This window comes from Scomber scombrus, chromosome 24 (assembly GCF_963691925.1).
Source record: "Scomber scombrus chromosome 24, fScoSco1.1, whole genome shotgun sequence".
NCBI lineage: Eukaryota > Metazoa > Chordata > Actinopteri > Scombriformes > Scombridae > Scomber > Scomber scombrus.
In genome coordinates, this window is record NC_084993.1 from 7,259,966 (window position 1) to 7,311,115 (window position 51,150).

Consider the following 51,150-nt stretch of genomic DNA (forward strand, 5'->3'; position numbering starts at 1 on the left):
CCTTCTCCTACTGTTCAGTGATGGTTCAGAGACTTTAACCTGTTATTCATTGATGCAGTGGATCAGGTTTCATCATGGCTCAGTATCAGAGAGCCATTCAAATGTCAAAAAGTCAGTGTGAGGATTTACCAGCATATGGTGCATAGTGGGTGTTAATTTCAGCCCTCTGGGTGAATGCAGCCCCTAAATGTCGTATATGTCATGTTGGCTGTTCTGGTGTCTGATGTCGGGGGGATGTTTTGTGGGATGAACAAATGAGGGGCTGGTGGGGTCAGTGTCTGCAGTGTGGGGGGTGAGGCTGGGGGGGTTCCTGGACCGTTGTGTGGGCTGAGCTTTGTCTGAAACAGAGCCACGTGGGCCTGAATTAAAACCTTATTTAAGAGGATTCAGGACAGATGGCGTCCCATTGTTTCAGGATGTGTTTATTATTAGAAAATGGGGTGAATGATGAAACCAGCAACCCACCTCCTCCCTCCCTCCCTGTCTCCCTGTCTCCTCTGCCTTCCTTCTCTTAAGAAGCACACCTACTTTTAACCATTTTTCCAGGGTTCAAGGACTCACCTTGCTTGTTTGTTCTCTCATTGGATTATGAGACCCCTGCACTCAGCCAATCAGCGTCCTCGGAGGCAAACAAAGAGACCCTTCTTAAGTAAAGCCAGTCACATGGCTGTTTACTACTTAAGAAGCTCTGATTGGTCAATTGTGATCCAATCAAAGTTCAAAATCAATTTAAGGAAAGCTGAGACAGGATGTTTTTCTGTTGTAATCAGACAACATGTACGACACAGAGCATGCTCCTTTGTATATACCTGTGTACTTTTTTTATACAATATAAAACTGAGAAAAGTAGCAAATCCTCATATTCACACAGAAGTTGACAAACAGATATATGAGTAATATTAATATGAGTGATTGACAGATGATTGCAGAATAAATAGATACAAGAATACACGAAAAAGGAATGAAAATTATAAACAACACAGATGAATGGCTTGTTCTCTAAAAAAATCTTGATTTTGTTGCAGTGTCCTCACAGACTTGCGCTGACTTTAAGGTCATCACATGGCATAATTTGTCCATTTGGGTTAATTATAAGGACGAGTGATTGGAGAGCTGCTGGCTGTTTAAAGATATACTAAAGTGTTAAATGAACTATGATGAGTGTTCACTGTTTTTCATTCTCAGATTTATATGTGCAGAATGAAAAGCACAATCAGTCCTGTTCCCGCCTCTCACCCATATTCTCACTTCTATCTTACACTCTGGATCCTCTTTCGGATCCTCTTTCGTTTTCTCCCTCCCTTCCTCCCTCCCTCACCAACTCTCTCTCTCTCTCTCTCTCTCTCTCTCTCTCTCTGTCTCTCTCTCTCTCTCTCTCTCTCTCTCTCTCTCTCTCTCTCTCTCTCTCTCTCTCTCTCTCTCTCTCTCTCTCTCAGCTCACCAGATGGAGAGGGGGTGGTGAGTGTGCGATTGTGGTCGTGTGTGTTTGTGTATTCATGCATGCATGGTTACCCATGAGTTTGCATATTTACATCTTCTTCTCGTCATTTTGCCCTTATATCCTCCTCTGCTTCACCGAGACAGTTTCACCTGCAAATCCGTAGAAAAAGGAAGAAAATAAAAAAGACTCTTAAGTGAATAAGAGGAGGACAGACCCTTAGGAGAGATATTTAACCATCGGCACCATTTTAATCACAGACAGGGGTGATTTTCGGGGCCAAACGCGTTATCTGGCATCTTTTGGGGGCCACTAAGCGAAATAAATCCAATCTGGCAGCTGCCCGTGCATCTTGAAACTGGATTGTTACTATAAAGAGAGAGATAGACGGTGCTAAGCTTTCACAGGGAGGAAGAGAGAAAGGGGGGGAGAGGGATCGGGAGAGGGAGGGTGTGTACGAGGCGAGAGAGAGAGAGAGAGAGAGAGAGAGAGAGAGAGAGAGAGAGAGAGAGAGAGAGAGAGAGGGCGAGCATCAAGGCACCGGAATAGGCTCCAGCATCCACACACTGTAAGGTACAAGTGCCACAAGGAGACTATAATTCCTTAAAATAATGGATGGAACAAAGCCGGCCATGGAGTCCAACGCGGAGGAGACTCAAGACGAGGGACAGGAGAGCAAAGGTACGCTCAATCAGCCGCTGACATTTGCGCGTTTTTCATATAGATTCTTTGGAGACATTTGCGTCTGCGCCAGCCTGAGAGGTTTAACCTACTTGCAATGGCTTTCTCTTGTGCTTGTGTGCGACACAATAGCAGTGCCTTTCTCTGTGGGCTCTCTCACAGATATGGAAAGACACGACGGTCTCTCTCTCTGTTGGTGTAGATGAGCGAGATTATTCCAACCACATGCCCGATTTTCCTCCCCGGTGTTATTTTGCGCCTTCAAATGGATTTTAGGGGGCTGATGGAGGAGAAAGAGGGTGGGCGGGTTGTGGAAGATGCACGGTCTGGTTTTATGGAGCATATATTAATGCCAATTTGCTGCACTATTACGAGCTTATTGCTGCACTAATGAGCAGCTGATAAAGAGAGAGGTTGTGCGCTGCGCCCTGCATTGTTTCCAGTCAGGTGTGGGTGATTCTCCCGCCGCAGACGCTTCGATTATTAACGGCGATTCCTCCACAGAGGCTCGGTGTCTGATGTGTGAGGAGCGTGATTAGTCGACGGCGGTGCAATATATGGAGTCTGTGTCTCGTATGACCGCAATAATCAGGTCCATTAGTCGAGCAGGAGGCTGCACTTGACGCAGAGGGATGGATGTGTCCATCAGTTACAAGCCCAATGCTCACATCTGATAATGAAGCGTCTAAAGAGGGCATACAATTGATGTTAGGCTTCATAAAAGACGAATCTCTCCTTTAAATCTTACAGCATCACACAGAAGGCACATAATGCTCGTTACACCCATAAAAGCAGAGTGTCAGATGTGCCTGCAATATAAATTGAAATATGAAACACAGCGTCTTGTGCACATCAATTATGTCACATAAAATAGATAAATGTCACCGAAATGATGCCAAACTGTTGCTGCCTCTCTGCTCACACTGAATCTGTGCGGGAACAGTGTAGGTGTGTCTTTGTGTTGGAGGACTCAACGCCCATACAGAGAGGATGTGACCGATTTGTTTTCATTGTGGCTTTGGTAGTAAACTCACATCCTTCAGTGTGGACAGCAATATGGTTAGTGAAATAACTCAGTGATGGCAGGCTTACTTTAATGTGCACATCATGATGGATGGGATGCAAAGAATTAAAGATGTGATGATGATAGTGATGACTACTTGGGATCTGAGTTTATATCCTTTTTATTTACAAATCAGTGCAGTTGTGTCAGATATAGTGTGATGCCTTTTTTTGCCCTGTTGGCTACAGACAGCAGGATAGTTGACTCCACGTCAGAGTTTGTGGGCCTGAAGGGTTTTACACATACTGATCTAACAGCAACATCCAGACTCCCCATGCTTTTACTTTCATTTCTGCAGTTTCATGCGTGCCAAAGTGTTCAAATGAAAGATTTTTTTTTTTTAAGCAATCTTTAGCTTCAATGTTACACAATGGAACAAAAAGTAAATATGAAGATTTCTAGCTTCAACAATTCAAAGTGGCATAAAATGATCTTATCAGATTGTTAATGTCAACACTACACAAATTGGCTAAAATGTTACTATTTCAAAGACAAATTTTCAGGTTTTTTGCTTCAGTGTACAATTTTGAACACAAATATTGATCATTTTTGCTTCAGCAACTCTAGCTGTCATGAAATGTCACAAAGCTTTGCAAAATGGCATACATTTTACTATTTTGAAAACAAATAATTAGACTTTTAGCATCACAGTTACAAAATGGAGTCCAGTGTTACAATTTTGGAAGCAAATATTCAGATTTTTAGCCTCAAGATTACAAAATGGCATAAAATGTTACTATTTTGGAAGCTAATTGTCAGCCAGTGAGTTCAAAGTTCATGCTGTTGCAACTGTTGAGAGGCTGAAGTGTTTTACATCCCTGGATTTATATTTTTAGCAGATTTTGTGGCTTAAAAATCTTTTTTAAGATGCAATATTATGATATTGCTAGGTCTCAGGTTTCTCTTTTTTTCCAGCTATGACGTAAGGTGGAGAAGAGCGGGGTGTCCCTCAACAGTGATGTTTTAAAAAGACATTACATCATCCTCTCCGGAGGCATGATGTTACGCGTGGGCCAGCGTCCAATGAGAGCCCGTACCATGCAACTTTAGTTTGGCGAACATATTCTCTTCACCCTCAGGATGGTTGAGCAGGAGGGCAGCTGTACATATAGAGAGCAATAACTCCCTGAATCCCTTAATCACCATTTTATGTGGAAGCAATGAAACAATCACCCAGTTCAACCTCTGCAGCCTGGACTGTTGTGCTCCAGGTGTGATGTTGCGCAACTGAGTCCACCCACACCAGCGTACCAAAATAGACTAGAGTGGAGGATGGCCTATTTGTTGGTGTAATCATTTGCGTGTGCCTTTGACATCTGGAATGTGACCATAAGCTTATAGCGTCCATTAAGAAGCTGAAGATTTACAGTGGGGGCAAGAAAGCGAGAGCTGTCATGTAAGAAGCTTGTGTCGGTGTTTGCCAGCGCTGCTTCTTCAGCTTCGGTATGACACGTTTCTGTTTCAGAAGGCAGATGGATGCAGTTTGGGAATAAATACTTCCAAAACTTATGAAATCATCACACTGAAGTGCCTGATGTGATACAAACATATTGTGTTTCCTGCAATATGCTGCATCTGATGGGGACGAGTTCAGTTTTAGAAACAGTCTGGAGACACAAATGCGAGTCCTGAATATTTAAATGGGCTGCATTTATATAGCTCTCTTCTAGTCTTCTGATCACTCAAAACGCTTTACACTACATGCCAGCATTCACACATTCACACTAACGTTCATACACTGATAGCAGAGACTGCCATGCAAGGTGCCAACCTGCTCATCAGGAGCTGTAACGCTGATTCACACCTGAGCCACAGCCGCCCACATTTCAATGATTAAAGCCAGAAGTATCATGTACATTCAGTTTAGTGTATTTTCAATATAACTGTTACTCAAGTCAAAGGCGAGCATTGGCTAGGCTATTATATGAGCTGGTGTAATGCAGCTATATCAATATTGGAATATATGTCATCAGATAAGTAAAAAGATATTAGAGTAGAACAATGGCAAAGATGTAATATGGAGATACCATCTAAACTGTCTCCATGACAAAGTTTGACCTTTTTTCAACTGTAAAATATCCTGCTCAGGATATATCTCGATCACAATTCTTTAATAACCAAACTTAACAGATCTCTATCAGCTCATATCAGCCCATATATATCTTTATCAGATTTATTAAACTTAACAAAAATATCACTTTTAATGGGTTTTTTTTCTTTTCATTTTTTCCAAAAAATTTATATGGAGCTAGGGGACCGCTGTTGTTTCTCTTTGTAGCGTCTCTGCATGATATTGAGTAATTACAAACAGAGAAATGAGCTCAGCACAAACATGGTTTATAATCCGGGAGAATGGGCGGTGTTTCGTGGGTATGGATTGATCTTTTTGCTTGATTGCTTCCTATAATCTCTGATCTTTACATTTAGAGTCTAGAGTCAGGCTACACTGTGCTCACTTGGATAACTTGGATAATGAGACATCAGCTCGCTCTCTGAGGTACACGTATATCAGATTTCATTAGTATAAGACAGTTTGATTAGACAAAGAAAGCACCTCCCATGTGGCATTTGTATTTTTTACCTTTAATGTGTCTCCCTAAAGCGCCTTGCAGCATTTCAAAGCGCATCTCAAGTCAATGTGTCTCCTTTTTTGTTGTCACACACACACACACACCTTTCTTTCACTGCGTGTGTGCATGTGCCCGCTCTTACATAACGCAGCGCTGGCTCACCGTCCTTGGTTATGATGTTCAGATCAGGACCGTAAAAGATTACATCATTGTCTGGAGGGGAGCAGGTTTTGTTGAATTTTCTGCATGGAAGGGCAGAGCGGCCTCCGAAGCACAGAGACGTCCTCTTAATCAGCCTTTGAAGGTTTTTTGTTTTTTAAAATCTGTGATATTTGACCTGAATAGAGGAGGATTTTAAGATTATATGCTAGAGAGTTATCACCTCTACTCTTTTTAACCAGCATATGTCTCCAAAATGGTACAAAATCATTGGAGTCCATTGCTTCACATTCCTGCAGTGACTTGTAGATTAATAGTGTTCATGCAGGTCACAGTTGAAAGTAAAGGGATATTTTCTGATTCATTGTTGATGCTTTTTACACATGAAAGATTCATCTGAGGTCTGGTTATTTCTCTTTCTGTGTGTTCCCATTGGGCGCGGCTCTGTGCAGTTGCTTACAAGAAAATAGACTTAGTTGTTGCTTCTTACATGTGTGCTTGACTGAATTTGAGATTGCATTTGCTTATTTAAGAGTGGGATGGGAAGCAAATGAAAAAGCAATTCCGTGCTTTTGCATAACCCCTTTTAAGATTTTTTCAATTATCCCGTCTTCACCAGGGGACTAATTTCATTGATTTTATTGCTATAACTCACGCAAATCTGAATAGATTAGTCAATTAATCAATTACTGTAGGCGCCCAACCTCTCGGGACAATCACAAGATGATTTAATGGATAAGAAATGAAGTGAAGTAGATTTCTGTTCAATAAAATCAGGAATTTTACCCTTTGAGGCCTCTGAAAATGAAACAACCTATGACAGAAAAGTCCCTTTATGTTTGTTTGAATGAGGGGTTGCAAGTGGACACATTTGTTTTAAGGGGTCACAAGCCAAAAAGGTTGGGGACTTCTTGATTAGTCGTTTTTGATCAATTGATTGAGAAAGAACAGTGTTTTTCATCTTCATTTATAGACCCAATTAATCAAAAAAAATATGAACATAATCATTAGTTGCAGCCCTGATCTCACCTTGGCAAAACCTCCAATGTGTGATAGTGTTACAAGAAGAAGAAATGGGGGCTTTCTGATATCACCTAAGCCAGGAAGAGACCATGACAAGGGGTCATATGAGAAAAAAAAGCTTCAAGAACACAGTCCAGCTGAGCCCAGGTTGTGCCCTTGAATCTAAAGGCCAGCCCTTATTTGATGATCATCAGTCGGGCGAGGCGATAGAGGAGCTGGACTATTCTCCCTGCTGGTGCTGACATTTGGTTTGTGATGCTGATAAATATCGGAGTCTCCCTTTCCTGCTCTTTCTTGACCTTACAGTAGATCAAGCATTGCATGTTTCACATTACATAAAACATTTGAATCCTTTATCGATCTCTGCCGCTGTTGAAAATGTGATTTTTAAGAAAGTCAGACTTCCCAGACAGTTGCAATGGTTCCTCCTTTGACCTTTCATTTCTTACTTCTGTAACTCTGATATTATGCATTAGCAGTACAACATTCAAACATGTGCTGAATAATAAAAAAAAACAGTATATAAGAAGATAGCCAGTGGTGACTTTTGCTCCTTTATTGAATGCGTCTTGCCTGTGTTCAGTGTTATTCTGCCTCGTAATCCACTTTACAAGGCAAAGCAAATCACTGCTGCCACACACACAAATCCTAAGAAGCTTCCCTATACACACTCTTTAAGGAATAACAGAGAATTAGAGTATGTGTGTAATAACTTTAGGGCAGAAAACTAGCTTGGCTAACGGCACATTATGGCGCAATATCAAGATACTTTACTCTCTTGCCTTTATGCTTGTACAAAAATTGATGAAAATAGATCTGAAACAGCTGATATGGCCTTTTTTAATTAGACCTACATTAGAATAAGATATATTTAACATTAGCCACATTAACATTAACCACCATATTTTAAGTCTTTTGCTATAACTTGCACCTCTGATGTCGTATAAGGTTCAACTTATTACCTTTACCTGAGATTTCTGGCATCTGCTGGCTCAACCAAAAATGTCCTCCTTTTCTAAATCTCCCCACCGAGACTGTAATAGTAGCTGATTTGCACATTTTCTGCTATTATGGACTTCTATTGTGCTGCTGCTGCTGCCCCTCTCTCTCCCACACACACACACACACACACACACACACACACACACACACACACACACACACACACACACACACACACACACACACACACACACACTCTAACACATAGACTTGCTGTTATTGGAATCCATCTACTTCACTTTGTTACAAATAACCACCTCTCACATGTAGGCTCAGGCTCTCGCTCCATATCTTTATGGCAGTTTGTCAATGACGATATTAAGTAGAAAATGCACCCACACACTGAATTGATGCTCCAGAAAAACAGTGAGTACAGCTACAGCTACATCTTCATCATTAGGTTATACTCAAAATGAAACCAGAATTAGTTTCACTGACAAAAACTCTTGAGTGAGCGCAAATCAAATTGAATCATCAAATCCAAATGTAAGCAAACAGAGGAACTGACTCTGCAGCTTATTTATTTGATTCTGACTCTCACATTTCTGTTTATAGAATTGATGATATTTGCAATCATTTTGACCCAGACTTCAACCGTCTATGACCGTAATCTATCTGTCATCGCCACGTCTAATGAGTTAAAGTGTCTCAGGCAAATGAAAGACCACACTTGGAAAGAGACTGGTTATAACTGGAACACGTTTCATCTCCAGTTAAATTGAATGAGCGTGTCGTGCTTCCAGTTTGCATGCAAGGAATCAAGAAGTCCCATTTATCACTCAAGACATTGATTACACTCGTGATCCTGTCCTCACATCTCTCTCATCTGTCCCTGTGTGGTCACAAATATTTACTGTCCAGATTGTCAGTAAACTTTTTTTTTGCTTTCTTCTTTTTCTCCTGTCTTATCTATTTCCCACATGCATACAAACACACACACACACACACACACACACACACACACCCACAGCCTATTCTCCTCTCGCCCCGAAGGTGTGTGAGGTTGTGGGAGCATGTGAAAGCCGTCACACAGGGAGAGGCTCATGTGTTCCTCATTTGAAGCCATTTGCCCAAAGCATGCTGTCAGCCTCCATCTGGATATATGTGTGTGTGTGTGTGTGTGTGTGTGTGTGTGTTTAGTGTTGGTTTGTGTGTTTGTATTTGTTAACGTGTCAATGACCAGGAGTGGTTGAGGGGAATGTCTGTGCTTGCACTGAAGGAAAAGTTCTATTTTTGTGTGCACACGTGTGGGCGAGACTGTGTGGTACGCCGTCGTGTTCGTATTCAGCACTCTCGGTCCCCACACTGTGGTCACATTTATATTTAAATGTGCTTTCTCTGCTTGCATGGTCTGGAAACAAGCAGCATTTAGTGTGAGTGCGTCTTGTAGCTCTGTCTTGTCAGCATGAAAGCTGGCAGCACTGGGAAACCCCCCCCTAAAAGTAGCTTTTTGGTGCTCACCTTAAAAAACAACTGTGTATTATTATTTTTGTATTGCTCACTTCAAAAAACATGTCAGCTCAATGTGTTTTCGGCTTTAGATGAAGGTGGAATTGTACTAAAAGATGAAAAAATGCAAACAGTATAAAAGAAAACATGAAAGTAGTGAAGCAAATATGGTAAATGCTTAAATATTGTGTAACAGTAGCGGAATTATAGTCATGAAAGTAAACTTTAGCCATCATATATGCAGCAATATTAGCCACCACATCTACAGTTTGTCGATATTTTATCTATAGTTTTTATATTTGCTAACATTAGCCAGAGTATCTAAAGCTACCCAGCATTTTCTAATAATGTGTTAATACTGTCAAAAGTTAGATAGTTTCACTTGAAGTCATTAATTACGTAAAAGTGCCTGATTGTTTTTTTGGTTTCAGCTCCAGCTCAAGCTGCGTTTCCATCTTATGTGATTTTAAATTGAAAAACTCATGGACTCAGATATTTTACTAAGCAATTAATCAAAAACATAATTAAAGGATTAATTGCTAATGAAAATAGCCTAACCCATTGGTTACAGCCCTAATGGGAAGCAACAGATTACACAAATTGGGGAACCAGTTACAAGCTTCCACAAAACAGTAGATTGTTGCATCTATGATTGAACTCCAGTCTGCAGTTGGTATATGAATAGCAGCAAGTGACAGGTTGGCACAGCATGCCTTGTTCCTGAGTGATGCCAACCTCCTCTGGCCTTCCTCCATCACCCACCGATGCCCAATCTGCTCCTCTCATCCATAGCCCATAAAACGCCTAGATGCTGATGCTCGTCATCATTAGCCATGGATGACATCGATAAATGGTCGGGCCTGAATGACATGTGGGTCATTCTGGTTCATTGTTTAAGACCTGGCTTTGTTTTTGAGTCCATCTTTGGTTTAATAAAACTGTTCTCAGCTGGATTTTTATAATATGAGCTTTGTTTTTGGTGTGTGACCCCTACTGCCATACAAGGATTGACTTTGTGATGATGAAAAGCTCTGTTTTTGTAATATTATTATTGGCCTCCATATCTCATTCTCCATGTTCTGGATATTTGTAAATATTTAGACTTGAACTGACCTATCTATGTAAAGTCTGCCTTCACAGAAAGTGCTTTGGCCTTACAGTAAATGAGACTCTCTGTAGTAACTCATATTTCAGAGTTCACGCTCAGTTGGACCCTTGTGCCAACCACGCACACAATTTCCAGCGAGCCCCAGAGGCTGCTGGAAAGTGAATCTCCATAATCACATCAGGGGCAGGCAGGGGCGGAGGCGATGGGGCCAGGGGAGGGCCACCGACTTCTTTGACATCTCAGGCAAAGTGACATTAGCCAAGTTGGTTGCGTAACCACTGAGCCATTCACTTCTGGCCAGAGGGGCCATTTTACATTTTGGTGGAACAAGACTCAAACTAATAGCATACACTCTACTCCACTGAGCTGGCCGACGGCAGCACAGGACAGGTGATCTTGTTTCTGAAGAGAAGAGGATTAGAGGCAAGGGAGCTAAGTGAGTTTTCACACTGCGTAGGCGGTCAGCGGATTTTGTGCCATCTCTGTTTCGATCGAGCCACTGCACCCTAAAGCCAGGCAATTTTGAATAAACTCCTTTAATGTTGCTGTTAATTGTGCTCGCCTCATTATGCGAAGTAGCCCTCAAGGAAACAAATACTCTTTCTTTGCATCATAATGTGTGATAATGTACTCCAGAATGCCTGAAGATAATATCTTGAGCACCTCATTTCATATACAGAAGCAACTTCTGTCAAAAGAAAAACTAAAGATTTTGACTTTCTGTCTTATAATTCTGACTTATTAAGTCAAGATTTTGACTTACCGTCTCATAATTTTCACTTATTATTTTAGTAATCTGACTTTTTTGATGTTTCCCACTTTGTTCTGTGGAATCAGCTGAAATCTTGTTTTTTGTCTCCACATGAAAACAGTGAAAGAAACACTGAAAACTGCTTAACAAATACCAGTTTTAGTGGTGTTAGGATTATACATTTAAAAACGTATTTACAGCACATATGAAGGCATGCAGATTTAAAATCTTTTTGTTTTTCAGAATTCAGTATTGAATCTTAATCTGCATTGCAAATCTGTGGATGATCCTGGTGAACCACAACAGGGAATGTAAGGAGGCCTGTGTTACACTGTGCTCTTTCTTCCGGGCTCCACATGAGTATGAAGGCTCTCCAGCTGCATCCCAGTTCACACAGGGGACACCGAACAAGCAAAAGCACCTTAACCCACCCAGAGAACTGATTAACATTTCATGTTCGAGACTTTAAGAGCAAGAGTGCGAGCATAATGTAGCTATCTGTGAAATAAATGTTCTCTGCTGTGCTTGTGATGTGATGTTTTGCTAATTTATTCCTGTGTTGTTGCAATTTTTCGTTATTGGCATGCAGAAGTTTGACGAGTCATAACTAAACACGATGGTTCAGTTGCAAACATGCAAACAAGCTTATTGTAATGTGCACCAGATTAAATTGTGTGTGATTCTCTGCATATGTGTGTGTTTTGTACAAGGGCATAAACTCTCGTGTGTGTCCCATCTGTATCTTTTATTTAAATCATTACATGAGGGGGTGTGTTTGTTGCGTCTTGGGAGTTGAGTCCCTCATCCAGCTGTTAGAGTTTAGCCCAGAGAGAGATACAGGAGAGCAAGCCAAACATCCAACAGATCAGCAGGATAAAAGTATTGATCACCCAGCAGAGCGGGATTTGAGAGGCATACAGTCATTCAATTATGCCAGATGCTGACCTGATGGCCTTCATAATACCGCATAAGCAGCCAAGGGTTTCTCACAAACAGAAGATTAGGGTCAGTTATGTACAGAGGGGAAAAGGAGAAACAGAAAGGTTGGGAGCTGGCGTCATCCTCTTACCTGGCAGGGGAGCATATTGTGTTCTCTTGATCAACGCCGCAAACAAGCCGATTCGTGGAAACAGTTGGGTGGATAATGTGCTGTTTGCCCGGCAAATGTGTGTCAAGATAAGGGAAGGAATTAACGAGACCAAGATGTTTATCATGATTAAAGATATGCTCTGAGTATTGCGAAAGATGAATCATCACATGCAACAACTGAGCCTGTGCCATCAAACTGACAGCTTTTGACAGACAGTTCCACTTTATGATGACTTGGGATTTACTTTTGTTCCTGTAAATTGATTTCTTAGATCTGAGAAGACGGCAACAAAAACGTGGTATAAGAAACTCAAGTAGAATTTAAACCAGATAGTTGGAACGCAAAATGAAAGCGACTCAAATGTGATTCATTTTTTGATGGTTCCAGCTTCTCAATTGTGAGGATTTGCTTCTTTTCTTCACAGATTATCTTTTTACACCTCAAGTCTATTTTATTCCATTGTATGAGCATAATTACAGGTATTTGGCCCCGAGCACCCCCAAAATGCAGGTGACCTACACTCAGCAATGTGCCTGAATGCAACACGTGTAGACACTAATAAGAGGATGGAGGCTGCTGCTGCTGCTCTCCTTTCACAGACACAGTTTAATCACATAAAATGAGTAATGAAGACTTTGGGAAATTGCGATGTGAATGTTTTCCTATTTTCTGACAATTTATAGACAAAACGAGAAAATAATTGCCAGTTTAATTCATCACAAAAATCATTAATTGCAGCACAGGCTTCCTCGATGATTATTTCCAGCACTTTGTGTGTCCTCACTTTTGGTTTAGGTCATCTGACTGAACTGTTGTTTAAAAACTGACCGCTCAAATTTCTTCCCCCACTGGACATTTTTGTGGCAATGTAGTTGTTTGTTCCCAGATCTAAGCAATTACTTTGGTGTCAGAACTGCTGAAAAAAATGTCCAAAACAACAAAAATAAGATGTAGTAAAGCAGAAATATCCTTTAAGGAGACGCAGCTGTGTTTTTAGCTGCATGACGACTGGGTTTTGATGTTCTCTCTTGGTTTTTAAAAGGGTTTCAAAAAGCTCAGAGGAGCACTATATCCTTCAATACAAGAGGAGAGAGAGAAATCTCCCAAGCTGAAGTTATGAGCTTATGTGTGTGTGTGTTTTCTGTTGCTGTCAAACAGATGGGGCTTCTTTTTCATCTGAGCCAGAAGAGACTCTCTCTTTCACTTTCCCACACCTTTTCTTTCTCTCTCTCTCTCTGAGGTCCTCCTGAACTCTTGTGGGAATCTACCCATAATGCATTGTGAGGAAATTGCCCCGTAATGAATACAGCACTCCTAAATTGGAATACAGCCGCAGGCAGGGACCAGACCGGCCCGTTGAAATATTCACAAAGCTTTATTAATGCCGTTATTCCTGGCAGATGCCCTGTGCGTACTAACAGTTGGCGATAATCATGCTGTGCCACTGGGTTGTACAGTTTATAGCAAATCATTAACTATCAGGACAGTCGATGTAATCTTCTCTCTCTCTCTCCTCTACTCTGTTTAAATTTAAATCTGTTTTATAGGCATGACAGCAAAAACAATCAATCTTGCCAGAGTTATGAAGAACATCAATTCAAGCAGTATTTTTAAATAGATGTGACACGTGATCACTGCTAATAAAAGGGGGAAATTGTTAATTAAGTGTTTAGCTTCTGTTTACCCCAATTATCTTGCAAAGCACCCTGTAACAATATAGATGTCTTAAAAGTTTGGTTTTAAAGTGCAAAAGCCACAAATTGAAGGCTGGTGACAATGCAATGATGAAGTTTGTAAGGCGGTGTGTTTTTGAGGGATTATTTCATGGTGAGCACCCTTCATTTCATGTCAGGGGTGTCAGGTGATTGACAGGAAGCAGAGAGCAATCACAAAGGATGTCGTGATGTTCTGTCTTCGTCCACGCCTCGTTCATCAAGTCGAAGAGCCTGAAATATTTTCCTACCCTATAAAAAAACTAATCATGGTGAAAAAAAGGGGGAGAAAATGTATTTTGTATTGACTGTGTGGATTATTTGGGACATCACAAACTGCTACGCTCTGCAGAAAATCCAGGAATAATGATGAATAAACATCAAGGAAATCTGGACAATTTGCACCAACACCACTCTCATTATTACTCACAAAAGGCTTCTTCATATTTCCTTCAGCTGTACAGCTTCCTACAAACTGCCTGCACTGTCTCTGCTGTGTAACGTTGTGTAATGTCAATGCAATTGCATAATCACGTTGGATACGTATCAAGTACAGAGTGATTTCCGTTGAAAAAGCAAGAACATGATGATTGTAACCTAAGATTAAAGCTGCTATGCTTAATACTATCATCAATGGATGAAATGATCAGGTGCAGTGTGAAAGGGATTGGTGCTTCTTTGGCCCCCGACTTCACTGTTTTGGTTCAAATCTCACCGCTCTCATTAGCATTGGTATTTTCAAAGCTCTGATAAACCCACTGTATGCTACCTGCCCAAACAGACAAGGTTAGCTACTAGCTGGTGAACATAGCAGAACATTGAAAGAGCCAGATGTTTCCCTCAGATGTTGGTGGAGAACAGAAATGGAGCTAAAAGGAGGGTGAATATTGGACTTATATTTGTCAATTCAAAGGGAACGTGACTTCATTTGAAACATTCATTAACTTAATAAGTGATAAGACATCAGTGTCTTTCTGCTTTTCGTCTCTGTTAAGTCGATACAGAGTTGCCATATCTGCAAGGAAGTGTTGGAAATAAAGCAACCTTCAGAGAAAAAAAAGAAAGAAAGTAGGTCTCTATTTTTGTCTCTAATGTCAAATACTACAATTTATTCTTGACCTAGTTCCCAAAACCTGAGCAAACGAATATGGTTAGAGCTTAATAGCATCTTCCTCCTCACGTTTATCTTCTCTTTCTTTTACATCCTGGAGCATGTTTGTTATTTTCAGTTCAAATTTCAGATTGTTGTCACCATTTAGCACCAATCTTTAGGTTTTGATTGAGGTTACATCACTCTACAATCGGTGTATATGTGTGTATGTGTGTGTATGTGTGTGTGTGTGTGTGAGAGAGAAGAGTAAAGCGGCTGTGAAGCACTACGCTACTGCTGAACTGGGTCGTGGGTAACACGTTGCTATGGCAACTGCTATTTGCCGGCCCTGGGGCCAAGAGCTGCTTTTTCGCTTACACTTTCTCTCATTCTTTTCTCTGTTCTTCCTCGCTTGCTCTGCCTTTTTTCCTTCACCTTCCTCTCCTTTCCTCTACCTTTTGTTCCTCTGCTCGCTCTCCATCGATCTAGCGCTCCGTCTTCCTCTCCATTCACCACTTTTCTTTCCGTCTCCTCGCTTATGCCATCTCTTCCTCTCATTTCGCTTCCATCTCTTTCTACATCCCTTCATTTATCTCTCTCTCTCTGCAGAGAAAATAAAAAGAACAGGCGTCTATTATCCGTCTTTCCTTTAACTGTCGACCACAGACGCAAATTGAAATCCTAATTTAAGCAGGGGAACAGTTTCTAGTTTTGTCCTGCATTCTTGTCACCCAATCACACAGCTCTTTTGGAAGGAGAACAAGCTTTAACAGCAGGGGATTTTAATCCTTAATTGCAGCTCTTGTCTGTCAAATTTTCTGTTCTGTTTGCTTGACAAAATGTAACAGAAATTTCTAGATCTTTTGTTCCATATTGGCAAGCTGCCTTCACAGACAGCCACTACAATGTTCGCACAAACTGATGCATCTTCCTTGGTCTGAGATAGTCGAGATATATGATACAGCATCGTAACGGTAGCATAATATATTACGATTAACTCCAGCTTGCTCACTGTAAGTACAGCGTGGGCATTCGGTTGTATTTCAGAAAGAGAGCAGAGAAGAAGACAGGCAGGGCAAAGGCAGAGACAGAGGTAGTGAGATGCAGCGAGGTATAAAACGAGGGGGATAGTTCGACCTCGGTGTGTGTAACCTAAATTCTGCTCTAAATGAATAGTCCATTGATTTCCATTGAGGCTGGCTTGAGTTGACCACTACGGCCTGTCTGTTTCCCATTAGCGCACATTTAAACTGAGGCTGATAAACAGTCATAGCCACAGGCGGACCGGATGAGGGGCCCGTGCAGTGTTTAAAAGAAACCTGTGAATTCTTCCGTGAAGCTGCATGCAGTCAGGGAGAAGACAGAGTTAATAGCAGGAAAAGTAGGTAAAGTCTTAAATACCAGTCATGCAGTCTTTCTTTACTTAAAACAGTCGATCAAAATCTGCATACTTTGGCTCTTTCCGCCTCTATCTACCGTCAAATGAGTCACAGTCCAATTCAAGATAATGCCACTTGAATAAGCGGGATTATCACATCTCATAAGCATGTTTTATTCTCTTTCTCTGTTTTAAAAAATACTAACATACTAAATTACCTGTTGAGATTGACCTTTTACAGCAGGATGGAGCTTTTACAACAGCCTCCTGGTCATCATCGTATTGATCAGTGACATTATTGTAGCCCCCTCCCTCCCAACCCCCCCAGGCCTGTCCTGTTTCTCGGCTCGGGATTTTAGAGCCATCCGGCCTTATCAGCTCCACCTCTCCATCAGCCCGCTTCCTTCATTAACATTAATAGGATTTAGATCTATTATGCAACGAGTCCTCCGCTCCGTTACGCAACACAGTCTTCATCAGCTGCACACTTTGGAGGGAAGCAGTTGCATCTTAGATTTATGACTTTCATACATTCACTCGGACGTGGAGTTTCCAATGTGTGCCGTCACGTGACCCCACATTAAGGTCAGACACGATGAAGGGAACAGAACAAAACATTTCTTGTCAGAGTGAAACTTTACATGACATTTTGTAGTCAGACTGAGTTATCGTTTTGAAACTTTTAAGATTTATTTATTAAAATCTTTAATTAAGTAATAAAACTACAGTTTAGGTATTAAACGTTTTAAAGCTGCCAAAATAATCTAAATTTGTGGAAACAAATTTTTAAATTACTAAGAACTTTTACATTTTATAAAATAGTGTAAAACTGACTAATTTAGCAGACAAAAATCTACTTTTCATTTGAGCCAGTGTGTCTGTACTTAGGCAAAGTTGTGCTGTTAAACAAACTCACAACAAACACTAAAAGAGCAACACCTTTTTTAATATCAAAAATCTTATTAAGTACAAATTTATGATAAAAATGAATACTTGAACATAGATCAGCATGATGAGAACTACCTACAATGACATGTACCTTTGTTTTTTAGTGGAGGATGGGATTAATAACCTTTACTGCAATCAGCCACTAGGGGGAAATTGAAGTTTTTCGACTACCTCTAGGGCACCATCATGACATCCATATAGCTCACAATGACAATGCTAACATGTTGGTGTTTGGCAGGTACAACGTTTCTGAGTTAAGTGTGTTAGCATGTAAATCAAACACAGCACTAAGCAAGTAAAGTAAAGCTGAGACTGCTGGGAATGTTAGTTTTGCAGGTATTTGGTCATAAACCAAAATATCAGAAAAATTAAAATAAGATTAAATGAAAACTGAGGTCAATATTCATCCTCTGGGGTCAATGAATGTCTGCACAAAATTTCATAGCAGTCTATATAAAGCTGCGCCTGGCTAAACATGCATCAAATTAAAGTCCATTATTCAACCAGCATGATTTAAATGATGGAAAAACATGAAAATCCCCACATTTAGGTTCAGTAAGCCGACCTTTTTTTCTCCCAGCAGTGATAGTATCTATGATTGTTCTTCCCCGTAGGGAGTGCAGGAATCAATCTGCTCTTTTAAACTCATCAATAACGACTCTCCACACAGGCGTGTAACAGTACCTGGCCTCAGAGGTCGATTAAAAAAATATGAGTGGAAGTGCTGAAAGTTTTCATTACGAAATGAAATAAAATGATGCTGCTCTCAGGGTTTAGTGAGGATTTATGATGTTTCTTGGGAAAGCCGGATGTAGTGTCTCTCTGTGTGTGTGTGTGTGTGTGTGTGTGTGTGTGTGTGTGTGTGTGTGTGTGTGTGTGTGTGTGTGTGTGTGTGTGGTTTAATTGCTTTATGTGGAGGGATATCACCTCATATAATCAGCTGTCAGAGTCCATCGACTGAGTTTGATGTTGATAAAAGCTGTCAGAGGGTCTTATCTCCTGCTTGTATGGATGTTAGAGTGAATCTCATGTTCTAACAGGATCACCTGTCATATACACTATATATCATAAAGCACCATGCCTGGCTTTAAGTGTGTGTTATCCTCTCAGTCATGGTTTCACTTTAGGAGCCGTGGCTGTCAGAGCAGATAATTTAATGTCTGCGGAGCTCCACGTACAGATTTTGAAATATATGCATTGCGGTCAATCGTGTTTTCAAGGCTTTGCAAATAGAAATGTTTAGATTCAACAAACTTCCGAACATGAAATAATGATGCTTCAGAGTTACAATTGGAACGAGTTGTCATGGAAACAGCAAAGTGGCTCACACAAGACAGTTCATTTTGTCTTTCTTTTTTTCTTCTCGGAGTAACTTCCTGCTTTGCTATTTTTAACGGGGCGTTATATAAGATGCGACTCTTGTGCTCAATACAATGTGTTATTTTCCCTCCTCCTCATTACACTTTATCCTCTCAACTTTGATGGGAGCAGCAGGCACTGCATTTCCTGTACCTGTATCCAGAGCTCATAACTCACTCAACAAGCTTCACACGCTGCCGCGGTTAATGGAAAACAAATGTACTAATTCATCATCATCACCATCACTCTGTAGAAACTGCTCGAGCATAATGGATAATTGTGGATCATTGATCATCTTTCTGGGGGTGTAAAATATGAGAAAATGCTGGAAAAAGATGGGAAAAAATACATGCTAGGCGCTTCCTTAAAAATCTTTCTGATGTCACATTTGTCACTTTTTAATTGCACTGAAGCCCAGAATAAATGAAGCATAGAGTCAGTCCTATTCCCACTTTCACCTGCAAGAGTAACACCATCCATCAGTATGACTCAAGTGCCACTTTTCTGATGCCCTAGAAAATGTCATTCATTTTGAAATCATTTATTTAGGCTGAAATCATGAGTTATTCATTCAATCTGATCATGACAAAGAAAGAAACTTTGAAATGTTTCTCTGTATCTTTAAAGACAAAGGCAGCTTTGTAGGATGCAAGAGTGTACTGTAGTGCAGCTTACATGTAATATTCAACACTCCCGGCTCCCTGAGCTCAAAGTGAACGCACACTAACTGTGAAAGCTGCTATGATTAGCCGCTCGACATGCCTGACAGAGAGAAATGTTGTTCCTCCCTTGTAGACTCTGAAAGATGAGTGTGGCGCAGGTTCTCTCTCAGCATGTATGCTTGATTCACCCTCACAGTATGAATGTAAACAATGTAGGAGTAATCAGATAGCAGTGGACCAAAGGCTGTGGAGTGTTGCAGTGAGTGTCATCACCAGAGCCGATCGAGTCGCTTTATGTGTCATGCTGCAGCAGGCTACTCTGTTTGCCTTAAAGCTTTTTTGCTGAAGTTTCCTGCAGCTAAATGCATCAGGAGAGCCTTTAATCTGTGAGTTAACCCCCGCTCTCTCTCTCTCTCTCTCTCTCTCCATCTCCCCCCCTGCAGGATGCTTCGAGTGCTGCATCAAGTGTCTGGGTGGGGTGCCCTATGCCTCCCTGGTGGCCACCATCCTCTGCTTCTCAGGCGTGGCCCTGTTCTGCGGTTGCGGCCACGTGGCGTTGACCGGCACCCTAACCATGCTAGAGAACCACTTCTCCAGGGTCACAAGCGACCATGCCACCCTCACCGTGGTGTAAGTTCCTTATCTTGACAGCTGTGATTGAAATCAGCCAACATCTGGTACTCCACTATGGGAAAACGTCTAGAAAAGATGAATAAATGTTGAACTTTTAGTACCAGTATTGATTAACTGACATACTGAAACACCAATATGACCAGAAAATTGCTGGTGGTATCCCTGCTGTTATTAATCAGCCAGCTACCCACAATATCCTGATTCAGAATATCCTAAAACTAGCAAACGTAACTTAAAGAAAATCAAGTACTATCTTGTGTTTTTTATATGCTACAAAACATGTCAGGAAATAAGCAGTCGATGCCATCACTAACCAATTTCCGCTTTGAAACTGCACACAGTCTCAAAAACACAGATTCAGTCAGCCAAAATTCCTACATCACATGTCTAAGAAAACAATCATTTATAATTAAAAAGGTAATTATAAGCAGAGTCTACTTCCTCTGGCTTTCGCTGACAGCTGATTCTGATCTGTATTTAATAATAGCAATCCCATCAAGTTGAAAGGCCGAATCCAGTGTATTGCTGTTTAGCCTGCAGTTATTAATCAGTCAGCCACAATATTTGCTATGATTCAGAACATCCTAAAACTAGTAAATGTCTTTTAAAGACCCCCTCCAATGAAAATAAATGTAGCCTTGTTAACGTGTCAATGCAGTGTCCGGTCAACACCATGGCTATGAACGTCTCAATTGGACCAGATCCATTTTGTGGTTAGCTAACAGACCGGCCCCCTCTTCTGCCTCCGTGCATTGCACTTCCTATAACTTCTGAACTGTGGTTGTCTGTTACCATGCCCGCTGCCACAGGGCATGGTGTCCTTAGGAGCTGCAGTCTGCCGAGCACTTCTCTGAGCTTTGGTGGAAGTGAGGCATGTGAGTTGTTGATAATGTTCAGAAGTTCGGTCGGGCTGTACCTTATTGGCTTAGCTGCACTGGTGGTGTTATCTGCACACTTACACAAAGAGAAGAAACACACTCATTACGCCATAACCTGGAGCCAGAGAAGCTGCTTCAGGAATATATTTGCATATTCTTTCATTCAGATATGGGATTTTTTAATGAGAGAGAATGATATGTTATTTTAAAAAAGCTATAATATGCAGAATTTATTGGTTGGTGTTTGTAAACACAACATTTAAAGTTGGCCGCTCCTCCCCAACTCAAATAGCAAGAGAGAGAAAGAGCAACGGGGGTCGAGCAAGCTAGAGAGTTATTTTCTGATTGTTTAATTCTAAAGCACAATTAAAGGTGTGGGAAGGTGTCCCATTTCTGAATTTTGTGTGAATGCAGAGCTTCATCCTGTCCACTTTGGCCTATTTGCTGTGTGTGTGTAGCTCAGCTCCACCCTATCGCTGTTATAGACTGGGGGCTACACGCCTAATGCCCAAAGGCTGACACCCAGAAGTATCCTAAACACATCAAAATAATAGGATAATTAGAAAATACAGGCAGAGGCAGAGATAAACACACCACCACACATTTCTAGTGGGTCATAAGTGATTATTGAGAAGGAAAATCCTTCATAGTATACCTTTAAGGGGTTTAAAATGGTAATTAAACAGTTTTTCAGATACATATTTTGTATCTTTATAAGTTTAAATACATGTCTGGAGAGGATCTTTAACTCAGTCCTCTTCCTTTCTTTTCTGTGTGTTCAGGATCCAGATCTTTCAGTACATCATCTACGGCATCGCATCCTTCTTCTTCGTCTACGCCATCATCCTGCTGGCTGAGGGCTTTTACACCACCAGCGCCATCAAGAAGGAGCTGCAGAGCGACTTCAAGACCACCGTCTGCGGACGTTGCATCACTGCCTTCGTACGTCAACGCACTCACACGCAAACAGCTGCTGCAAATCATCACACCCACTGACCCAGTTACACTCCAGATTAAAGCCTTTAAATGAGATTTAATTACTTTGATGTGTATTTTATAGCGTTCCTGCTTAAAATAGTGTTTACAGGCTGAAAACAATCATTCATTATGCTTTACAGGACAGGACATTAAGGGTCATCATAAAAGCATTGCAGAGCCACATTAACAACACTCGAGTGCTCACACACCTCTGCACATTTATGGACACACATATACATATATATATATATACATGCACAGCTCACACACATGCACAAACACTCCCACTTGAGCCCTTGAGGGCAACTCTGGCACAGTTTGTCCTTTCTAGCCTGATTACTCTTATTGCTACAGATGTCCAGTAACATTAGCTTAAACATGGACTCTGTGTGTCCAAGTGCATGTGTGTTTGATGGGTGGAGGTCTTTAAGGAATAATATTGACCTATTTTTTCACAAAATAAATAAAAAAAACCTGTGTTCTCTAGTTCATGTTCCTGACCTACATCCTCGCCCTGGCCTTCCTCGCCATCTTCGGCTTCACAGCGATCCCGGTTTTCCTCTTTTTCAACATGTGGAATACCTGTGCTGCCATGAGGTCTCCTGATTCCAACATCACCTCACCTGACTCCATCTGTGTGGACGTTAGGCAGTATGGTGAGTGGCATACACACATGTTGGAGCCACAAGGGGAATTTGATCTATCTGCTTCTAATTAAAGTCATTTCTACCTATATTTACAATTTTGCGGTGAAATTAAAACATAAAATGTGAGAGGTTAGCATCATAAGCAGAAATCTCATTAAACCAGAGCTGGAAATATCTTAACACAAAGTCATGTGTCTTTGAAACCAGAGCTGTTTTTGGAACAATCATGCAGTGTTACAGGGTGTGTTTTCTCTTTAATGTCTGTAAATGTTCCAGTGATTTTATTCCATAAACCATTGCTACAGTAAGAAGACCTGCAGCTTCAGAAAGAGTACTTCTCAGCTCATTCTCGAGTCATCAAGGCCAGCCTGCCCTTTATATTTTCTGCACACCTGATCTAATTAAGGATGACACGTTTCATTGTGGTTGAATTAGATCAGGTGTGGGGGAGTAGAACTTGTGACAGGCGGGGCTTGGCAACTGGGTTACAGTAGAAATTCATGAATAATGTTACTTTTTGTGGTTCTGTATCTTACATATGCAGCTTCAACAACATGTCAGCTCACATACAGATGAATTATTCACTGCTCTTATCTCTTTTTTTACCTTCAAAATCAGGTCACTATGTCCTTGACAGCGGGTTTATGGGTTTATGTGTTTTTTTATTCTAAAAGATACAATGTGATACATGTAAATCAGACGGAGATGCAGAGTATTCACACACTGAATTTAATCATTAAATCTCTTAATTAGACTGAAAAAAGGGAACAATTTAATTTCCAAAGAGGCAAATGGTCAATATGACAGAAAGATAAAGCAGATATAGACATACACAAAATATATTATATCCTGTTGATGTCATGGTCAAATGATTAAAACTGGAGTGCAGGACTTTTGTCTCCTGCTTTGGCAGTGGGGCACTCAGCTGTGATTGCCTGATACACCTGGCATCCAGCAGATCTCATATGCACCCTGAATGACAGGCACACAGAAAGAGACGGATATATTTTGACGGATTTGTCCCAGTATGCCCGATGGACATAACCTACTGTTGCGGCTGTAAAACGGTGGATAAATTGTTTTGAGTGTCACGCAACCCCCGTGAAATCAGAATTTGATCCATTCAGTCCGATAGTATTTGGAAAGTCTTGAAGAGCCACACGATTAACAGCCAAATGGCCAGCGTGGGAATGTCACTCCCAAGACGAGATTGAAAACCTCTGTATACGGTGAAATATACAGAGATTTATGTCGGTGATAGGCAAGGGCTTATCTGTAAAAGTTCCACTCCACACATGTCTTCAAAGTTTAGGAGAAGTTCCCTTGATCAAGGTGTCTGCGCTCAAACATGTCCGCCAGCCTCAGCCATGAAGGCTTTTAAGTTTGCACATAAAAGAACCTCATGGCATCTCATATACTGCACTTTCACATTTAGCATAAATATGAAGCATAGCAACATATAGAAAGAGCATATTCAAAACCCTTTAGTCTTTTCTCTGATGAGCAACATCACATATTCATCTCCAGCTGCTGGTATTTTCTACACGGCGAAAGGTCAAAAAATGCATTTAGATTATTGAGATCCTGATTGGATCTCTCTCTGAAAATCCACCTTTATGCAGTATTACAGCACAGTAACACTCTCTTGTGATTGCATATCTAGTTATCTGTTTGATGGCCTAATGTACAGTATATGACCCACATTTGAAGGACAGCTGGCCCGCTTTCAAAGTAGGATGAGGATCACATATGCTTTATTGGCAGTCCCACTGTACTACTCTGTATGAAATATTAACCCCAATTACTGGCAGTCTTCACATTTTTATCAGCCATTCAAGAGCTGTAGTTGGTAAAGATTTTTGATTACTGCTTGTGTCTTGCAAGGCTTGCTGTCACATGATCTTATTTATGATGTGATAATAATAAAAAGTTGAATAAAAATCTTTAAAAAGAGGCTGAATCGATTGAGTTAAAATAAGTCTCCCTATGCTATTCAGTCTGTAAAAATGTTTCCACAGTAAAGAAATGAATCAAAGTAATGACCCATATTTTTCCTTCAGAGGCCAGAACAGTAGCAGCCCTGTTTCCTTTAATCTTTATCCGAGCCTAATTCATAAAGCCTTCAATCATACAGTCTCAGGGGAGCAAAAAAGCTTCTCGTCTGAGATGAAAGAGCGACCTCAGTCCGGTGACGTTTCATCTCTCTGATCCTACAGGTATTATTCCCTGGAACGCCACTCCGGGAAAAGCTTGCGGAGCCACACTGGGAGACATCTGTAACACCAGCGAGGTGAGAGGATGCTGACCTGGACCTCTATTCTTTTTTTTTATCTCTCAATCCTTTCACTAACAGTCTCTCTTTTCATTCACAGTTCTACCTGTCCTACCATCTCTACATTGTTGCGTTAGCCGGCGCCGGAGCCACTGTCATCGCATTGGTAAGCGTCTCATGATGCCGCTGATAATGTGCCTCTCAAAATATGCATGTTGCCATGGCGTGCTTATCTGTTACCATAGCAACTCCGCCTCTCATGTTTGTCAGTATGTCATTCTATGGGTTGAAATTCTACCCTGCAGCCTGCCTCTGTGCGTACAGAGGGTCAGTGTTGTTGTTTTTTTCACTCAGCTGCGGAGGTGGATTTTTTTTCTTTGTGTTTAGGGAAATGGAGATACTAAAAAACGCAATGAGCTCGGGTCACTTGAAAGCTCTCTGTAATGTGTTTTTCAGCAGAATGCTAAATGGACAAGGAATAAGCAATTGAGTGCAGGCAAATACATCAAAACAACATTTCCTGCACTGGTTCTAGCAAATTGGACACTTTGGCATTCATTTTAACAGTTATGTGTCATCAAACAAATTTCCTATTATGTTTTCTCATGATATTCTAAGATGCATTCAAAAACAATTCATCTAAATCTGGGTAATGCTGAGGTTTAACAGGTGATTTCACAGACGACTGCTAATTAGTGAAAACACCTGTGACTGAAAACCTCCACACTCTCAAGTTACGTCTTAATTCCATACTTTCAGCTTTTAAAATGTAAAAGTGCTTAAAAAATATACTTAACATTTTGTCCAAAAATGAAAAAGCATGAAGCAAATAGTGGAGCCACTCACAGCTGCAAGATATTAAAGTAAATTGTGGGTGGTGGAGAAATTCTCTTCCTCAGTGAAATTTAAGTGCCAATTCATGTTTTTCCTATAATTTTGGGGGCATTTTGGCAGCTCCTCTATTTCCTCTTTAAAATCCATAGTGATAAAATAGTGTCCATTAACAGTCTCCTTTTTGCACATTTTATTTCTCGTCCCAAAAACTGTCAAAAAACCCCCCCTGTGTTTCTCTTCAGATTCACTATCTGATGATTTTGGCGGCCAACTGGGCCTACCTGAAAAGCGCTGTCTCCACGCACGAGTACCAGGACATCAAGACCAAGGACGACCAGGATCTGGAGGCTGAGGCGCGCTCCAAGGATGGCCAGAACTCCTCCTCCTACTCATAAGGACAAGCAGACCTCTAATGCCACCACTCATCTTCCCAACACACCTTAAACCCCACCTCAAAACACCCAACGCCCAACCCTCCCTTCGTTAAAACAAACCACCTCAGTCATGTTTGATAGTCCACCCGCCCTCAAAAAACCTCCTGATTCTCCATCCTCTTCCCCTCCACGATGTTTATTAGAAATGTGGGAGCGCACCAGAAGGGAAGAGAATTGAGGATCGGGAGTGATGTCGGGCCCAGACGGAGGCAGATGCTTCAGAACGAGAGAGTTCGCCCATCCGGGGTCGAGCTCAGGTACGATATACATCAGTTCAGAAGCGTCTCCTCCTCCTCCTCACACCCCCACCCACCCTCCCCCTGTGATTTTGGGTGGTGGCTCATGAAAGTGGCCCGGCTGTGATGGCCTTGCGCCCTGAGCCAACACAGCCTCTCGACCACACAGCTCCTATCAGCCTAAAAAAAACATTCACTGTCTGCTTCAGCCACAGGGAAGCCAGGCAGAGACCAACTTCCTCTGTTTTTTTGGTGTTTTATATGCATATATATATGAATATGAATATATTGTGCGAATGTGTATGAATGTTGTTGTTTTTTTTAATACTCTGAAAAGTATGCCAGGTACTATTACGATCTTTCTTCTTCTTAAGTTTTTGCGCTCATAGGTTTTTTCTCATTTACTTTCCTCTCCATCTTTAACTTTTTATTGCTAATGCTCAATACGTTGTTGCACTATTTTAAAAACACAAAAAATGAGGGATAATTAAAATCCCTTAAAAAACATAAAGCACCCCGGCCCCCTCCCCCTCACTCATAGAAATGACTAGAAGACTCAAATTGCGTGGTATCTCAAGGATTATTGTGCATTTACATGAAGTTTATTTATCCAACAAGGTTAACACAGTTAATTTAAGACCAGAGGTGTAGCAAACCTTTTTGGAAAATTAGCTTATTTGCTTTATTGCTGAGAGTCAGACGCGAAGATTGATACAACTCCTTCAATCTTCTTATCTAACTCTCTGCAAAAAAGCAAGTTGCAATTACCAAAAATGTCAATCTATTAATTTTAAGATCAGTTATTGCTACACTCGTCACCAGCGGCAGCAGAACTCTATGATAAATCTGTCCTGGTCTTTTTAACATAAAAGACACACACCTCAGGTATCAAACCAAGTCTTTATCCACTAGTGTTCTTTTTCAAAGCTTCACCATATAAAGCACTTAACCTTTTATTGCACTGTATTCGGTGACCCATCAGATTCTGCAACCAGCCCTGATATTCTGACCCTGACCATCTCACTCCTCATGCCTGAACCTAACCAACACTGCAGGTTGCAGAATCCGATTGGTGGCCAAATACAGCGTGTCACCAGATTGGTACGCTGTCCTGCCTGAATTATACAGCAAATACCGGTTTTCTCATCTTCTTAAATTGCTCCTTTTGCGAATGAAGTTCACCTGTAAATAGCCGAATCACCCCTAAACAAATCTCAATTCACACCTCTCCCAGACGAGGAGAACACAATCAGTGTTTTGACATGCTATTCTAATTTCTTTTTCCACCAATATATGTAAATGTTCCCTTTGAGATATGTGTTTAGCACTCAAATACTAGTTCTGCATTTGATATAATAATTGTAATGTAACATCTTAAATGATATGTCGTGAGAGGGATACAGTGCAGTCATGATATGATATGGTATGATGGATTGAGGTGCTTGTGATGTATACATTTTAAAATGTGAAAAAAAAATATGGAAATTGATTTTTTAATGTTTTATCAGTTTTGGGCAGCTGAGTTCTTCTTGTGATTCAGTAATAATGATTTTATGGATCTTGTTTGTGCTTATTTTTTCGCTGGCCGGCCAAATGAGTGACTCGTCAACGCGCGAGTTGAGGAAATAGTCACTTTGTTTTGGTTTAGTTTTTTCTCTCTCTCTTTTTCGTTTTAATGTCATGCCTCTCATATGAGCCACAGAGACTGTTTTGGATGTTTACACTCTAAATAAAACAAGTCAGGAATTTTCATACGTTAATTTTATAATCAGATATTGTTTAATAATCATGAACTATATTCTATACCGATCATCACTGGTTAGTTTTCCCTCAAAAAACACTGAAGAATACACATTTTTGAACTTTAATGAGATAAAGCATGTCAGTATTGTCCATGTGTGCAGCTGTCTATTCTGTATAAAAAAGGACTATATTGCCATGTGTGTTATGTTTGATAAATATACGTGCTTTGCCGCCAGGTTGATGTAAAGACAAACTTCAATTTCCTATAAGACGATGCGTGTCAGGGTGTTGTCGTTTCCTTGTTATTTGCATGAAGGAGACATGACTGTGTCTTTGCAGTTTTTCAGGTGATGTGTAGTCAATTGTACTGACAACTATGGTAGGCGGTGTTTGCCCCTTCTCCTCTTCCTCCACACTGCCCCCCCGCCCCACCCCGCCCCACCTTCTCACCCACTCTTTTCTAAAGAAAACTCCATTGTACTTTGATGGCATTGTAGTCCCTTGTAGGTGTTTCATTATGTTTTTTTTAAGTTGGAAATAGTTCTATGACTCCTATATAGTGATGATTTTTGTAACCTTCTCTAGTAAAACCGATATTTTTTATTATCGTGACACCGTTGTCTCTCGCCTCTTTCTTGAGTTTGAGTCTCTGAAGTGCTTTGAAGTTTTGTTTTTTTGGATTTCCTTTTTATGAAAACAAACTTATTAAAAATCAAGAAGGAAAATGCTCATCACTTGCATTGACAAACTTCTAACCTAATAGATTTAATACATTTGAAATCCCAACATGTTCCTATTGTTAGTCTCATGCAGTCATAAAGTCCTTGTTGCAACAGGTGGTGCTAAGTGAGCTGTTGAACAAAATGGACTTGACTTTTTAAAGACAAATATGTCAGCTCAGCACCCAAGCTAGGGCTGGGCAACAGGACCAAAATCCCATTAATGATACCTATTCTGAAATAGCACATTTAAATTCAATGGATAAGGGAATCCATGCAACTGAAGAAGAATATTGCCTTCCTACTGTTTTCCAGATAGCCATTAGAAATTCATCGCTGTTTCTACATTTAATGTGAAAATCTGAAATATTGCAGCTTCATCAGTACTGAATGAACTCTGGCAAAGTTTTAACACCCAGCGTCAACCCACACAGGTGTTATCACTTATATTATCTAATTAAATCTCTTCACAGAGCTGCATGTAAGGCAAGGCATGTTAACTTATATAGCACATTTCAGCAACAAGGCAATTTAGAGTGCTTTACATAAGACATTAACAAGCATGTAAAAGCATTAATGTCTACATAATACATGAAGAGGCATTTTTTTTCATTTAGAAGGAGATACTGTTGATTTGTGCTTGAAAGAAAAGCACAGGTGTTACTAATAACACTAACAAGTGTCTCAGTAATGAGTGTGACAGTGAGGCAGCATGCACAATACTAGGAGCCTGAAACTAAAGCAGCTAAATGAGAGTTCAGTCATTAATTTGATCATTTACACCTGTGGTTATCCTGTTTGTCACGTGTTAAGGTCTTCCACCAGTCTTTCAAACTTGTGATGTGTGAGTACCATCTAGTGGAAAAAGTGGGTACTGCTCTTCAGAGACATTTGTCAACACCTGTATTTCGTTGTGAGGAAATAAATTAAGGTTATTTTTCTTCCAAAAGTAAGTGATTTTAAATAAGGCAAAAAAGACAGTTTCATTGTCAACCACTGTTTTATTTCCAGTTAAAAATGTTGGCACGCCCACAATGGGATTGTATTAGTCATTTGAAATTTACATCAGCAACTGCAAGTTCACCTGTTCTCCATTTTTCATAGTGAGTAAAGGAGTAGTGATAGAAATATACCTAAATACAGGGAAAACAATATCAACTGCTTCTCATCTACATAATTAAAACACTAATTGCACTTTTTTTCCTCAGGGTAACTCAAAATAACATAGCAGAAGCTACAATAGGATTTTTAAAAAAATCTATCTAAAAAAAAAAAGTTTAATTAATAAATGCAGTTGATCATATGGAAATAATGGGTAATCTGTAACAAAGCAGATACTCTCATTCATTAATTTACTACCAATGTAGTGGCGGAATTTAATGGTTCATAATTGTGGTACTTTCATATAGAGTGCACATAAAGATTTGAGTTATAGATGGAAAATCAACATTTTATATACCTCAACCTAAAAAAGCAAACAAAATTTGGCCAGTTTTATTTTATTTTTTTAAATTAAAAAAAACATGTTACCAGCACCAGAAAAACATTAATAACTTACATTTAGTTGATGTCTAAAAGCTGTTTATGTATTAAAAGACTGCAAGTTGTTAAATTCATGTGCAGTTTAAGGACAATCAGCACAGAATCAACATATTTAAGCTGTAAACATGGCTGTACAGTTTCTGCAGAGTGAATAGCATTTGTTTCTGTTCTGTAGTTCAATATGAGTCATTCATCTGCTTCTATAAGCAGAAAAAACAAATCTCAGGACTTCTCTTTTTGTGGTTGAAAACTTGCAACCACATCTCCATCCGTGTCGTCAAAACTGGTTTTACACCTTTCAAAACGCAGTCTGAAATGCTCTGTGATAAGAGAGCTGCAGCTACTTTAAAGCTGGTGTAGTTTTCATGTCAACCTCAGATATAACTGAAGTTCGTCTGGGACAACAAATGCGTCTATAAAACCTGCAACGTCATCAGATTTTTGAAATTAAAAATAGAGTTTTTTCTCCCTTGTGTGGTGTAAAAGTTGAACATTGGCACAAAATATTTTCAGTTTTGGTCTAAAAATATCAAGACTGGATTACGAATGTTATCTTGGTCAAAAGTCTAACTGAGGGCATCATGTAGCTGCTGATCAGACACCAGTTCCTCTTTCTACAGAGTCACAAACCACATTCAGACATACAATATGATTCATAATTCAACTGCAGCAGCATCACATGAGCTCCTGCTGGCCCACACTCTCCACTCAGCAGCAGTTGGGTTCAGAGTGGGTCTTCCTCTGTAAGTCCACTGTGTTGGTGTGGATGAGGTGGTCAGCTCTGTCGTCCAACGCCAGAATCCGGCGTACAGCCTCCTCGAAGGCTGATGCTACATTAGTAGCATCCTTGGCACTTGTCTCAAAGTACGGGTGTCCGCCATTCTCGCGGCACCACTGCCGTGCATCCTCCCCTGACACCTGCCGCTCAGGAACATCCAGTTTGTTGCCCAGCACCACAAAGGGGAAGTTGTCTGGGTCCTTGACATCAGCATAGTAGGTGAACTCCTTCTTCCAGTTGGCCAGGTTGCGGAAGCTCTGTCCGTCGTCCACGCTGAAAGTGAGCAGGCAGCAGTCAGAGCCGCGGTAAAACGGCGTGCGCAGGCTGCGGAAGCGTTCCTGACCTGCCGTGTCCCAGATCTGCAGCGTGACGCTGTGGCCGTCCACCTCCAGCTCCTTGTTTAGGAACTCTACACCGATGGTGTGGAAGAGGTGCGAGTCGAACTTGTTGGTGACGTAGCGGTTCATGAGCGATGACTTGCCAACGCCGCCATCACCCAGAAGGATTACCTTCAAGAGAGCTGACTTGGCCATCATGGCTAAAGGCTTGTTAGGCTGCACAGAGGGTTTGGAAACACCAACAATGAAGAGACGAGTTTCACCTGTGAAGGCACAAAAACTTTAAAATCAACTGCGAAAGAAAATGTGCAGAAAACCATACAAAACATACACTAACATTTAAAAACATTATTACCATTCTATGTTAAATGATGACACTTAATAGCCATGTTCTTAAAATACATGCTATGCTAACAAAGACTAACAAATAATCCCTTGCATTTTTTATCTTCTCTTTCTTTTTTATCAGCAAATAAAAAGGTACAGAATATTCAGACAGCCATTTAGCCAAATAGCAATATATGTTGCTATTAAGTGTTACACGTTTGCTTAGTTAAACCCCCAGTTGTGGCTAAAAGCTATGTACATTTTCCGGTAAGTGACATTTTGTTGCAGAATTTCATCAAACTGCAGTTTCTAAGGTCAATAATCAACATTCAAGCTCAGCAAATATGTCATCTGGGGGAAAAAATGTACTTCTTTGAATGTGGCGTATTGCGTATAATGACAATTATGTGTAGGACTTTTATAATTATTTACTTTGGCACCATCCAATAGACACATCCAAACTTAGAATAATTCAGAATTTCTCAATAAACAATGGCAGTACTTAAAAAGCAAATTAAAACCATTAAGATTCAATAAGTAGATGTTTGGAAATAAAGAACACTATGGGCCTGTTTTAATAGTGGAGTGTTCATACTGTATATGTTGTATACTCATATTACAGCAAATGATTATGCTTATATGTATAAGTGATTTATTAACAGCATGTACTGACTTCAAGCAGAACTATTCTTAAGCACAGTTTCAGTGTACGCAGGTTTTTCTCAGATAATAACACAATCAGTCATTACCAACACTGATACTGGGTGTGACAAACATTCAGAGTGTTTGTACTTTTGTTTCATTCAGCGGTGACTGCACTCAGTTTGTACCTTTGGCCTCACAGATAAAGTCGTGCTTGAGATAAGAACAAACTTTCACTTCATCCCTGAATACGAGCAGTTTACATGTTTCATCACACTTGCACTAATTAAAATCAGTCAACTAGCTAATCCTATTTAACAGCCGCAGCCCACTCATTACACTACGCACCTAATGAACTTCCTACACTGTGTGTGCTGTGCTGTATGCATGAAATGTTCCATGCTGTGCATCACATGCACGCTGATCACAGGACCAGTGAGTCGTCCACTAGTTATGAAATTCAACTCAAGTCAACAGCAGACATCTGAAAGCATTTCTCACCGTTACGTCTGCACACAGCTCATTTTGTTTCAGATCTGAAGGAGAGAAAGAGAGAGAGAGAGAGAGAGAGAGAGAAAAGAGATTATTTGACTGCGTAGATGACCAAGTGGCCGAGGGCAATCACAGGCTCAGCTACAAAAAAAATGCGGATTTAAGAGCAAATTTAATCCCTTACCACACACTCACATACTTTACGTGCTCCTTCACTCCACCCACATCCCAGAATAAATCTCTGAGATGAAGGTGGGAGTTGTAAATGCGAGCGAGGAGGAGCTTTGGAGCAGATCATCCATCACAGTTTTGATAGTAAGATGGAGCAGAGTAAGATTACACCAGCTTCTCACTCATCCATCACTGGCTGTCACAGTATAGAGACGTGAGTGGGCGCTGGAGCTGCAACTAATCACTTTTTTCATTAATGGTTAAGTCAAAAACTCAAAGATATAAATAATTATTAATTATAAAAACAGCTGCACATGAATACACTGTTAATTGACTGACTCATCTGGAGCGGAAATAATTAGTCATTTGACAGAAAATGAATCAGCAAGGATTCTGAATAATCATTTCAGTCATTGTTAAAGAAAAATGCCCAAAAAAAAATCTGCTTCCCGCCTTTCAAAAATGTGACGAGTGTGTTTGTCTTTATTATATGTGACACTAAAAGGAATATCTTCTGTTTTTTAGTCAGACAAAGCAAGCAAATTAAAGACATCAAAAGGGGCCTCTATGAAATTGTGAATGCCACTTTTTCACTATTTTGTAAGTAATTCACTAACTAAATGATTAATCCAGTCAAATAAACCAATGAATAGAGGAATGACAGTACTGGTTAGTTGCAGCCCCAGATTAACTGACTAATTGTTGCAACTTTTATGGATGACAAATATTATTATCCTTTTATAAAAGTCCTTGTTATACTTTTCTTCTTGTGCATTGGGCCAAATCTACAGCAACCACTCTCAAGAAATACTCCTCCAAACATCTATCTTTTTAGTATCAAATTCTCCCCATACAGGCCTTAAACGTGACTGTAAACCGTTTGTAACTCACAGAGGACAGCAGCTGTAGCCAAGCTTGGACTCACAATACTTGCAAATGCTTCTAAATCCGCTGCTGCAACATAAATCAATTTTTCTGCTAATAATCTGTACGTTCAGGCACAGAAGTCAGAGTTTCTCCACACTGTGGCTAAATACATGACTCCCATGTCACGCTACAAGCCGACGGGGGGTGACTATGTGACAGATTTTGTAAGAGGAGTATTTCTTTACACCTATGATGCCATGTTAAAAAAAAAAAACCTTCCCTATCCATCAAATGTATTTCTATGTGACAAAATAAGAAAATCATGTTGTAACATTTAACAAAAGGGCATCATACAGTCTGTAGTCTCCAATTAGGACAAATTGAATAAATCCACTGCTTGTTAGACATTAAAGACTTGGATGAAGTGAATAGTTAAGTCCCTGAGTTGGGATTCAGTGCCTATAGGCTGCCTGGTCACATGAGCTGGCAACCAGGCGCATTTTCAGCCCAGGGACACAAAATCTGGTAAATGACGTCTTTGTCTTGGGACTTTTAAACACAGACTCCAGCGGTGCTCCTGTCATTTCTTCTGGGGGAACCATTAACATTTACAAAAGAGGGCAGGAATGAATGAACACACACAGAGAGAGAGAGAGAGAGAGAGAGAGAGAGAGAGAGAGAGAGAGAGAGAGAGAGAGAGAGAGAGAGAGAGAGAGAGAGAGAGAGAGAGAGAGGGAGAGAGAGAGAGAGAGACACACACACACACACACACACACACACACACACACACACACACACACACACACACACACACACACACACACACAGGAGTCATGTGCCTGGTTCAGCAGATGGGTTACTATTTAAAAAGAAAGCTGCTCCAATAAAATCTCACATAACACATAATTTGATTTAAACATCTCAAAATGTAATATTTCTATTTCTAAATGTAGAGTTGGGACAAATGTGCCAAATCAGCAGGATAAAAGAGAGGCACGACAGGAGAGTTTGGTCAGGTGACAGCTCATCTAAGGAAATAACACGCTTCCTATCAATACACCAGAATTATAACTCGAACAACGTGATAAAAAGGGATGAAAAGAGCATTTAAAAGTTGACATTGCAACTGTGCTAACTTCTAAATCAAAGTAGAGGTAAGTGTTTACACCAAAAAAAACATTAAGTCACAATTGCAGCTTTGTTTGCTGTCAAACTTTGTTTAGTGGAGCTACAAAGGGTCCATTTTCGGACACTCGGACACTCAGTGTTAATCTTCTCCGGCATCACTTCTCTATTTTTTCTCCACCCTTGTTGGAAAAAAGGAGTTTAAAAAGTGGAGATGTAGGCTATGATGGAAACAACATAATGGAAAATCCAAGTGGAAAAACAGACTCGCCTAGTCGGCTTCAGCATAAAAATAACCAAAACAAATATGCATTTACAGACACAAAAACTAGTCTGTGTCATTCATTGAGATGTCTAAACATTAAAATTGTTTTACTTGTGTTGAGTCGCTGTGAAAATACTGAGGAAAATAAAGGGGAAAGCAAGACTGTGCCAGATTCGTCCGATAATGGAAGCCTTTCCATAAAGTGTATCTGTCCAATAATGGGCGCGCTAGCAGTTTCACACTCTCGGATCAAAACGAAAGCTAATAGACATTTTTTGCCGATGAAATAAAAGTTTTGTCGTCTTAATTAACAGTACCTGTCGGTGTGGTGGCTACATTCATGTCATTCATCCCGGCAGGGTGCTGTCAGCCGGTGGCACGGAGCTCCGGACCGTGTCCCCGCAGCTCTCTGGCCTCTGAGCCGCTGATGACGCTCATATGACCCGAGTGTGTCACGGTCGGTGCGAGATAGGATCGGCCGGAGAGAATCTCGCGAGATGTTTAACCATAATATTAACCTAACGCTAACATCGCGATAGTTAGACAAACCGGCTGATCCAATCACCCTCCTCTCATCATGCGCTCTCCTGGATGCGGTCAGACATGTGCATCCGCATTTGATAGTGTGTTTCATAGTGTGTTTCATAGTGTGGAGAATTAAAGGCTGTAAAAATTCAAGATTTGGCTGACTTTAAAACGATTCACATTATATACAGTAATTAAATGAGACTATCTGGGAAGGAAATGTCATTCTCAAGTAGCCTACACTGTTGCCCCAGTTCACTGGGTTCATATTTTACTCAGTTTTGGTCAATGTAGCATCAACATACTACTGGGTTAATGTTATTCAGAAATACAAAGGGCTGTTTTGACCCAGTTTTAGTTTTAGTTTTTATTTAACCTTTGGGTAATGTATTCAAAATAAAGCTTGTTGTAATCTCTACTCATGTTTAAACTTACATGTCGTAGTTTGTTATTGATTAACAACTTCTGAATGTCTGTATATCTTTTGAATGTCATATGCACATCATTTTGTACAATAAACTATATATTTGACACAGTTTTTACATAAAGCTTTTAACACTGGGTCAAAATCACACAATGCTTCTGGGTAAAGTTAACCCAATGTTGTACTGGTGCTATAATGACCCAAACTGGGTGAAAATTTAACCCAATGTTGACCCTGATTTGTCAAGAACCAAAATGACTGGAAACCACTACAGCATGGGGTAGATACTGTTTATTACTGCAATATTCATCATGCAATGCTCTTGCGCTGCATTAATGTACAAAGATTATTAGAATTCATGTATATTAAAGTGGGTTGAAATGTTTTCTTGTTAACATCTAAACATTATATATGACAACCCCAACTTCTTACCTTATTATCTTACTTTACCTCTCTCAAGTATGATGTGTCTGTTTGTGTGTGAAGAAGCGAGAGAAAGACAATTACACACCACTGATTTGACAGGCCACCATGATCTTAAAGGGTAAAAGCCTTCATCCAACACAACACTCAAAAGATAGTGAGCATCTGAAAGCAGACACAACACAGATAAATGCCATAGAGAGAGAGAGAGAGATACTACACAGCCATACTCCTACGGACATCTGATAAGATGCAGCTGCTCCATATCTGACGACATTCGATTAACCATGAAGGGGGGATTTTTGTTGCAGGGGAATTTTATCTTTGGATGTTCCTGATTTGTTCTGAAGACAATTGTCAACACAAATTAATAAAGAACAGAATAGATCTACTTCAAGGAGCTTTATTGGCATGACAGAAGAACACAGCTAATTTATTTCCAGGTCAAAAATGTAGAAGTTTTACAACAAAATGAGACATACATGATGTGGCATGAAAGCAGAACTGATTATTTGTCTTAACAGTATGACGAATATTTGCTCCACCTGAAATCTGGCCTACACAGTAGCTTTTTGTTAAATAGATATGGATGGAAGTGCTTAACACACACACAAAAAAACACATGTAAATAAATATTTAAATACATTTAATGAGTAATTTAAACAGCTTTCTCAAACATTTTCAGCCTGTACAGTAAAGGCCCCTTGATATGATGTCACTGTGACGTGTAAATGAGTCATTGTGCCACGTTGGCTTACTGCACGGACAGTGGAGGACCATGGGATATCCACCCCGGAGTCTATTCAGGAGGGCAGATTACTGACTCACATGCTCACCGTTTTCTAAAGTCACATGTTTCATCCACTGGATTTAGTTTGCTGCAAATGAATTGGATATTGTAGCTAGCTGGAGGCATGTTTTTTTCTTCTTTAAAACATTTTTTTTACCCAGAATTCATACCAAGAAAGACTTTTAAAAAGTGCAACAGAATACGCAAAATTATACATCATTGAGGGCAAAGGTCAAGGCCTCTGTGGCTTTTTCTCTGACCAGAAATTATTCATGTAAGAGAGAGAAGCCAAGAAAAGTGGCTACTTGAGCTACTGGAAATTAAGCTAAACTGAAGGGCAATTAGAGAGAGTAGAGGAGACAGGAAATGATTAAGCGGGAAGAGGATGACAAAAGCTACTTCTTCAAAAGATGTGGTTTCAGCCCGCAACAGCAATGAGCAGTGACTCAGCTTTTGTATGTGCCATAGAAAGATAGTTATGGACTTTCTGCTGAATTTTCTTTTAAAAGTCCAAATTTTGACATACAAAATAAAGGATAAAACCTAAAAAAAATCACTCTCCAAGTATGTGCTCCATACTGCGAGAATGCTGCCTTTTGTTTCCACCAAGCATTCCTTTGACCATTCCTCTCATTTCAGTATTAAAGAAAATACTTGAAGCATTCAACAGGCTGTGAGGATGTTTTTTGCCTCTATTGTGTTGACACATATCGGCCCTTTTGTGTTAAAATCTTGCACCTTTGAATACCTGTAAGTTTTGACCGCAATGTTTTCATATCCAATGTGTTGTAAAAGGTTTTTCTCAACTCAGACAGAAACATGAAATCTGTTAACTGTGGTGAAAACAGGAAAATCACCAAAAAATAGGGTGGTTGCACAAGTTGTAAGTATGGCAACAAAAAAAGGGACTTTGGCACTAAAAGGATTGTAACACTGAAATACTTCAACTTGATCTGACTAACCTGGATGGCTGAAGTTTAATATTAGTTTCAGATAAACTTTTAAATACATTTTTGCACAGAAAGAGAACTGTGGATTTTGTCCCCCATTACTTACACTGTAAGTGCATTATGAAGGGATCCTCTTATGGCCGTTTTGAACAGGAGGAATGATTAGAGCAGGAAAAACATGTTAAAATGTTCATCTTAGAAACTGACTGTTGTTTTAAGACCGACTTGAAAAATTGAAAACCCGTTCTCTACTTTAAAGGCAGACCCATCTGCTATGGTACCACTGCTGCCCACATCCGCTGCAGGTTACAAAAGTCATTGCGTCCTCATCAGGGCCTCCTGACCGCACCCACGCAGGCAGGAAGAGGGTACCACGGGACACCTGCGTCACCTTGCAGTCTGACCCACCGCACCGCTTGCATCGGATCTTCTGTGTCTCTATCCCCTCTACACCTTGAGGGAGCTGCCTCTCGTTCACACCCTGGGATGAGTATTGCTCCCTCAGCTGCCTGAGCTCCGTGCTGGCCATCTCCTCTGCCGTCATCTGGGCAAAGACCTCGGGGGACAGGAAGCAGCTCAAGAGGCCCTGCCGAAGATGCCGGTTTTTAGCATTCCTCAAGTTGGCAACCTTGCTTCTCACACAGGCTTTGTATTTGACCTGACTAGATGTGTGGAGTTTGTGGATGTGCTGCTCCACGGCTACAGCCAGCTCTGCAGCTTTGTCCTGATCAGGAGGTTCAGGGCTGAGGGCGGCAAGGAGGAGCTGAACACATTTGGCTCTTATAGATGAGAAATCAGAAGATGCAGAAGAGTTCTCTGTATCTTTAGCCATTAAGGACAAAGCTTCTTGTTCTGAGGGGGCCTTCACAATTTCCACAGCACTGTCACATGCCTGTGCTGAACCAGACTGGGAATCCCCCTGCTTGGAAAGCCTTTCATCTGGTGAAGAAACCCTGCAGGAGAGCTCAGGATCCTTGCCTTTCTCTGTGTATTTCACACCTCGTCCATCTTTGCTGTACTGTCTCTTCCATTTAGATAACAAGCACCTCGCTGCCTTCTTCACACCACCGTCAGGGCAGGTTTTCAGGAGCCTGTAGAGAACTTTGACAATGTCTGTCGTTTCCAAGTGCTCTGATGTGACAGGCGACTTATCAAGGTCACTAAGTAGGGTCAAGATGTTCCCATAGCTTCTGTCTGCATTGGATTTCTCTATTTGCAGAGCACAGTGGACTATTTCTTTTGCATCCATGGTGGCTGCAGAGAGAAGAAGGTTCAGTAATCTTTAATAAAATTACCAACAAAGATGTGTGACTTCATATATAAGCCAATGCCACTGAATGCAAATCCAATGTGTTTTTTCTACACACCAGTATGTACCATTCGACATATTAAACCATTTCTTTGTGTGTGTTTGTGCTGGTTTACCTGAACGCCCTCATGGTTTGCAGAAAACTGCACAAAAACAGGAAGCCCAGAGACGTCTACAGGGGAGCAGCCATGTTGAATGTCTTCAGATGATGAAGTTGCTCGAAGTGACCTCTAGATGGTGCTGCAGCCTCACAGAATTTGTCCATCGATGAGCTCATGAAGGGCCATCAGTTTCTTATGATGGAGGTAAATTCACTTGAAGCTAAGCTCACAATATGACCAGTATACAACTCTTTTGGAATGTTTTTTGTTTTTGCTTTAAGCAGTTTGGGGTTGAGATTGATGCCAAATTTCAAATGTGAGTCTGAGTTTATCCTATAATAGTCAGAGTGAATCCTATAATATTCCCATAAAATCTTCATGTTTCCTCAATATCACAGTAATATGGCATTGCACCTGTGTGATTTTGCTAAAATGTTATTGTAGGATTAGATATTTATGTACGGATTTAGGTGAGTGTATGTATTTGGCTTTTCAGGTTACTCCTAGAACTTTATTTTCACAATTCTTCTCAATGCTCTGACAATGACAACAAAGCTGGATTAACCTCAGCAACAAAACATAGAAAGAGTTGAGGGCGGGATCCATTATTTGAAGGATTAAAGTATTCAATGATAAGAAAATGAAGTGAATCTGTGTGACTACCTTGCCGTTTTTCTGCATGGTTGTGATACAGATAGAGGATTTGTATGAGCCATAGTGTTTGATGTCGGCGTGCAGAAACATGCATGTCTTTACAATCAAACAGCTGAGCAGCCTTCAAACAAGAATTTGAGAGTGGATGGTATCTCACAGCAAGATGAAGCAAGTCCTCAGCTCTTGTGGGATTATATGTTATGGAAGAAGAAGATGAGTGAGTGTTTAGGATAATTCTTGGTTGCGGAACCATGACCAGAAATGTTTCCATGCATCAAAACTCCAACAGCGGACAGTCTGCGCAGGTAGTTGTTATTATACCCTCAGAGCCAATGAAATAGTTTGGTGTAATCACAGACTTTGAGAGTGACGTCTGTGAATGACAAAAATAGATAGTCTGGGCAACTAAAAGACTACATATCATATCATTGTATTAGAGTGGAAATGTTGCACGTAATCTCCAGGAATATAACAGGAAAACAGGAAATATTCACATTTATGTAGTTCATATTTTTCAAATTCTCTTCTGTTGTGTTGCTCTTATGCTCATTTTCAAACAGTCCTTTAGAGGAAATGTCACTCTAAAACACTCAACATTCAATTATTCTGCATACAGTATATAGGATGTATTATATCTTATATCTATCATCTGTTATGATGTTGGATTTGGCAGAAAACGTACAAAAAAGTCCAGTTTTATATAAATGTTCCTTTGGAAAGGCTCCATTGATAGTGAATTTAAAACTGGCTGCCTTTGTGTACATAAAGTAGACATAAATCAGATGAGAATCCATATAAGCTCATAATTCAGTGAAGCACATTTAATTGCAGCACCACAATTCAAAGTACACTCTCATCAAATTATATTTGCCAATATTCACACACAAATACTACCATGACCTGTTAATAGATGAGCATGGTGCCATTACGTAAGCTGGAGTATGACATCACCCTTGTAATCTTGTATTAAAAAATTGATTTCAAGACTCTTGCAGCTGAGGCCAATAGCGATGAAGGCCCTGAAGGAAAATTGATATGGCGTCTCCTCATATAATAGCTTCTGGCTCTCAAGTCTTCTATCAGCAGCTTTTTAAAAACTCCAAATGGAAGGCAAAGCTTCTAGGAGGCTTTTAGCAGTGTTAATGTTTAACTTATCTTTACGATTGCAAGCATGCATGGCTTAAAGATTCCTCTGGTGGTGCAACAATGAGCAACGTTGTAGTTTCAAGATGAATAACAAGTTTGATGTTTACTCTTTTGGTTGTCATTCAGGAGAATTTGAACCTGTAACCTTTCAGTCATGGTAGGATACCACATCACAAACTGGGTGTTGTGCTTCTATGTGTGTGGATTGAGAGATGGGTGGGGTCTGTCTTGGCCTTCAGTGAACATGTGTCAGACCAAAAAAAAAAAGCCCTCTTTCAGCAGTCAACACACACACACACCAGGCTCCCTGCCTTTTGTCCCTCCAACCACACATGACTGGAATTCCCGAAAACACACTCAAGACTCCATGGATCTTATCAAATTATTTCAATGCGGCCTGCCTGCACTTGTGCGCTCCTTATCTGTGGGAATGGAATTTTACCAGCACCCCGCAGCTGTGGCATCCATTTGCCAAGAGGTGGCACTCTCTGCACTGTGCTGATTACATTACAGCTATATGAGGAAGTGGAGTCCTGCTGTATCACATCCTGCTTTTGTTGTCTCCGCCTCTTGTGCAGACCACGCCACACTTGATGGTGTGCACGCATGAGCACACACACAAACACACGTACACACACACACACACACACACACACACACACTACCCCGCCCTGAGCTTGAGAAATCCTAAAGAGGAGGAGGTAGGCTTTCTTGTTAAAGTGATCAGTTTGTTCATGGGCAGACCTTCATGACAACATGGTAAGTCCCTGCAAGCCCCCCTCCCCAACCTGAAATACCTCTAATACTCCAAACAAGTGTGTGGATGCGTGTGTGCATCAAGCAGCACAAAAGCCAAAAAGTATTCACAAACATCCTGTGTTTTTGAAGCTAAATAACAACATTAGAAAGTATTTGTCTCACATGCTTTTACTCAATTGGATGTTATCTGATATGATGAGAACTGTGTTTTTATGTACTTCGCGTCTTTTAACACATTAGAGGTTCAGGATGGCGCCGCCACTGCAAAAGGCACACACGTGACAGACTGTTAAAGGCTGTGGTTTTCATGCTGTGTGAGCAAGATTGAGGTCTATATTGTATCTGTGCTTAATGCTCTTGACAGTGTGTGAGTGTGCGTGTGTGTGTGTATGTATGGGGGGGGAGGGTTACCCATCACACATACACATACCAACCCACCCATCATGACCTTCAGGGTGATCACAGTTGACTGGAGGGTTTTTTTCTCTCTCTTTGTGTTCCTTTTGCCACATGGTTCATTCTGTTTTGACTGATACTCTGTTAGGCTTCTGTGTTCCTTGAGTTTCTGTTTTGGGAGTTATAAAGTAGACAAAGTGTCACAGTCTTTACCCAAACAGTTATAAACTGTGTTGCGCCACCTCAGGCAGGAAATGAGCGTTCCGAAACATGCGACTACAGAAAATTACCGAGTGTTATGTCTGTGCCGGCTGATCATAATATTGTCTTTTTCTGATAAAACTGTTATAGCCTGAAACAATGAGGAAGTTCAACTGATATCAGATTGTTTGTCTGTGTGTGGAAAATGAGTAACATGCAGAATCACAAAGTAACACTGAAATTGTCTTTTTGATTGTGCAGTTCACATTGCTGATATCTAAGAATTTAAATTTGTGACACCTCTGGTGATGTGATGCAACGTTTCTCTTGGTAATAGTTCAGGAAGAAGTTGCATCCTCCAACTGAAAGCTCTGAAATAATTTCTGCTGCTTCTCAACTAACAAGTAATGATCTTGAAAAAATGAGATGAAGAGAAAAAGAAAAGAGGGCTATTGATTTTAATATCCTGCTCATGCACATTACTTATTTTTAGGAGGATGTGACGCACTAATCCTCTGTGGTTACAACCATATGGTCCGTCTGCTGCACAAACAGTTATTCACATTGATTCATCACATTTGTTTTCCCATGAAAGCCCCTCTCCCACACACACACACACACACACACACACAAACACACACATACATACACACCAACTGGACACATGCTCGGCCTTGTGGGAAATCCTCCAGCAGCCATCCCGGGTTACAAATAACCACATCCTCCCAAATCGCTCGCAGTTGCATCTACCAGACTAAAATATGTAATGTGATCGCGGTGCAAACGGTGCACAGGTGTGAGGGGCTGTTCAGTGGTCTTCAGTTTGGTTCAGCTGTGTTTAGGTTGCACCAAATAACTCTAATAGACTGTCAGTCCTTCCAAGTCAGTTTTACTGAGAAAGTATGACCAGGGTCCAACTGCGTCCAACCTCACGCCTGGAGACCCCGGAGCTGCAAGTGGTCCCTAGACATCAGTACAATTTCCGTTAGCTCCCTTTTTGTTTTGTTACTAGATTTCAACACATTTCTTTGCTCAATATTTTTGTCATGTTAAACAAATGTTAAAAATGAATTCTTGCTGTGTGTTATGAGTGAAAGAAAGTTACTGAAAACAACCTGAACATATATATAACCTGAGAAGTTGCCTTTACTTGTCATTACTCTATTGACAAACACACCATAATTTCCACATTTTAGCCATTTAATGTTTTTTCCCATACTCTTGGCTAATGCTGATGTTAGCTGAACACTGAAAATACATCTATCTATCTGCCCAGTAATGCACGAACATTGGATTTTTTTTTACACAGAAGATCCTGCAAAACAGAGTTAAATTAAATATAACAGAAGTAGCCTATTAGCTTATAGTCCTTTACTTTGTGGCAAAAAAAGGCTGGTATTAAAAAATGACTTGCATATTGATATGATTTGTGGGTAAAAGGAGACATGTGCTCATACCTGATAGCCAGTTACTGTCTGGAACGCATAGCCAATGAATTGAGGGCAAACACATGACTCATATATACTGGTGGAATCAGATACTATATGTTTCAACGTTTAACATTACTTAAAGCAACAGGTCACCATATGAAGGGTGAAAGTCATACATATGTTGCATTACAGTATGTAAAGAACTTATAAATTGCTACAAATAAAGATGTTATTATCACTCTTATGCATGTCTCCTGCTGGAACTTTGCAAACAAAAGAGTAAATACATTAGTTGAACGACTGTATTCACATCTAGGAGCTATTACAACACACACTGTTAAATATCTACCTGTATTATGAGGTTTGAACAGGTGTGATTGAGTGCATAGGAGATAAGAGTTGAAAGTGCTTTTGTCTAGAAGGGCGGCACCCTGTGTGTAGTGACCACTGTAACAGAAGGCTTTTGTCTGATGTGACGCATTATGTATCATATCTTCTCTCACTGCAGCCAAGCAGATATGAAACTGAAGCAGGCAAGATAGTTGTTTTTTTTCTGGGATCAGCTTTGGTATTAATTCTTTGGAAACAGAATTCCCAAGATGATTCTGCATTTTTAAGGTTTGGTGTAAGAACTAAGAAAAGGTCAGCACAACTATTAAACATGCCCCAAGTATTTTTTTTTCCAAAAGGAAAAAGGACAAAGGAAGCATGAACTGTCCTTTTTACATTTTTAGCCTGCAACCCCCCCCCCTTCTCTCCCCCCTTCTCTGGTAATTTCCGTTGGGTGATTGAGTCTGAATTCCAGATATCCCACAGTTAAGATTCATGAGCCTGCGGTGTGCATGGAGTGGACAGGACACTGTTTAACCCCTTCACTCTCTTCCACCTTTCATTCTTCTCTTCTTCCTCCTTTTCTTTTGTTTCCTTTTTTCACCTTCCGCTCCTCTTTTTCTCCTCCTCCACGTCACTGCTCCTCTCATCCCCCTTCAGATTTACCAAACACATTCCTCCCCCCCCTCCTACATCCTCCATTTCTCCTCTCTCGGCGCCTGTCCTCCACTTCAGCTGTCTGATAGATGCATGATTAGAAAGCCCGGAGACTCAGAAATGGTTAGCCGCAGGGCTGATATATGAAAAGAGGAGTGGAAGATAGATAAAATGTGAAAAAGACATTGTGGGATTAGGTGAGTTATTGGACTGTGATTGGACACAAGTAATGGGAATGTACAAACTGTATTCATGTCCACACACGATTTCACAAATTCCAGCTTGGTCATGTGGCAAAGTCATCAACAGCCAACTGAGAGAAGGAGTCACCACATAACTGTCTTTCTCTCTTTGCCTAATCAACAAGACACACAAACACACACACACACACACTTTTCAGTTTGAGCCATGAGATGGGAAGAAGCTGCGAACAGATAAGGTGTCAAAAAGAGTGCGATCACACCTACCGTTGGTGTATTTGGGTCTGAGCAATATAAAAACTATGGAAAACATTAGCATTTAGCATCACAGTGCAGATGGATGTGTAACTTTTTAAAGAAGAAAATAACACCATCTTCCTTTTACAAATGGCAAGTAAGCAGTAAAGCACACCATTGCTCATTTCATTACACTCAAATCTTTGGCTACTATAGCCTCACTTGGTCTGGTATGACCAGTAGCTTCTGGTGGCTACTGTTAGCGATCTTTAGATAGCTGGAAGATACCTAACATACATTAACAAGGAGGTTTGCTGACTTTATGACAGGTGCTCTACATTTTAAATCTTCATGTAGCTCTCTCTTTGGTCTACACTATCTCCTGAGGGGAACATCTGGCTATTTAGCAGCTAAATGATCCACTATGTCCACCAGCTAGTTGATCACTTTGTCTATCTTATCGGCATCGTCAACATCAGGCTTCCGGGACTTTAGTCGGGAATGTTTTGTGACTACCCCCGAATCTTTCTGACAGAGGAAAAAACCTATAATCATCAGGAAATGTAATTAACTTAATTCCTGACCACCCTCAACCCTTTCTGCTGTCTCTGTGTGGATGTAGTAGAGACTGAGGAAGTGGGCAGACTAACATCCTTTTGTATACAAGCTTAGTCCATCTGCAGCCTGCACACGCATGCTCATGTCCTCACCTCCACCATGGTATGCACGCACGGCCTGAAATGCTGGTTCATGCTGTCTATCAGCTGTCCGGCTCAAACAGCAATAACAACACTACACCAAATAATAAAGGTATGAACAAAACCATGCTGCCCCGAGATTTGAGTCCAATTGGTTTATTTAATAATGTAGTAAACCCTAAATGCATAGCTGTCATATCTACTGTGTTCTGACATTTTTGCTGGATAACAAGGCTAAGCTAACATTTCTGGTACATGTCAACAAGCTGATTAGCGTAGGCTACTATCATTTTGTCATGTATGCATAGATGACATGAGTTATATAGGATACTTTGGGAGTTGATAACACATTTTGGAGAAAAGTAAGATGGTCAAAATGGTTGAACAAATAAACAAGTGTTTCAATTCAATCTGTTATCAGGCTGACGGTTATTTTACTTGTACAACACAAAACTTAACACAATAATTCTAATTCTAATGAAATGTAATGTTTGTAGTATTCATACATTGCAGAAAAATCCAATGACATTTAGGCAGTAGTGATCCTGCCAGTACAGCAAGGACCACCTAAAAGAAATTTGGGTGCAGTCATACCCACACCCTGACCACAGCCTCATATGGTCTGGGTTTAACCCCAGACCTTGTGAGCTCCTAGAAATGATCTATTTGTCATTTGGTGCTGGCCGAGTAGCGTACACTTTTTCTTTTAGCTTTTCAGTTAAAAACAGCTGCCTGCTCCAAAAACGCCTTTAACAGTAAGACAGAAAACAGTGACGTTGAGGCCATTGAAATCAAGTAATCATGTGAACCATTAACATAAAAGGGTTGCACTCAGATGTAATTTAATTCTCAAACATCTTTAGCATAATCGAAACAAATCCAATTGCAGTCTTGTAACTTTAGTTAAAAAAGATTGTTGTTAATTTAAAACTCAGATTTCAGGTTCAGTTGCTGTCATTTTATCTGGTCTTCACTCGAGCAAAGAACACATGAAAAAACAGCTGAATAAGTGCATCATTTAGTTAAGTTAAACCAAATTAAAGGGTGCCTCTGCAGTGCAGAGGTCAAGCAAACTTCTCCAAACATGCTCTGCATGAACACACAACATAAAATCAGGACTCAGAACATCACAAGATTTTGCTGTCTGAGAGACGCTACACTCCTCCAGCCCCGTTACTTCTGCAAATGGTTAACCTCTGAACTGTGGTGCAATACACCAAACGCCATAGATGTAGGTGGTGGCCACTGAATTTCAGCCCTGTCTGGATGAAAGCTGCCTTCACAATTAAGTTTGGGTGATGAAACACACACCTACACACACATCTAAGTGGGGACATCTGAAGACAGAGTGCAGGTCATGCTCTTTTCATTCTCCCCTTGGCTTTGAACTGAAGTCCTTTGTTACTCGGGCTGATCTGAAATAAACCACAGCGCTGCGTCTCACTTCCTCGCTTTCAGCCGACATTTAGTGCTTGTCTCATTCCAAAAGCGGAACTTAAAAGTAAAAAAAACAAAACAAAAAAACAAAAACCCACACACACACACACACACAAATTGTGCTTGTTCACAGCTTAGAGGAAGTAAAACTAAACAGGAAGATTGTAGGCAGCATCGAGGCCCAATGTATTTTCCTTAAATCAAGTGGAAACATCTGGCAGAGGAGGTGAAAAGGTATATTTGTGAATTAAGATTTTGAAATAAGACTTTGTAGAGTTTATTTGGATTGAAAAAAGGGATACGATCTCATCGAGGTCACAGAGAATGATGTATTTTCACCAAATAATGGTGTGTGTCAGAGCTTTTTGTGGGCAGATAGTATTTGTGTGCCCTACCTCCTTCTAAAACCATGCACACTATCAGAGATAAGACCAAACTTATCGTAAAAAACTATTTAAAAGCCAGCTGTTACGTCAGCTGTTGAGAATGGGTGAATTTCCATTTTAGGCTTTTTTGTTTCAACCACAAAGAAGTGCAGAGTATATTGGGTTAATTGTGTGTACTCTGATGCTGACGGTCGATGAGACGAACCAGCTGTGGCCAGAGGAGGAAAAGGGGATATGTCTTCTCCACGCGGTGCAAAGGTTCACAATCTCACCCTGGCTGCCTCGACAAGGTTACATAACATCGAACATGTGAAGAGAAAAAAAAAGGCAACAGACTGAAAAAAGAGGGGAACGATAGAGAGAGGAGAGAGATAGAGAAAAGGGGGAGGGGGTTAAGAAACCAGATGATGTCATGCATTTCATAGTAAGAGAAGGGGATCAAATCAGCAGACAAAAACACACAAACACCGCACTTTTTTTCCCCCTTTCTCTCATTCTTTTACAGAGTCAGAGTGAGATGCCGAGACGTTGAGCGACAGCTAACAGCAGGCCTCGAATTTCAGCAGATGTGGCAATGTTAACTGGCCTTATTTGGCATCCCAGGGAAGAAAAAAGGAAGGAAGGAGACGACGAGTGCCAAAATTCCACATCAGGTTTTTATCAAACCGAGATTGATGTGGAGTCAGCAGCAGCAGCAGCAGGCTTTCAAGCTCGGTTTGTTTGCTATGAAAGCTGAATAATGATATCTGGAGGCTATTAGTTCAGCCATTTTGGGGCTTGAAGTCTTTCCTTCAAGTATAAAATGATAAGTATTCTTGATTTTCTTGTTTAATGGCACAAGTTAGGTGGGGAGCAAGAGTTTAGGGCAATTCAGAGTGATAAGAAAGAAGCTGCAAAAACACTCATCTAAGGAGCTCATGTGGAGGTTTCTTTGTCTCTCACTGAATTGGTGTGGAGATCTCAGAGCACAAACAGTTCATTTTGACACATAAAGACACATTCAGTCGCTCACATCTGACAAAACAACCAACAGGAAACAGAACAGACACCTCCTTGTCTACTCCATGCTTGCAGTTTTCAGAAATAGCCGCCCCCGCTGTTATCAAGCCTGGGTCACACTTCCTGTCTTTCTGCTTCTTGAATCCATGCAAAGGATTCTGGGTAAGGACTGGTGGTACAGTAGGTCCCTCCTCCCCTTCTCTCTCTGCGAGCAGCAGGAAGTCAGCGCTCCCACTTCCTCCTCAGCGAGAACGAATGCAGAAGTGGAGCAGGTTCGGGGAGGAGAAAGGTCGCTCTCAGTTCTCTATCTGAGCCTTCTTCATTGGCCTGTTCCTCTCTGTTATTGGGCTCTTTTCTCCTTTTAACATTTACAAATGAAGTTTTACTGCACTGTTACACAACCATTATCCTTTAAAAAATGATGGTCTTTTGTGGAAAGATAATTGGCGCTGTGAAATAGGTAAAAGGGTGATGCACGTTGACGAAAACTAGCTGCACCCAAATTTTCAGTTATGACACATGTAAACTCCCATGAATCTATACCAGCTTGTGAAAGAGGAACGGTACACCCTTGACAGGTTGCCAGTCTATTACAGGGCTGCCAGAGCCTACTTACAGGCCCAATCACATCTACGGTCTCCAAATAAACTACCCTGCATGTCTTGTGTGTGGGACTGTGGGAGGAAATCGTATACGCACAGGCAGAACATGCATTAAACATGCAGATCAATCAAACCTGCCTTGTTTCATCCAGTTGAATCAGAATCTGGTTCATTTTCCTCCTTTGTGCCTTTGTGTGATTAATTTGGGCAGATATGAATGCAGCGATCGTACTCCAATGGACCAAAACATCCGCACCAAGGCTGTTTGGGGGAGTTGTCTTGGTGTGGTTCCAACAAGCTTTGTGTGTGATGGGAATGTGATTCGACCTCGATTTAACCCAACTGCTTAATGTATTTTACCGCCAGGTGTACTTTGCATGCTAGGATGCAGATGACAGGACTATCACAACAAAGTAGGTTGCATTTGGTAAAAGGGCCTTTTTCAGGACCATCTTCTTCTCAGACACATCTGACCAATAAGCAGAATGAACAGATACCAACAGAAACTAACAGGAAAACTCAACAAGTGTACCAATTCATCAACTGAGTCAGAGAAGAGCAAACAAACTCTACACTCTCACACAGAAAGAGTGATAAACTGATTCAAACCCAGGACCTTTTTTCTATGAGGACTAATCACTGCACCACAATGCCACCTCTCAAAGATAACACTGAAGTCCTCATCCCTGACAGAGTCGGCATGCTCTAAATCCGGACTACAGCACGCATACTAAATACAGTGTATCAACACTGCAATTAGCATGAACATACTGCACAGAATTAGTATGTAGTATATGATGTCTTTGTTTGAAAAATTAGGAAACCAGTGTGCTTCAGAAACTGTAAACGTGCTACATCATTATGCTTGTGACCTTTTTTGAGTTTATAACATTTCACTTCCTTCACTTACACAGTAGCTACAAGGTGTTTTTCGTCTTAATGTTTGTGCCTGTGGTCGCCAAGCATGCTCTTTGTCTACGAGCCAGTTAAAACAAAACAACTACAGTTCGATGCCAAGCAGGTTTCTGGTTGGCTGCTTAATAAACTGCCTGGATGGAGCACGCACATCAACTAGCGTGACTAGGGTATAAT

At 40.6% G+C, this 51,150-nt stretch overlaps 3 protein-coding genes across 3 annotated transcripts; 1 reads left to right on the forward strand and 2 right to left on the reverse strand.

Annotated features, from left to right (window-relative positions):
- Positions 1 to 2,049: 2,049 nt before the first annotated feature.
- On the forward strand, positions 2,050 to 26,243 carry LOC133976327 (neuronal membrane glycoprotein M6-b-like). The gene is made up of 7 exons (XM_062414510.1): positions 2,050 to 2,119; positions 19,927 to 20,113; positions 21,777 to 21,936; positions 22,460 to 22,628; positions 24,836 to 24,909; positions 24,992 to 25,057; positions 25,968 to 26,243. Exons 1-7 carry the CDS (start codon positions 2,050 to 2,052, stop codon positions 26,118 to 26,120), a joined length of 879 nt encoding a protein of 292 aa, XP_062270494.1. The 3' UTR covers positions 26,121 to 26,243.
- Positions 26,244 to 29,844: 3,601 nt separating this feature from the next.
- Positions 29,845 to 35,829, reverse strand: LOC133976328 (ras-related protein Rab-9A-like). Its single transcript, XM_062414511.1, has 3 exons — positions 35,722 to 35,829; positions 32,986 to 33,020; positions 29,845 to 31,778 (listed from the first exon to the last, which is right to left on the reverse strand). Exon 3 carries the CDS (start codon positions 31,711 to 31,713, stop codon positions 31,108 to 31,110), a length of 606 nt encoding a protein of 201 aa, XP_062270495.1. The 5' UTR covers positions 31,714 to 31,778; positions 32,986 to 33,020; positions 35,722 to 35,829; the 3' UTR covers positions 29,845 to 31,107.
- Positions 35,830 to 38,357: 2,528 nt separating this feature from the next.
- On the reverse strand, positions 38,358 to 39,990 carry LOC133976537 (transcription elongation factor A N-terminal and central domain-containing protein). Its single transcript, XM_062414757.1, has 3 exons — positions 39,942 to 39,990; positions 39,420 to 39,770; positions 38,358 to 39,338 (listed from the first exon to the last, which is right to left on the reverse strand). Exons 2-3 carry the CDS (start codon positions 39,763 to 39,765, stop codon positions 38,770 to 38,772), a joined length of 915 nt encoding a protein of 304 aa, XP_062270741.1. The 5' UTR covers positions 39,766 to 39,770; positions 39,942 to 39,990; the 3' UTR covers positions 38,358 to 38,769.
- Between the last annotated feature and the right edge of the window lie 11,160 nt (positions 39,991 to 51,150).

Coding starts and splice junctions, on each gene's coding strand:
- LOC133976327 (XM_062414510.1), top strand. CDS start 2,050: ATGGATGGAACAAAGCCGGCCATGGAGTCCAACGCGGAGGAGACTCAA. Junction 20,114..21,776: donor CATGCCACCCTCACCGTGGT/GTAAGTTCCTTA, acceptor CTGTGTGTTCAG/GATCCAGATCTTTCAGTACA. Junction 24,910..24,991: donor ACATCTGTAACACCAGCGAG/GTGAGAGGATGC, acceptor TTTCATTCACAG/TTCTACCTGTCCTACCATCT.
- LOC133976328 (XM_062414511.1), bottom strand. CDS start 31,713: ATGATGGCCAAGTCAGCTCTCTTGAAGGTAATCCTTCTGGGTGATGGC.
- LOC133976537 (XM_062414757.1), bottom strand. CDS start 39,765: ATGGATGCAAAAGAAATAGTCCACTGTGCTCTGCAAATAGAGAAATCC. Junction 39,339..39,419: donor GCAGGGGGATTCCCAGTCTG/GTTCAGCACAGG, acceptor TAATGGCTAAAG/ATACAGAGAACTCTTCTGCA.